Raw genomic sequence first — 55,424 nt, 5'->3', positions numbered from 1 at the left:
AATGGTGCATTTCCACCGCTGCTAAGGCTGGTACAGCGGTTCTGGCTCGGGCACGGGAGGTCTGCGGATCCGCTGCAGCCTTCCTTGGCGCGCCGGGTGCCCGCGGCATCCCTTCCGCAGCTCTGCCCCGAGGGACGCGCCGGGAGCGGCTGTGCGGGGCCGGCGGTGCGGCACCGCACCGTCCTCCGGCACCTTCCGCCGGCCGGCCTGGCTGCTGCTGGCTCACCCCAGAGGAAGTTCCACGCTGACCACATTTAGGAAGCAGGCTTTTGGGTTTTCACAGAATCCGGTCCAGTGGTGGGGCTGAGCCGCCAGTCTGTCTGTGCAGGGAGCGCTGGGCTCAGGCCGCTGGCCTCCTGCGTGATATTGGTTCAAACACTTCGTTTTGCTATGATGCTTTTCCAATTTCTTCTTGACATGAAAATATTGGTACTTCCCGGCACAATAGTATGTTGCCAGCCTGTTCGTGTTGCTGTAATGAAACTAATTATAAACATCTCATGGTTCGGTTCCCACTTTGACGTCTCTGCTTCCACAAAGATACCATCAGCATTCACAAAACTTAATTATTATAAAATAATGATTTGTGTTTTGCAACTGCAGGTGCTTAAGGAGTAGTCATAATGATATATTTGGGCTAACTGAAGCCTGCCTATAATGGAAGCTTGATGAGTGTAGGATTTTCCTTGGCTGGTTTCCAGGATTTCCCAGTGGTTGCCAGTCCTTGAAACCAGCATTGTCCTCTGAAAAAGGTGATAGCTGTGAATGAACTGGATCAGCACAATTGTCACAGAAAGTAAGGCTGGGGGGAACTCCAGAGGAGAAAGATCAATTCTGCCTCCATCACTCTTGACAGATGATTTTACAAGCTCTTTTTAAAAGCCCATGACTTCCCTAGCTGATCCATTCCAGCTCTTCTCTGGTAATGTCTTGAAATGATTTTTTCTGTATCTGAGAAGAATCCCTCTCATTGCAGGCGATATCCACTCTCGGATGCAAGAACTGGTCCCTTTCCTCTCTGCAGCTAGTTTTTATACACTTGTGTAGTGTTATTGATTCCCTTATGCTTTCACCAGACTTATGTTTTCAGATTTTCCCACCCAGGTGCTAGTTTCTACATATCTGAGCATTCTTAAAGCTTTCCTCTGGCTTTTCTCCAGTGAGTCCACATCTTTCTTGAGGTACCCAAATGGGACATACTACTGCTAGGAGGCCTGACCAGTGCAACTGGGTGGGCAGGAAGGATTAATTTGTGTCTGACAAATTATGTTATTATATTACTATATAATAGTGTCTTTTTTTTTTTTGCCACTAGCCTGATCCTGTGACTTAACACTGTGGCTTTGCAGACATGATGCTTTCCAAATGTAGATTACTGCTTCTGGTGATTTGTACTTTTATTACCAACAATAACATTGATTATAAACTTTTTATTCTTCTAAGGCTGATTCTTCTAAGCTATAGCACCATTTGAAAGGCTTAACATCACAAGTACCATAATATAAGCACAGTGCAAAAAAAAACCTTTAATGTTCAGAAGACGTGAGAAAGCGCTATCGTATTTAATTCTTTGGCTAAATTAGGGTCAGTATCTCTTTTGAATAATTCCTTTTTGTCTATGAATTTGTGGTAAATTGAATCTTGATCGATTGGACTACTAACATAAAACACCACCAGGCTTTTGCAAAGCTGATATCTGGAATCTTTCACCAAAAGGTTTATATGGTGCTAAAGATGGACATCAAGGGAATAAGTAGCATTAGTTTGCTACTCATTATTTTTCTTGGTTGAAACTACAGCTTTAGTTCTGCAGGTCACTAGGACAGCATATGTTTTTCCTGAGAAGTTTACCCTATACCTTGATTCTTCCTGGAACTGCAGAAAAGTGGCTCTGGAGAAGGTGTGCCTTCTGTATACAATCCAAATGAATCATATTAGTGATACATGAAAACCCAGTACCCATTTCCCTAGTGTAAGACAGGAATTTTTCTCTCTCATAAACAGACACAGCTTTTTTTTTAAAAGTGTATGCAGCTTTATAGTGTTTTATATAAATTGTAGATATACAATCTAAAATGGACTAAGATATCTGCCTTATTGTAGCTGCCTTTGGGACAGTTTACTCTCTTCCTCATTTTTGTAAAAATATACTCTATCTTATCTCTTTATTATAAAGTGTGTGGTAGGCAATAGCATATACTACAGAATATGAAATATTTGCAAACATTTTTTTTAACACTTCTCTCAGTAATTCCTAATCTGAACCAGAAGCTAAAAGGAGGTTCCCTTTTTAACATTTGTCTGTTTAATTCTTTTGATCAGGGATGTTGTTTTGCCTTTATAAAAACATGTGTACAAAGACATTTTTGATACAGAAATTGAAACCTTGCTCATGCTTGACCTGCTCCCTGCTGTTGTCTGACAAAAATCTGCCATCTCCTGGCCCGGCTGTGTAACACTGCTGCACACAGCAGTTGGGGAGCATCTGTTCACTGCTTGTAGGAAAAACATCTCCTCTCAAGGTCTAGCTAAAAAACTTCTTCATGCAAAGTGCCATTCTGATTTTCTGGTTTCTTTCAGTGGCACTAAATGTGAACTATTCTGAGAAATATGTATGAGGACAGCAGTAGACTGCCATGTGCGTGTGTTCTCTATTCAACAATTTCTTGCTTTCTTGCTTTTTTCCTTGTTTTTAGCTTTCTGTCTTGCTTTCTGGCTTTCTTTCTCTCGTGCTTTCTTTCTTGCTTTCTTGCTTGCTGTCCAGGCCATGGTCCCCCAGTGCTGGTTGAGTTTGTGCCCCCCTCCTGGAAGAACGCCTGCTAACGCCTTCTATGTGCCCAGCTGGGCCCAGCTGACAGCATGTTCTGCAGCAATCAGGGCAGCCAAAAAGTGTGACACAAGTCACATGCAGTTTGTCTTTCTCCACCTGGGACAGTCTTCCAATGTTGTCCTGCTAAGCTGGGTATACTCAAAATTTTATGTCCTGCCTGTGCACCATGCTGTCTCATGACACCTAAATGGCACTGTGGCAGGCTGGATAACACAGGGTGTGTAAATCCTTAGGGCTCTGTCAATCAATTTCAGTCTCCTGGGAATCCAGCTCTGCATGTCCCTCAGTAGAATTTACTGGTTTAGTGAGACTTCAAGCCAGGAAAGCAGTTCTGGACTGTTCATTTCACAGTGCTCAGGTACCTGCTGGTACTGGATGAGGTGCTGACTTGCATGCAGGCACCCATCCAAGCAGACACACATGGGGGCATGCATGTATACACAAACCCAGACATACCTTTTATTTTCTTCTAAGTCAGGTGCTGAGATAGATGTGTATTGGAGTTTTCATTTAATGTTAAATAGAATTGAAACACCCCTTAAGCTAATCTTTCTCTTGGGTATTCCTAGATGTTTTCTCTTATAGACATTTGTTTCTCTGCCTATGTCCCTTCTTCCCTAAATGTTAGACTTTCTGTGTTTATGTTATATTCATTATATTGATATACATAAGGTTCACAGTGTTTGCTTGGTAAGTTTTCAAATGCTTTGTTCAATTTGAGGGTTTTTCCTAGCTGTTTTTGTCACAGGGAGGTTGCTGTCCCCAGCATGTTATCCATGCCAGCCCATAAGTGCAGGTAAATAAGTCCTAGTGTGCTGCACCAAAGAGGAAAACTTCATGCTGAAAGTTCCCTGGAGCTTCTGCTGAATTCCCTTCTCTTTGCAATGCTTAATGGACATAAGGCAAATAAATCAGAGCAAGAATCTAATCTCTTCCTTCAGCATGTCATACCTGATAATGACCTCTGCAAAGGGAGACATTTCAGTAGATGCTCAGCTTGTGTGGTGTTAGTCTCAGTGCAGTAGGTAGGACTTGGCTGGCTTTTTGGTCCTAGACAGGCAGAGAGATTGCTGAGCCAGCTCTGATCACAATTTAGGAAAAAACAGCATTGACTCTTGCTGATGCTGAGTGAAAATAGAGGTGGTATTATCTCAGGGAGTCCCTTGAGTATGTACCCTTGGAGATTTGTCCTTCCTCACCTGAGCTGTCTGCAGAACTTGACAACTTGACAAGAATTTCTCTTCTGTTCCTCTGGGTAAGGAAAGTTCTCAACTGATGATGGGGCATCTCCAACTCCCAGTGCTCTCAAACTGGCACCTTCCCTGATTATTGAATTCACCTGAAAACAAAAGGAAAAAAGTAGATTTACAAGAAAAAGAGAGACTCCAGTGATTTGTATAAGAATGAGATATAAAATTACCAGTTGGAGTTTTTTTCCTTTGAACTGAACCCAGGAGCCTCAGTAAAGTTTACTCTATTTAAAGCATTAATTAGGGAGCTGACTGTACATAAAGATAAAACAGAACTCCTAAAAAAGTCTCCAGGGACTCCAAAAAACCCAGGTTTGTCTACATGAGGCAAAAGAATTTTAATTAGCAGCAACTGAATTGAAGTGAACTGATATGAGCAACAAAAAGAGAATTAATCCCACAATGCATTCAGAGAACATAATTGAATGTTCATTAGCTAAGAGTTATATACTGACTGTTAATGAGCAGAAATGAATATGTATTATCTCTTATTAAGCTGAAAATGTATGGAACTAATTGCATTTAAATATAGTAGCTATAAAGCTGTTTATTAGCAGTCACTACTAAGAAGAGGAGAGACACAGGTGAATTTATATTCTTTACTGCAGTATCGTTTTAAATATTTATTATGCTAAGTGGTATTAATACATAGTTTTTCAGGGAAATAGTTATTATGTTGTGCTAGTAGGGCTCGGTGATGCCTTCATTTGGATAGGATTTATGCTTTATTTATTTTAAATTAGGGAAGGCAGCACAAACAAACAGAGAAGCTCTCAGATTCCTCTAAGGCAGAGTTGTTATTACTTCTCAGGATGAGGGTCCTCTGTTAATCGTGATCAAATGACACTTGGCTTCTTGATATCATACAGGAGAGAGTTTTGGTAAGGTTTCTTTGTTGCAGGTGTACAGGAGAGAGCTATCTTGTTGTTAGGTGTGGTGACAGAAGACCAGAAGGAATTTGTATTAACACACAGGGTGTGCTGTGCACGCACCCAGGAAGGGCCCATGGCTGCCCAGGAAAGCCTGTGGTGACATCCTAGGCTGAGCCTGAGAGGAAACTGCTAGGGCATGGTGGGCACCCTGTCTGGTGAGGGACACAGGGAAGTGTGTGGCAGCAGGCTTGTTTAGGTTGGAAGGGTTCCCTTTGGAGCATTTAGTCAGTGAGGGGTGCATGAAGAAGGGAAGGGATGATGTAGCTGCTCATCCTTAGCGCAAGGTGTGAGATGGAAACCCTGGTGTCCAACAGCTCCTTGGCCTTGGGGTTTTGTCACATGAGGGGTGGTGACTTTAGCTGAACATTTTGATTTCATTGGTCTCTTGATAAAGGAGAGGGACAGTAGACAGAGATGGAGAAGGAAAGGAGCAGTGACACCCTGAGCGGGTGAAGAGCAGCAGGGAAAAAGGAGTACCACAAAGAGGAAGCTCTGTAAAAATAACTCACTAGAAGTGTGATAGCTTCCCAATCTTGAGCTAGCTTGTTTTTCTGGAGCTGCTGTGGAGAGCTGGACCATGACACACTTGCTCCTGTCTGCAAACTTCACTGGCATCCAAACAAATTTGGATTTACACCCACAATTATTCTTTGTGGTTAAAAGACTGCATCTTCTGCATGGCAAAAGTAGGTGTTTTCATCCTCCTGCTCTGTTTGAAATTGAAGGATGTTTTGGGGCTGCAATCAGGGATTAACACACCTTTGAGCTAGTCTGTGCATTTGACATCAGTGCTTAGGCAGAGATTTTGTGAAATTTAGATTACTGTCTTCCTGCTTACATAGAAAAATACCTTGCTTGTTCTGATTTGAATTAGAATTATTTTAATTTTGAAATTTATCCTTTTCTGAAAAAAATAATTATAGATTATTAAAGTAACCAGCAGACCTGCCTTTTTAGTAATCTGAATTTCTTTTTATTAATTGTACAGATGTGTTTTTACTACAGGATTCTTTAGCAGTAGCAACAACTGCACGTTCACTTTCAGGAAAATTGTAACTTTTCCCCTATTCACAAGAGGGCGATAAATCCCCAGTCATCTTTATGCAGCCTCTGGTATGTGTTCAGTACCTCACTTCAAAACGTCATAAAGATCAGCTGTCAGAAAACTGATATATATGTATATGATCTGTATGAAATATTGTGATATCTTTTGTTTTGGTTTATGCAGGGTTTAAGCTTTGCTCTGTTTATTTCATCCCACTGCCGATCCTACTATGAGTAGAAACTAGATGTGGAAAAGTTATTTATAATACCCATCCACCATACACTGCAAATATTTTCTTCATGGTACACATACAGGTATTAAATTCTGACAAATGTCAAGCACGTAATAAAAAAGTGGTTTTGAGCCAGCATTCAGGAGAATTTCCCGTAACCTAAACATTTTTGTGTATGTTTATTTCTTCCTCATATTGAAACTTCCTTTGGTAATCAGAACCTTCTGTTTCTTAATGTTAATATTTTCCTTTAATTAAAGTATATTTTGTTTTGAACCTTCCCTTTAAAGATAATTTTATTTCATCTAAAAGCAAGCCTTTTGTGGTGATAGTATCAGTATGGACAGCTGTCATAAGAACTACAATTTCTCTATTTATGTTGACAATTCTGTAATTTATTAACATGCCAATATTTATATTTATCCACATTCACTATCTCTTTTTAATAGTTTCTGTTTCACATTGTGTAATAAGAATAATTTCAGGAGTCTTACATGGATGGAATAAGGAAAAGAAAAAAGAACAACTCGTTCCGTGTACTAAATTTTATGTCTCTGTTGATGTTATCCAAGTTCTTTCCAGCTCCTGTGTTTGAAGGAGCTGGATTTCTTCCAGCTCTAAAGCTCCATGACCCAACCCATGCCGTTTTTAAGCTGTCAGTATTAGAACAAATTCTTAATAATTTACAGTTAGTATGGCCTCTGAAGAATGTTTTCACTTTGTATCTTAATATGAAAAATAAATAAATGCTGAAAGTCTCTAGCAATGCACCAAGGTATTTGCTCAGTGTGTTAGTACAGCATCCAACTGAGTTTAAGGGCCTCAGCTGATGTGACTTCCTTAAATAATATGACAAGTCCATGACTCTTGAGAGTCCTTCTGCAGTCTCAGCGGAGTGCTGGGGCTGTCTCAGATAGCTGAGACAAAACCACCTTTATATTGTCTTTCAACAGCTTCAGCTATGTTTGGTTGCAGAGACTTGGTCTTGCCTGGCCCCTTGCCCAGCTGTTGATTACCTCAGGCCTACAGTACAAAGGAGCTGTTAGAAACCAGGGCTACCAATAGCTTATTTATTTTGATATTATCTTGCCTGTAACCTTCGCAATTCACCTCCAGCCCTCCCGCAGTGGTGTCTGCAGGGCTGCACCAGTGCCAGGGCAGAATCCTCGAGTGCAGTGCTGGGTGTGTGCTCTGGCAGCTGGGATGCCAACAGGAGCAGAACTGGGCACAGCTGGGGAGAGGTGCAGATTGCTGCTCTGGGCAGAAAAATGTACCCTGTTTAAGGGAAATTAGAGTCTGCCCCGTGCCTTCCCGAATCACCAGATGAGGTCTATGGTCTCTTCACTGTTTTTTGTCAACTTTAAAACTGGAGTGTCTTACAGTCAGGAGTTCCCAGGTTGGGAGTGCCACTGGAAACACAAACTTTCACAGAGATTATCTCACTGCAGCCAGGCATTTTGGCTATTTTAGTAAAGACCAAAATTATATAACAAACCCATGTGACTGTGTCTGTTGGTTTACTATCAGCTTTCCTCTGGACAGCAGCAGAATTCTGTGTGCTTCATCAGTGTCTCCTGACTGCCTTGGCAGATGCAGCCCCAGCTCTGCTGTGTGTCCAGGGGTATGAAAATCTCAATAGGCACGTTCAATTGTAAATATGATCTGCCTCACTGTCATGTATAACTCATGTGTTTCCAGCTAAGGAAAACAAACTTTTCTTACCACAAAAATGCACCCTCCAGGACTCCATCTATATGTCAAGAGGATACTTAAATAATATTTTTGTCATATTATTTGGAGTTTTAAGTATACCACAATAGTAGGAGAGTAAGTATGCAGATGGACCAATTATTTTAATACCATTTCAAGCAATAAAGAGGAGTTGAGAGTGAACAAGCAAGAGTAAATGAGGCATTTCCAATCAACCCACTAAGTGTGACTCAGCTGAGGTATCTAATGAGAGTGAGAACTTGGTAGCTAGAATTAAGTGGGGAGTGGAAAGCATGCAATAATTCTTTTTTATTTAGCAACTGGAGGAAGTTTTCTTCTACCTATTCATTCTGTAGTGTTAACAGCTATCTGCTTTGCTCAAACCAGTTTCTGCTTTTTAAAGTGCTATCACTGAAGCCATTCCAATGCTATTAATATGACAGGTGACGCTGCAAGATTGTAAGAACAATAGCAAAATTCAGGTGTGTGAGCTCAGTTAATGCTAATATAATCTTCCCTGAAGCACACTGCATTTTCAAATACTGAAGGTGAGGATATTGGGTAATTTAAAGCAAGACCAAGTATTCCTACAGTTTAGCAGTTGGGACCCTTGACAGCAGTGTCTCTTCTGCACAGGTACTCATAGATAGATAAGGTTGATCTGACATAGGGGCTATCCTAGACAGTTGCAGTGAAGTCCAAAGCTTTGGAATACAGGTTAAAAATATATATTTTTCTAGAGGAAAAGGGCAGGAAGGGTGGAAACAATGCATCTTGCAAAAAAAGGAGTGAATGCTAGGAAACAGGCTTGCTATAACGTGGCAGTTTTCAGAGATGTGCTGCTATTTGTGCCTGAAGAATAAACATTCTGCTTTTCTGCTGACTGCAGCCAAAGTTTGTGGCCAGCAAAAAGGAAGGGGAAGCTCTGAGGAAGTGTATGCGTGTAACAGGGACATTTCAGATGCTGATTACAGGTGCTTTGCCCAAGCTTTTCATTCTTTATTTCAAAGAAGGTTTGAGTCTGGAAATGTGCTGTGGGATTAGAAACACTGCCTAAGCTCTACCCAGCTGGCTTGGAGAAGCTTTTGGACACTGATATGTGAGGCAGGTTCAAAAAACTGAGATTGGGCCTTGAACAGTAAAATAACCTGTTTTTTTTTCCTGTGGAATCAGATCACAGATGTGGATGTTAACAAAGGATTATGAAGCTGTAGCTCAGTTCTCATAAAGAGAAATGGTAATTAGTTACAGAGGCTTGTGAGCTTCCTTCCAGCAGCAGAGGGGCATGGACCCAAAGGGGCTGGGTGTTGGAATTTCACCCGTGCTTCACTGAGCAAATGACAGTAACTCTGCGCTGGTTTTCCAGTCTGTAGTATGAAGTGGTTATCTTACTGGAGGGATTGAAAAGCATAATCAGTTGTAAAATGTATTGAAACAGAAAGTGCTATCTCAGTGCAAAGTGGTTTTATCTACTGCTGCACACCCAAAGGATTTACTTTTGAGGTGGAGACACATTTCTTAATGCCTGTGATGTGTACCGAGACAATTGGAAATAATAAAGCCTTGGGGTAGTGGTGTTGGAACCTTGTTCTTATTGAGGTCACTGGCAATTCCTTCACTGATTTCAGCAGGAAGAGGATCAGGCTGTTTTATCAAGAGGCCTTAGGTAAACACAAGACTTTCCAAGACTAAGGATCTGGGTTTTTTGGAAGGCTAAATTGTGCAGTGCCAGTCCTTGCCTTGGTAGTCCAATGGCATAGTGTAGACACTTTACGTCAACTAATTACTCAGGGATTTATTAACTTGAAATTTTAAGGAAACTGCTAGCTTCATTGCTGTCCACAAAAAAATATGCAGAGTGAAGAAGGTTCACATACCCTAGGCATTTTGGTGGAAAGTGAATATCAAATGTGTTAATTGAACAGAGGACAGTAATTCAAAAGGATGTATGCCATTAAAATGGATCATACGATCCATGAAAGAACCTAGAAACAAACACAGTGTTTCCACCACTGTTGTGGAAACTGAAAAGTGACAGTAGATGGAGAGACGACAGCAGAAAAAGAAACAGAAAAATATCCACAAATACAAAATAAAAAAGGCCTTGTGGAAATTTACCCCAATGTAAATCAAGCTGAAAATGTATTGATATTTTGGAGATGCCTCTGACAGTTATGAACTTAAACAAGAAGGATGGATATTTCTCTGAAGAATTTCAGAGTGTATAGATCTGCAAACAATTTATATATCAAAGCAGTCACCAAATGGGCTGGAGAGGCAGAGCAACAAATAATTTCCAGAAACTGCCATTATCAGAATTTATGAGTAGTGGTAATCTCAGTGTTGTTACAAAAGTGAATATTAATGTCTGTATTTTAAATAAAATCTGATTTTGATTTTTTTATGGGGCCTTAGAAGTCCTTGGAAATGGTCTTGGAAAATTGTGCTGTAGCCATGTCAGCTGGAGTCTTTTGACATATAAATGACAGAAATCTGGAAAGTATTCTAAACTACCTGTACTGTCTTGTTAAATCACAGTGCAGTGTTTCATCTGACCATTGAAGATGTGTATAGTAAGCAGAGTTAACAGACAGATGCACAGGTGACTTTCTTATAAAAAACAGGCTATCCTTTATTTATTTCTAATGTTTTTCTAAAGAATTTGTGCTCCCAGATGATTTTATGCTTTTGCATTCATTTCTTGTTTTGTGAAGGAAGATCTTTTAATAATGTTTAGCATCAACCTCTCCCACCTGTGCAATTTGCTGCTCTAGTAAAAGCGTTGTTCCCCTGCAAAAGCTTATAACATGTTATATGAAATGTCAGAAATGATAAAGCAAATGCAAGAGCCTCTGAAAGAAAATGTACTGCCATGAATATCTGAAATTTACTGAACCACTGCTTTTATTATACTTAAATTTCAATAAAAACTTTTCTTAAGAGCTTGTGCTTCAGTAGGCATAGAGATGTGTTTTCTATGTAAATAGCAGTGTTTACCTTTTTTTCTTTAAACTATATTCCACTGCAGTAGTAAATCCTACAAGCAAACTAAAACACAGTTTAGGCCATGAGATATGGAATAAAATATCTGAAACCTCTCTCTGTGCTTGTTGGGTTACCAGTTGTGGCCATAGGGCAAGAATACCTTAGAGAACTGATTTTCTCAATGTTTTCATGTATATTCAAGTTTTGAAAATAAGAGCAAAGTGAGAAAGCAAAAACCCATGATAGTTTTGCCTCTTTGGTGTTTTATGCCTTTCCCCAGATTCTATAGCTTTGCTCTCAAACAAGATGGTATGGCACAGGATTTATTTCTGAGCGCTTATCATTTCTCAGTAGAAAGCATTTACATTTTCCATAAGATTGCTTTCTATTCATAACTTCCTTTATAGCATTTTTATCCACTTACTTCACCCTGAGGTATCACTTAGAACGCTACTCAGAGGTTGGCAGGGTTATTGTAACCATTAATGCATTAAAGTTGGCTGCTGGAGGTGTTAATGCTTTGCTGGCAGTTGTGTTTCAGAGCTGCTGTCCCTCCTGTCAAAGGACTTCCTTTCCTAAATGCCAGGCCAGCACTTCCTTCTATTTGAAGTCTTCCTCAGTAACTCTACCAACTCTCCCAGTTACCACTTTTAGTTTCCCAAGATACCAGGCTTAAAGTCTTGCAAGTTTGAAGATGTATTTGTAACTGTTTTTACAAGTGTCTGCAAATATAACTGATTTTCCTGAGTAGTCCTTTCAAGAAGTCTCCTTTGCATCTCTTCAGGGCCAAGTAGACCAGTCTGTGACCCCATCCTATGCAGAAATATCACTTGAATATTCTCAGATTGAAAGGCAGTCTCTGCAGTTTTTTATTCTGCTTGTGCTTTTTACTGCTCTTTTCTACATATCACTGGAGAACTTTTGTCTAGTTTGTTCAGGTGAGACAACCATTACCTGTCATGCAGAGCTTTCTCTTTCTCTCCTCTTTTATTCCAAAGAAGATCAGTGTAAGGGACTTGTACAATAACAGTAATGCTACCTGTATTACAGTAAAGGATGTGGTGGTTGTTTAGCTTTGCATGGACAAGCAGAAGGCTGGAGTTGCAGCATTCTAAAATCTCTTAATGGTTTATTTGGTGAGGCTGGGTTGGTTCTCGAGCTGGTTTAGATCTTTTTCTCCGTAGCTAAAACTGGCAATTACAATGCTTATCCATGAAAGCAAAGTTGCTTGCTTTAACACAGACCTAGGGCACATCTCCCATAGAGATAATGTCATGGAAGAAAGTAGTTTAATGATGGAAGAATGGAAACATTGGAGAGTTCTTTGTTTTTTTTTTTTTGGTTTTTTTTTTTTGAGATTTCTTCTTCCTGTTCTCTGTCCCAAAGTAAATGTTCTGTCTTTGTCTGAGTAAGCTGAATTGGATGTTAAAACTTCTGAATATCCTTGGATAACTTAAAACAAACAGGCTGTCATAACATGGTTGAGCACAAAGTTTGTGGCTGAGTTTAAAAGCACCTGAGGGGAGAATAAACGTGTTTAAGGAACTTTGATAGAAAAGGCCAGGGGCTTTAGCATGCACAGTTGAGCATGGAGCTTGTTCTGCTTCATTAAAGCAATGTAAAGGATGCCCTGTGACGTGGTGGTTTAATCCAATGACACTGGGCAGAGATTTGGTACAGCAACTGCTGAAGTGTTACTGGAATAAAGAAAAAGCTAATTGCTACTTTGGGCTGCACAGTTGCACGCTGGGCTGATTGACTTATCCTTTTGGAGATGTCTTGTGTGGTAGGGTAGAACACACTGCTGCAGGTGCACAAGTTCCTGTTGTGTTTTCTGGACACAAGTCAAATAAATAATTGTGCAATTTCTATCAATAAGGCTGTATGGTGAATACTCTAGGCTTGTCTTTCTGAAAGGGAGGCTGTGTTCTGTTCTTCTTACACCTCTCCAAAGGCAGTCAAGATCCCAGTAAGACCCTGGTGCTGCTGGCTTTTGGGATGCACTAAGAGTGAACTACTACCAGCCCATAATTACACCAAAATTAGGAAGCTCCATAATTATGAGTACAGCCTGCCCTGCCTGTTATTGGCCCTACAAATCTTGCAAGGGGGGGATTAGCAGATGCCTGTGGTTGCTCTGCAGCTCTTCAGAAAAGGTGACATTCTGGACCTGGTGCCTCTTCCTGTGCCACCTCTGACCCCCCAGCTCCACAGCAAACTCCTCAGCTTACAGCAGTGTCCCATGGGTTCATTACTTCAGGTTTATAATGCATCTTGATGTAGAAAGTGTTGATATTATTACTTAATACTCTTGAACATCCTCTTGGTAAAGAGATAGAAGATTTTAGTTACAAAAATTGTGTATCCTGAGAATAACAAACCCATTGTCTGAATTCCAGTGACTTTTTCTTCATGGCTTGCTATTAGCACTCAGTTGACTTTTAAGAACATATAATTTTTAAACAGTTTTTTTTAAATTTAGAACGGAAGTTGCCTGACATTAAAATATTTAGATTTATTCTGATTTTATTTTTAATTGCACACAGTGCTGCTTTGATTGAAAATATTTAGACCAAGAAGGCCCATGCCAATATGCTGTATTTGTATTTTTCCTCAGCTCTTCAGGAAATTCCTTGTCTGTCTCTGTTGCTTGGCTATAATGCACTTAAAGAAAACAGTTTTTGTTGTGTTTTAGAGTAAATGTGGTATAAAAACTTTGGAAAGAAAATACTGCCTTCACAAATAAATCTAAGAAAAAGGAAGTATAAATGAACTTGTATGTATTATTTCTCATTCATTGTGTTGTTTTCTGTCAGAAGCCTTGGACTGGTTAGATGCAGATTTTGCTGTGGGCAAATGATGTAACTGGTGAAATGAACATGTGTTATCATGGAATAATTGATAGTCTGTCTGTTTTAAAGTTCTGCATTCCACTATCTGTTGATCACATGTAACACTACAAGTTGACGAAAGCAAGAGCTTTTTCCTTCTTCCTCTAATGAGGAATCATTTCATTGGCTCTGAGTCTTACTGGAACTAAACAAGTCCAGACCATATACATGTCCTGAAAAGATGAACACAGTAGTATCATGGAAACACTTAAAAAAATAGTTGTGTTATTTAATTTATTCTAATTTAACTTCTGAAAATGTAAATTTAACCTTCTTAAATAATTTGTTTCTAGGAAGACCAAGTAGTTCTAGCTTCTACTGAGAGCATCAGGGCTAGTTTGAGTTAGTGAATATGATAAAACAAAGTTTCCATCAATGAACTAACCTGAAGCATGTTTTCAAAAACACATCTGCAGTCAATAATTTTGAAGAGTAAGAAGTGTTATGGACTAATTTGTTGAAAGCATATTCTACACTGGATATGAAATTCTTATGCACATGGATAAACAGCACAATTCCTGGGCTCTGGAGGTCTGATACAGGGCTTTGGAGAGACACTCAGCTAGCAGAGTTTGTATGTTTGCACATAGTTTGTAAACAGCAGGATTTGGAACCCAGTCATGTCCTGTGGTTTCCTCATATTCTTCATGTTGGATGAAAAATAAGCTGTCATTCATGGCATTGTGGAGATTGAACTACTTAAGAAGACAGTCATTGAATGTGGTAAATTGTTTGTTGTTTATAGCTCTTAAATCAAGGGTAAAAGTGACTGATCAATGTAGTAATCAGTGGCTGAATTTGAGGGGACATTTAAGGAGATCAGGTTAAATTATCACAATGCTTCTTCAAATGTAAAAGCTACAAAAGCACTACTGAACATGTGCACATCAGAATTTTATGTACCACATTTATGTTGAAATGAGTATCTACTATTCTAAAGTGCTCTGAGGGGGGAGGAGGGGCCTTCACTTTAACCCTCCCCTCCCCAAACTCAGCATGAATGCTGAACTGTTTTAAAGTGCCTTGCAAATAGGAAGAAAAGAACATTCCTCTTTTATCCACATTGCAGTGCTGTTGTGCTTAACTCCAGGTCAATGTATTTTTTGTTGTTGTTTGGGGTTTTTTTTTTGTTGTTTGTTTGTTTGTTTTAAATAATGGTAATAATATCATTATCTTGCATTTAGTGTTTTTATGAATAACCACCAGTAATAAAACCTGTTCATGTTAATGGTACATACTCATCCCATCAGGGAAATGGAGGGTCTTGCCAACATAGATTAGATTGTGATGGATATTAGACAGTAAGTGAGAATAGATTATTCTATATAAATGTGAAGTATTTAGTAGTATTCTTGAGCTCCAGATAATGAAATGCCATCGAGGCACACTTAAATTTGTATTTATTGACAGACATCTGCTGCAGTAAAGAGCTTGCCAGGAGCATGGTCTATGTTTTGAATTGATTTTATATCCTGGTAACTCTCCATAGTTGTGTGAAACATGCCCAGGTGCTGGAATGGAATTCAGTAGTTCTGTTTCTAGTAATAATTTATCTGTTATCTTGCTTATGATTAGTCCTCTTCTGGTGATCCCTCCCCATCCCCCCTGTAAATAATAGCAAAAGGAAGACCTCTAATGACAGGTTAGTTAATCTCAGAGTTTTGAGCTGCTTACATATTTATTTTGTTCTGTCAATACTTTGTTAATATTTCCATGATGCCTGAAGTTTTGGTATCAGCTTAAGACCAGTAGCAGCTGTAACAGCTGTCTGGTCAAGAAGAATAATTTTTGGATTCAAAGTGTAACTTTGTGTTGCTGCCCCTCCAACAGTGAGTGCTGAGTGATGTTCAGGTGGGATGGCAAAGGGGAGGTGAGGCCAATGCTGGCTTACCAAGGGTGAAACAGAGAAATTATTTCTGTGAAGATGAGCCATGTGGCTACTTAGCTACTCATTTGCTATTTCCCTTGCTCTTTCTCTGTGGGTATTCTCACATTTTGGGTTATCCTGTGGAGTTACTGGCTGGTAGTTCTGTATTTGCACTGTTAATGTGAGACTGGGTGGCACTGCCCATCCTCCTTGGTTTCTCTCCCAAAGTTATGTGTTTAGGGGTGTGAGGGTGCAGCAGTCATCCCTCATAATTAGCAAGGTTTCCCACTCGAACTCCAAGCACACCAAGATATTTCAGGCTATATTTTCACTGTGATGCCACAGTTGTGCCATACCTTTAATCCATAGAGGAAAGGTCTGCATAATTTCCCATTCTCTGAGAGGGGAATTTAGTCCCATGCCCAGATCTAAAAAGAATTGCTTTTTAGAGAAAATTTTAGTGTTAAATAAAGAGATTCAGGTGTTGAATTATACCAGAGAATTTCACCAAAGTGCCCTGTTAAAATTGCATTCAGGTGGTATCAGTTTAAAGAACAAAGACTTTAACAAATCTGGAAAAAATATAGATAATAGGCTGGAATACCCATAGTGTGTGGTGGAGATAGTGTTGAGACGTGGCCAGAGGTCTACTGGGAGCACACTGTGCGGCTATAAAAACAATATTTGCTCTTCAGACTGGCAGCAGTTGCTGTGGGGACTTACCTCCTAGAGCGAGGAAATTCCTTGAACCTGGCTCAGTCATTTCCCAGCCTGTCCTGGCTGAAGCCTGTGTGGCTTTGGATGACTTTCCTCATTTGGCTTGAAGGGATGGGGCTAAAATGAAGTGCCTGAGGGACATGAGGAAGGAGAGACAAACTCAGGGAAAAAGCTTCCCCTAAATGCCTATGGAGTGTACATATGGCAGAGGGTATATGGGAGATGTGCAACGTGATTCAACAGCTCTCCCTCTCTTTACAGAATTGATTATGTAAAAGAATTTTTACACTTATTCCCAACAAAATGTGCTTTCCCTTTGATGTTTAAATACTCTTTATCTTTTTAAATAGCTTGGTACTACCCTAAAATAACTGGCCCAAAGAGAGCAAAATCCTTCAAGCCTCCTGCTTGGCAGTGTCTTACAGCGCAGCCAGGACTCCGAGAGATGCAGCTTTTTGTGAGCTGCCTTTGGTGCAGGGGGCTGGCAAGGGCCGTGCTGGAGCCGGAGCGGGTGTTTGTGCTCGGGGAGCCTTGTCCCGGAGCTGTGCTGGAGGAAAAGCGGGTGTTTGTGCTCGGGGAGCCTTGTCCCGGAGCTGTGCTGGAGGAAAAGCGGGTGTTTGTGCTCGGGGAGCCTTGTCCCGGAGCTGTGCTGGAGGAAAAGCGGGTGTTTGTGCTCGGGAAGCCTTGTCCCGGTGCTGGGCTGGAGGAAAAGCGGGTGTTTGTGCTCGGGAAGCCTTGTCCCGGTGCTGGGCTGGAGGAAAAGCGGGTGTTTGTGCTCGGGGAGCCTTGTCCCGGTGCTGTGCTGGAGCCGGAGCGGGTGTTTGTGCTCGGGGAGCCTTGTCCCGGTGCTGTGCTGGAGGAAAAGCGGGTGTTTGTGCTCGGGGAGCCCTGTCCCGGTGCTGTGCTGGAGGAAAAGCGGGTGTTTGTGCTCGGGGAGCCCTGTCCCGGTGCTGTGCTGGAGGAAAAGCGGGTGTTTGTGCTCGGGGAGCCTTGTCCCGGTGCTGTGCTGGAGGAAAAGCGGGTGTTTTGGCGTTCCGGGGAGCCCTGTCCCGGTGCCGTGCTGGAGGAAAAGCGGGTGTTTGTGCTCGGGGAGCCCTGTGCTGTGCCGTGCTGGAGGAAAAGCGTGTTTTGGCGTTCCGGGGAGCCCTGTCCCGGAGCTGTGCTGGAGGAAAAGCGTGTTTTGGCGTTCCGGGGAGCCCTGTCCCGGTGCTGTGCTGGAGGAAAAGCGTGTTTTGGCGTTCCGGGGAGCCCTGTCCCGGTGCTGTGCTGGAGGAAAAGCGGGTGTTTTGGCGTTCCGGGGAGCCCTGTCCCGGTGCCCGTGCTCCGCGGGCCGCTGCGGTGCCGCCGCGCTCCCGCAGGGGCCGCTCCGAGCCCGGGAGCGCGGAGCGCGCCCGCAGCGAGAACCTCAACAGAACTCCCCAAGTGTTTGTCTGGGACAGCCCCTCTGCTGACTCTACAAGGAAAACCAAACTGGAAGCAATGCTGTTCAACTGCAATAAGTCTCCCTCGGTTTGCTTTAAAGCTGTCAATTATTGTAAAGCCACTTCTTTGCTCTGCAGAGGCTTTCATTCCCTGGAACTCCACGAATGGTTCTAGTTCATATCCATATTTGAACTAGATGTGGATGCTCACATCCACATTTATGAAAAAAATGTCCTTCTGAATTAGCCTACTTTGGGAATGTGTGTAGGGCTAGTGAGGATGCAGCTTATTCCAAACTAATGAGAAAGTAGGGCTCATGTACTTTGGTTGTATTTTTTCCACCATAATTTTTGCAGAGCCTCCTTTTGCCTTTTCACAGTGTGCCATGTGATGTCCACAGCAGCCTAGCTCATGTCACAGTTATTCGGATCATACTCCATTACTTAAATTCCTAAGAATTTTAGCATTGGCAAACAATCTTATATGGGAATACAGTGCTGCATAGAACGGCATCTAAATGGATGAAAGTCCAACAAATGGGGGCTTTGGAAGCCCCTTTGACAAGATTAGAAACAACAGAAAGGATTTTCAGGGTAGGCCCTCCTATTTAATTCTTTTGGGCTGTTGATGAATAGACTTGTGAGTGGCCTTGAAAAGTACATTTTCTTAATGGAAAAGCATGAAAATGGTAGAATTTAATGAGCCTTGCCATGTCTTCAGCTTGTGACTCTCTCTTTTGTGCCTGGGTTCAACAGTCAATAGATTGACCACAGAGTAGAAGCAGAGCCCTTGTCTTCCTTCTGCATGCAGGACTTCCCCCTCTGGTAAAGTCCTGTGGTTTGGTTTGCCTTATTCACCCCCATGCTGCTGTCCTGAGGCAGTGAACTCTGCTGAGGGGCTCCACTGAGTCATGTTCAGGGAGCTGGGAAGGAGAGCATGGAGAGTGGCGTGGCCAGAATTGTTGAGGTGCAGCCCCAGGAGAAATAATGTCTGCATGGCTGAAGTAACTGTATGTGACACTGGGTGGGAGACCTGGGGTTGAATTTCCCAATTCCTTGGCTAGTGGTGATTAGGAACTTTATGAGTGGAGGTGCTGGGTCTGCATCATTGCCTGGCACCAAACTGCAGAGTGTGAAGCTGCTTTCAAGCTTCAGTCCTTTTGGCAGCAGTATTGTGCTGTAAGAGGCATAGGCAAGGCAGAATATAGCTATAGAGCAGTCCAAGGTTGAAGCAGTTGTAAGAGACATGGAAAATAAGCCCTCTTGGATAGCTTAATATTGTGAATTCCTGTATTTTAGAAAGTGGAGACCACCTCCACCTAATTCCAGAGACAGACTGCCAAACTCCAGGCTAATCTAAATTAAAACAATTATCCTCTTACAATTTTAGTTTATTTTGGCAATGGTAACAAATTTTTAACAGTAAAGCAAGTCAGTCATTTGTGAGTAATTCTGAGAAGTCCCAGAGGAAAGGATTGGGCAGTAATATAGAGCTGAAAGTTCAACAGATTCTGTTTTTCACCCTCTGGCTCATTGTGCAGAGCACCTGTGGCAGGGTTTGCAAGGCAAATGCAGACCTGTAGTGTCATTAGGCCTTTTATTCTTGTATCCCTCTTCCAGGCAGGCTTGTTGGTTGTCTGAAAGATTCTGAGCATGAGTATGGTGAATCTGGATGAAGCTGAACTTTAGAAGCCTCCTGGGAGTTTGGGGATTTGCAAAATGGGGTGAAAGAATGATCCAGTGATGACATAAGCAGGCAGTGTGGATACAGACTTCCCAGTGCTGCTTAGACTGACCAACCTGCAAGTGCTGGTGTGACCTCTCATGCAGCTATTGCAGCTATGGAGAAAGTGTTTGAGCAATAAAACAAATGAACTACAGATTATCTTGGATTTCTTGGCTGTTATCTCAGTAGTGCTACCAGGGAAGATCACCTGTGCAGGCTGAACACTTTTGCTTTATCTCACTGGGTTGTTCTTTGCTCAGACTGTGATATATTTTCTGGAGAAGGGAAAAGCTGGTGTTATGTACTGAGCAGATTTAGGTCAATTAGCCTTCAGACAGTAGGACTAGGTGATTGTCATAGGTCTCTTCAAACCAAATATTTTATTCTGACATCTATACTAAATAAAACATTCTAATATAGCCATGAGCTATTTTTTTGTGTGTGCATATGTATGTACGCATGCAGGCATATATTTAATATGTAATTTAGAAAATTCTATTATATATAATTCTTAAATTATAGAATTTAATTTCATGGCCTAAGGCAGTTCAAGACTAGAAGAGACTATTGGTTCACTTCATCCATTTCCATCTTGGTCCAGGAATTTGTTTTCCCAAAAACCACAAGAAATATTATGTCTGATGAAGAATATTCTCTGAAAAGGCAAGGAGTCTTGATCTGAAAACATAGTTGTTGGCTTGGTTGTTTGTTTTGAGGTTTTCTTCCTGATTTTTTTTTTTGTTCTTACTACAATTTCCTACCTGGAAACACCTAAAACTTCTGATTGCTTTACATAACCAGTCTCCACAAGTGCAGGGACCAATCTCTGTATTTCCTCAGAGCTAAATGCCTGTTTGCTGATTTCAGCTCTCCAAAAAGCAGAAGTATGTTCATTCACTTAGTCTTTGCTGCTAAAAATATACATGTCTGAGTTTGTGCATAGAAATAATTTGTCCAAAATGGACCCAAAGGGCCTACTTCCTCCTGATTTTAAGAACAGCACAGTTACAGTAAATTCCTAAAATTCATGGGTAACTGCTGCTTTTTAAAATCAAGACAGAGTAGCAGGAAGAAAATGTATTTTTAGCAAATACAAAGTGTTAGTGAGACACTAACTGTTAAGCATGATTCACAGTTCAGGCTGCTCTGTCTGTTCAGTGTTTAAGCTGTGGCATTTCATTATAGCCTTGGCTGCTTTTTATGTATTGTGATGGAGCAGTTGCTAAACCACTGCCCTTTGCCCTGCTGGACTGGAGCTGCCCTGCTGGGGGCCTGCAGCCCATCCTGCTCAGAACTGGGAGATTTCCTTCAGCTCAAGGAGCAAGAGTGTCTGAACTCTCCCCGTGTTGCAACAAGCTTTGGTGCAACACATGTGCAACTCTACCCTGACACCAAAAAGTCCTAAGTGAACCCAACTTCAATTTAATAAAACTCTAGAAGTAGAACAAGTTTGATAAATGTTTGTGCTGGATTTTGTATGGCTTTGAGGTAAACACTTATGCTTTTTCTTTGTTTCTTCCTCTCTGAAGAAGGTAGGTTAAAAACTTTTGGAGAACTTTTGTTCTGAAAATGTCTTGGCAGAAATATGTTTGGGGCAGGAGAGTCAAGGGCAGGGTCATCCTTGACAATGGCACAGTCTCTAAGTGCACAAGAGAGGTGAAAAAGAGACTTGGGAAGGGTAATCTGGTTCAACCAAGGGTCTAGGGATCATCAAAAAGTCCATAGTGTTGGGACAGACCTGGAGTTAAACAAAGAAGCAAATGAATGGGATGGATTTGCATGGGACATGGATACAGGCTGAGCTGCAGTGCTGCTCAGGTAAGGACTTTCCATCTCATGGTTAACTCATTACAAAGGAAAGGAATGGGAGGTTTTAGAAGTGGCTCTCAATAAGTAGAATTAGACCCAAAGACTTTTTCAGGACACATTTTGTGACTTAGTGTTTCCCAGGTCAGATGTGAAAGGCTAATGAGAAGGTCAGTATACTCCCCCAGCTTGTCTGACATAATAAGTGATAACCTGGCAAATGTTACAGCTGATGAACAGAAACAGATGTGTTTATAAATGTCCTGTGTTAATCTTAAAGTCGCCAGTCTGAAACTGAGCCCAAAGAAGTGTGCATTGGGTTAAGGATAGAAAATTTATTTCTGATTTTCTGCCAGTGACTTAGTCATGGGAGAATGGGTTTACATGGGCAGGACCAAAAGGAGACGCTGAACAGAACACCTTACACCCACCAGATGTGCAGAGTTTTGTAGGATTATGGTGTTATTACTACAGAACATAAGATGGTAGATTTGCCAATATTGGAAAACATGCCTAAGTTGTAGATGAAAAGGAAACTATTTCAGTAATCAGTAGAAATGTGATTTAGCAAGTTCAGAGCTGGAAGGCCCATTGCAAATGTTCTACTATAGCTATGTTTGAAACCCTTCCATATTAAATACAGATGCTAGAGTAGGCATGCTGGGGCTGTATTGACATAAGAACTAAAAATCTTCAGGGGATGGTTATTGAGGATTCTTAAAACAGAACTTAAATTATTGCAGTGCTCAAAAGAAATGCCTGGCAGTCATTAAAGCTAGAGAATACCTTCAGCACTAGTGCAGGAAGATGTTTATGATCAGGACAGATCATACATCCCTGAAATAGATCCTGCTATTGTGAGAGGGTTGCCAGGTGTTTGTAAAAACTGAAACACTAACATTTTGCAATTAGACCTACTTTGTTTTGTGTTTTATTTTGTTGGCTCTGGTGCAAGACTAATTGTGAAGGTGATTAATGATTTCTAATGAGAATGAGTATTCTCATTAAGGCATCTTTCCTTTTGGCATAAGTAAAAATGCTGGCTTATCCAGGTGAGGATTGTCTATAGTAATTGACAGCTTCTTGAAGTGGAGTTATATCTGGATGAGTGCAATTAAAAGATGATTTAGCAAATGCAGCCATTTTAGAAAAAAGTATCTTTTCCGAATATCATAATAAAAAACTCTGCTTAGAACAGGAAAACACTGAGTGTAAACAAACATGAAGTGGTAGAGGATATGAGAAAAAAAAAGATCATGGGCTCAGGTATTAGTTACTGGTCAGTTCTGTGAATCAGAGACTTAAAGATGTTTTTAGAAGGACCTAGGTTGACCCCTTGCCTGATCCATAGAGGATTTTGAAGTGTTTCATGTGCATGGAGCTGCATATGCTCATTGGCCAGATGGTGTCTGATCTCGTGGGCAGGCTAAGGGTTTACATCCCTGTTACTCAAGCGTGCATCCCTATAGGATACATACACCCACTCTTCCTGCCTGGGCTGTGGAGAGATAGCCTGTCCAGAGGGTGGATGACAGACAGGGGTGGAAACTGTTCAGGGAGGGCAGAGGGCTTTGCACAGACATGGGGCCATATAATCTCTTTAATTGAATTGCTACAGTTGCACCTTGGAACCAACAGAGAAAACAACCTAGGTTTCTAAATAAACCTCGTATGTGCTTATATACTGGGGTAATACTTTTGCCTTTGACAGGTAATGCACTGAAACATGCTACTGGATTTATAATTTCAAGTGATACAAGGAAACCTGGCCATGAGTAGTGTTGACAGTGTAATTTGATTTTATTAGTAATGTTGGCACTTGATGTGTGGGACATTCTTTTCTGGTTTATTTTTTAATGAGAAACATTCTATCAGATTGTGAAAAGAACAAAGCCTAATTGAACAATCCCCCCAATATTATAAAGAACAGAAAAATAAAACACGTTAAACAATACTTGACTTTTATGTATAGCGCATTGTCTTCAAAAATCTGAGTCGTTTCCATCCATATAAACAAGTTATATAGTAGTAACAAAGTGCATGAAGCAAATTGCTAAATTTAACTAAGGTATTAAAATAAAAAGTACTTTAAAACAATACTTTAACACAGTTTTTTGCCATGATTCTATCATGCATCAACTCAAAGCAGATCCTGAGGCAACCTGTGCCTTTGACAGTCTTTCTGTATTATTATGTAAATAAATGGAAGTAATGATCAAACTCGTAAGAGGGTGAAAAACATCAAGACAAACCATCCATTTATAACAGAGTTGTATTTAAAAAAAATAAAAATCAAAGTGCACTGCTGGTACATCTCATTTGAGCCTATCTGGTATGTGAGTAACAGAGAGGCATGATCCAGTCTCCAAAGTTCCAAGGCTTTGTTTAAGCACCAAGGCAATAAAGAATGATGGCTGTTCTGTTCATAGCACTACTAGCATGACAACGGAAAAATTGTACCAGAATACATACGTAAACATCTTTTGTATACTGAGGAGGCAAACACTTTTAAATTATCTGATGTGTACAGTACTGGTACTTAGTGTTTTGGTGCCAGTACCAGACTGGTCCAGTAATTAGCATTCAGATCTATTTCTAATTACAGATAAGGCATATAACAAAAAAGTAAATATTTGGTTATTGATATCTCATATGGTTCAGCAACCCAACCAGTCAGAGCTTATCTTGCCAATTTTAACAATCTTCAAACTCTTGTCTTCCATTTGTAGATAGTACTGATCTTTGAAAAAGTAGGTATATCCTGTTAAAACAAATAAACATGCTCAGGTTATGGAGCACACAATTCTTCATAAAAGATATTCTTGTCTTTGTGATTTCATGAAGCTTAATGAACTGAATTACTTATTTCCCAAAATATTCATATGTATTTGTATTATTAAAAAGATATACTTTAAAACTACATTAAAATTCCCATCCTGTAGAAGAGAGCTGTTGTTAAATGGAGCTTAAATAAGGTCACTACTTTGTGAGCCAGAATTTTCTGGGATGAAATGTTTACTGGCAAAATGTGACTGAGTCAAGACTCATGTGACACCAGTGTTGCTCTCAGACTTTAGTGCATATCTATGCAAAATTTAAGGCCCCTTAAAACCACAGGCCAGGATCTCAGCTGGAGTGCATAGGAAATTAAAAAAAATTGCAGCATGAGACCCATTCATGCCTGTGATCAGGGAGATTACCATACTTGAGTTCTGGTTGTGCTAGGGCAGGATGGTGCTAAAATGGTGCTGGGATTGTGTGCTGGTGTGGAGGAACCCGGGGAGTGCAAGGAGCTGGGAAATGTCCAAGCCACAAGGACTGGCTCGGTCATGCACCCTGGTGTCAGGACATCCTGTGCATCAGGCATTGGGTGGCTCCATTTGGCTCCTGCTCATGGGCCACGAGAAATTAAAGTCTCCAATAAGTTTTGCAGCAAAGAAATAAGAGAGATTGTTAGTGACTTAAATCAGAATTACAGCTTACCACTGTCCCCAAGGCCCAGGACAGCATCGAGGTTATCTGGAACACCATTCCAAGAGTCAGCAATGAATTTCGGGGATGCAAGCTCCATTTTCTTCTTTTCTTCATTGTACCTGAAGGAAATTATATCTTTACATTACAAATCTGCACTTAATGTTAAATTGTAATATAATTTTTCAGGGTGTCCTCAGCAAATGTGACTATATAAAACAAATAGAAATATAATAACTGAGATTGACATGGTTTCTATTTCATGATAATTAATGCTGATTCCTTTAAAACCCTGTGAAATTTTACATCTTTCCTTCAAAAATGCAACACTGAATTGAGCATACACTTTCTAAGGAAAGTTCTTTCCAGAACTGTAATTTGGATGGGAATCAGCGCTGAGCAGGAGGCGTGGAGGTGTCTTGAGCACAGTGATGTGCAATACTTTAACCAGGCTTCAAGTACAGCATGTGAGGCCTCAATGACCATTCAGGTGCTCAAGCACCTCTTCAGGAGCAGAAGACTTCAGAGAGGCCATCCTTGACAGTACTGAAGGGAGAAAACCATTTATGTTCCTAATTTCTATTTATCCATGTCCTTAGGTATCTCAGGTTAGTTTTCCCTCATTGCTCTATGGAACTACTTGGAATATACCCAAAGCTCCACCAGTACTAATGAGCAGTAGCTTGGTCAAAATCAATTTAAATTATTCACTTAAATTCCTTACTTTTTTTTTTTTTTTCTGGGCTATTTAAAGGAAATCTAATTCCTTGCTGGGTAGCTTTAAAACTTCAGCTGTGGAATCTGAGCCAGCTCCATTTCCCCTCCCTCACAAAACTTTGCTATGCTCAACAGTCTTGTTATAATAACACAAAAATAGCTTGTGGCTGGAATGAAGGAGAGAGAAGGCTTCCAAAAAATCCATTTAAAGTAAGTGTGATAATGACACAGGAAGGACTATGGTATGTAACTATTTTGATTCCATTGACAGAGTCCTTGTATAAAATGTAACAGCCACATACTTAAGGGTTATAGCGTCTGTTCAGCAGAGATGCATTTCTTTCTGAAATAGTTTTCAACTGCTTGCTTTCTTCTTCACACAGATAGAAATCACTTAATCCTATTTTGTTTCCCTAACAATAAATTATGCATTCTGCAGTGACTGCACTTGATAAGGTACTTCGATAGTAATACTTTCTGTGATTGGAGTGATGAATTACTTGGAGGCCCTGCAGTACAGTTAATCCAAACAATAGTTGGTACAGAGGAAACCAGCAGCTTTTTAACTCATAGGCTGTAGGTTTTAGTAGAAGTCTGAAGAGTTGCAAATAGCTGTATTAGAACTATTTATAAGTGTTTAAATGGTCTCTACAATATAACATTAAAGAATGTTATAAACACTCTTTAAGTATTTAGTTCTTCTTTTTTTTCTTTAGATAATGGAGATTACTGCCCTTAAAGTAATTGAAAATTATGATCAAGTGGCAAGTGTATGGAAAGATATTTTATTTACTTACAGGAATCCACAGCCATTAGGATAAAATAAAATCATTCAGTTTAATCATAACATGAAATTATTGTTCACATAAAATGGACTCAATTATACTGAGACCTCCTTTGATATCTTATATAGAACATTCTCAGAATGAACCCTTAAAGGTTGGAGCATCTTTTAGATTTCTGGTGGTTATTTCTGATGTTTAACTTTCCTTTAAATTGTCAGCGAGTGAATGGATCCACTTTCAGCCTGTTGTGTAAAGTCTGCATTCCTGAAGTGAAGTCCTGCTCCTGGAATAGGCCTCTGACAGTGACTGCAGGAGTCAGGGCCTCTCTTTTGTTCTGATGCCATTTTGATAGCACAGAGGTAATTTACAAAGATCCTCCTCTGCTTTTTAATATGGTATTTTGTGCCATATCTTCCTGGAAATTATGGTAATGAAATTCTATTAAATACAATTGTACAATTAGTAGACTCTTCAGGTGTAGGATATTTATTTCTACCACAGTAATATCCATGAGATTTTTGAGGACATTCTTTCTTAATCTAAGACAATAAGAGTATGGTAACAAGTCACCTGAGTTTCACTGGAAACATGAAAAGGATTGAGAGACTGTCAAAATGAATTGAAGCTAAGATTTTTCTCCAAGTACTTACAGATACACCTGTGGTTTGTTCAGATTTTCTCAGTGCCAGCTATATTAGTAAAGCAAAGGCGTAAGTGATGGTAGATCAGCTGCTGAAAGGATTTACAGTCATCCCCAGCATGTTTTGGTAGTCACACTGCTGTTTCCTTTAAATCCTGTGCCTCTAAACCTGATGGCTTAGTGAAAGAATTCCTTAGGCAACCCGGTCAGCCTTTGGATTCAAGTGATTGGAGCTCAGTGTATTTTTAAGGAATTCCTTGTAGAATTTTCTCCCAGCATTTGTGAGGTGACAGGAAGGACAACTTGCCCCTCTTAAGAGGCAGGGACTGATGTGGGGCAGTTGCTGGTACATGGGGAGCACAGGGATGAGTTGTTGGTGGTGAGCATCCTAACAGCCTATCCCAGCTACCCTCTTCCACTGCTGTTTTTGAGGATGGTTTTTTCTCAGATTCGTTCCAGTTTCCTGTTGCTGTACCCAAGCACTTTCCTGCTGTCAGCACTGTCCTGGCAGCCCTTGTTTTGCATTCCCAGGGGCTGTGCTCTGTGTTTGGTCCCTGCCCCCCGAAGCTCAGGGTGCATTCAGCCCTAGACACAGCTCGGCTAGCAGCATCCCACCACCACTCAATGCATCTTACTTCCAGTATCTGTCTCCAGCAAAAATGTATGTCCTCTTGTTCCTGCCCCAGTTGAAAGCTGCATCGACACGCTGCACATCAGGGGGCAGTCCCAGGCTGCTGAGTTTCTTTGGATAGCCCCTGTCCAAGTTGCTGGCTGAATAAACCCAGTACTCATTTCCTAAGAAGGCGAGGGAAAAAAGCAAACAAAAACTGTTTATTAATCAGTAACAAAAGGGTATTTCTTCTATTTTGCTTTGCCACGTGACTTTTTATTGCGCTAGCTGTACCACGTCTTTCCAGTATTTTTCCATCTGTGATTACATTCCAAATGGACTGTGATTCCCACTGCTTTTGCTACTGAAGTGCTCCTTGCCTCAGGAAAAGACATCCCCTCGTTTCTCTTGCTTCCTCATTTCTTAGCTGATGCACCTTTGAGACAGACACTGCCTTGGCACATTGGAGTTATATGCTAAAACAAGTAGTTTATATAGGAAATTTTTTGCATTATGAAAATTGTTTGAAACCAGGCAGGGGCACCTGATGTTCAAATTATAGCAGCTCATTTTCACCCTTTATTTGTTTTGTTGACCAGTTTTATTGACTGATTAATAGGAAGGTTTTGCTCAGAATTCCTGTTGTCCTCTGTCGCACAACATTATCTAATGTCTCTCCAGATGTGTACTATTGGACTATGGTGTAGTGTTCCATGTTCTTTACATGGAATTATAATTTGCTTAGTAAATAGCCTCACTGGACTCTCTGAAAGCAATGGAAAAATTTATTCATGAAAGGACAGTTCTTTGATTCTGTGCTAGTGGGAAAGTAAGTAAGTAAAGTATTAATGTGAGAAAAATATAAAGTGTAGAATTTGAAATTCTTGGAAGTTATTGATTTACTATTACAGAGCAAGGGGCAGGACTAACTAGTAAGTATTTTAAGACAGTTGTGTTATTTTCAAACCAATCTTTGTTTTCTGATAGTTCTTATTTATTTTTTTTAAAAAGCAGATTAGTTACATTTTCCTGGAATTTATAAAGAAAAGGAGAGCTATAGATGTGATAGGATTGTATATAATATATGCAATATTTGAAGTGTTTTGGTTTGCCTGACTTATTTTAGGGATTTTTCCACCCATCTATGTAAACTAAAGCAAATGGCCTCTGAGCCATGTGAAATAGATTATCATTACTTTTTTTCTCTCCTGTACAGAAAACCTACAGCAGCTTTTGCCATATGGTTTTTACATGACTGGAGATGTTTAGTCATGTTTTTAGTAGATACTTGGGCCTAGGTTTTGCTGGCTCAGTTCTTCATGTTGAAAACAGTCTCACAGCTCTGCTCATTTGGCCACTACAGCTGAACCATATGTGACAGACAGAGCAGAGCTTCCTTCCTCCTCCCCTCCCATGGAGGCAGCTCACACGGCCACCTGTGTCCTCTGCCTGATCAGCCACCAAGGAAGATGCTTGGAAGCCAAAGTGGAAGTCAGTCTTTGGCAAAAAACAAGGAGACAGGGAGAGGCATGAGGGGAAAAAAGAAAATGTAATCTTCTCAAGCAACACGTGCTGAGATAATAGCTTAAAATGGAAGGAAACGAGAAAAACAGAACAGGGACTGAGGAAAGAGAGCTCCCACTGTTGTTGTTACTTTGCATTTTAAATAATTATTCTTGTTTGGTTTTGCTTATTGTTGAATGTCTCTTTTTAGGTTCTTATAGTTCTCATTTTGTTGTACTGGAGGCTGAATGTTGTTTTGAGTCTTTCAGACCCAGCTTTTGTCCTAAAATCCTCAGCTTGTGAATAGGAAGATCCGTCACCCTCCCTGTCATCTCTGCTGGCTCTTAGACAGGCTGTTACCTGTCCCAGGTACATTATGCAAATGGCTACTTACATTTCGAAGCTTAAAACCTATACCTGTAAAAAAATATAGCCTTTAGAACCTTTAAATACCTGAGAAAAACACAGCCTTCTCGTCCTGAGGGGCCTCATAGACAGCATCAATTTTCTCTGGCAGATCAGGCCAGAATGTAGCAACAAGAAGAGGACCTGTGGGTTTTCCTCGGGGGTTTATAGTCCTCCACATGAATCTGAGCAGAACAGAAAATTGTACAAGGTTTACAATGAACTAATTCAGCAGCACATCTGTTTCTCATCACTCCTGGCACAGCCACGTGAGCACACACACACACACACACATGCGCACACCCACCTTCGCAGCACGCACTTGTAACTCTTCTCTCCGCTGACTGAAAAGCAAACTCATTTATTTGGAGTTTATGCTGCTAGAGGAACTGCACCAAAAGCTGCGTGCTGGACTGCAGGTGAAATTGCTGTGCTGATTGCTCCTGTTGCTTTTTTTGCATCAGGGCAAAATTTATGCTTTGTGTGCACAAATAAAGTGCTTTGAGCATAAAAATAAACTCATTTACACAGTATTTAAACTGTTAAGAGCCTTCCTTGTGCTGTGTATGGAGCAGATGGATGAGCTTTTAACAAAAGCAAAGTTTTGTATTCCATGAACTGCTTTTGCAATTACTAGTGTAGTGACTAAAGGTTCAAATTTAATAGCAGTATATCATAGTGCTTGGAAGTGAGTTTGGCTGTAAAAGAAACTGCTAGCACTAAAAATGTTCATTAGAGAAATGCAAAGGGTAATTTATTGGTTATTTAATGTATAAGTAGGATGATAATTTGATTTAAGCTTTAAAAAGCTCTAATTATCTTTAAATGGCAAAGCTTTGTGCTGAGGCTTTTGGTATTTAAGATGGCACTGCTATTTCATCCTCCACAGAAAGGAGAACTTTTTTCCCCAACAGAACAAAAGTTTTGACTTGGTCATAAAATGAAAAATCAGCAGGCTGGTGGAATTGCTCTTGCACCAAGCTGTAGTCATTAAATTTTGAGGTCAAACTGCTTTTACCATTAATATGTTTCTGATGCTCAAGGTGCTGCTGGCATTTTAATTTTTTGCAGGGTATAAATTGTTATTACCCATTCCTGCCTAGAATAATTATACCTTTGAGAAGCCCAGGATATTAAACTGCTTTTTTTGTCTAAAATTTGGAGGAGCAGTCCTAAATTAACAAATTGCTGTATTTTTATCAATAATGAAGATAGTAATATGCTATCCTATGCATGTTTTGCATACATAGATGCATTTTTAACATATACAAAAAGATCTCTGAGCATGACTCACAATTTTCATTTACAAAAAAGAGGCAAAAAATAAGCCATCTAGATAATTATTTTTCTTGAAAGTGTTAAAACACATGTGACACGCTGTAATAGGTAATACTGTTCATTTCATGCATGTCTTTTTAGACAGAAAAGAAGATCCAATATGATACGGAACAGAAAATAATATAGAAAATATTTATAACACAGTATTCATAAAAGTAGTTCCTTTAAAAGTCCAAGTTACAGGATTCTCAGTCAAGTTTGGACCTGATTTATGGCTGAATCAGCTCCAGTAATTGCTATCTGCATGAATTTCAAACTTTCCAGGGCCAACGGAGACTTAACACCAGGTTTTTAATAAACCACACATTTCAAGGGACTTGTTAAATTGGTGAGGTTTTCTTTTGGAAAGGGAAACTTTGTCAAAGATGAATTTTATTTTGTTTTTGAATTGGGTAGAAGGTATTTCTATTTCTATACATCTTACTGAAGAAATGGTGAAATTATTTATTTGGCTTTCTCATTTCAGTTTGAACACAATAAAATGTTTTAACTCACCCATATTAAATCTTAGTATTTCATTTATAGACAGATTTAATAATTTACTTACAGTAGGTATTTTGCATCATATTCTAACAATCTATATTTGCAATGATGCTGCTGATGATTTTTATATGCAGTTATTGAAAGTGTGTCTTTTTTAGTGTCCTGATAAATTTCAAAATGTGAACTTCTGTTCACTCTCAGAATAAAACCATCTGTGGAAATGCTGTTCTTGGGCATTCTGTGCCCAGTAGAAAAGCTGAACTGTTCTCTATGGCTAGCAGCCATAATTCCTGTTATTCCCATTTCCTGCTAATTTCCTTTCCTTGATTTGAGGTGGGGAGGGAAAATAATTATTTTTTGGAAGGAGTTAATCTTATCTGTCCTCCTTTTTGCTATTTACTCTCTTTGCCATGTGACAGTTGGATTCTATGGTAATTTTAATGAATCATAAAAGTCACACAGCACATGATAGACAGTTGTTTCTTGAATTCCAAAAGTGAGTCACAATGCTGTTTGCCTGATACTTGGAAAGCTGCAACACTGACAGGCAAAACCATTCCAGAGCAAAACAATTCAACAGTTGTCTGCTTTTGCTGCATGCTGGATAAAGGCTGAGCCAGTCTGAACAGATTGTTTTGGTATTTGCATAGTTCTTAGACCAACTGTATCTAAATGCAAAATATTTCTATTTTGTTGGGATTATACAGAATACTGGATCACTCTGCTGGTTTGGGAGTAGATTTTGCATTGTTCCTGTGCCTGACTGTGGATTTGCAAGGCGGAGGTCTGGCTGAAAACCCAGGGCACGAGTGAGCAGAAGAGGAGCAGGAGCTGGGAATGGCGTGGAACCTGGGAGGGGTTTTACTGCTGTGAGAATGGTCTTCCTTTGAAGGTGCTGAGCTCAAGTGAATACTTCAGCACTCTGATGACTAAATTAGCAAAAGTGGGCACTGTTTTTGGCAAACTTGGTATGGGTTCATGGGGCCAGCCCTGTGAGGCTTGGTGTGAGGCTGATCTGTTGCTATTATGGGGCCATTTGGTGGCCAAGGAAGGAATATTCCTTGCCAGTAGGGATCACTGGAGTCTTAGCCTGCTGCTGACAGGGCCAAGAATACAAAAGGTGTGGTCCCCACAGACCACATCAAAGCTTCTTACAAGCAGAAGGTTTAAATTCCTTTTCTGCAATGCTAAAACACAAAGCCTGTGATAAAGTCCAACTTCAAACCTAAAGCACCATTATGCTGGGTGTCATATAGATTTGATCTAAAAGGAAATACATGGAATCATGGTGTTTACCCTTAAAAATCTACTAGATTTTCCATTAAAAATCAACTAACTAGAGTAGTTGATTTACTAGAGTAGAGTAGCTGGTGATTAGAGTTAAAACATGCAGCATAGTAATAAATGCTTCATGTATCTAGCTGAAAATTTGAATCTGGAATAGATGGCTGGACTCGGGTGTATCACCAGGAGATACAAATAGTTTTTCAATTGCTATTTTGTGAGGGGAGCTTGTTTGTTAGTTCCTGTTTCCTTTTACATTTCAACTGACAGCTGGCAAGGAGCAGTGAACAGGTGAGTTGCAACACTTCCCTTAGCTTGAGATGCTTGTATATGTTTTTATATGTTAGGAGACAGTGTTTGATTTTGGCATACATTAAATGTGTGTGGAGTCAGATCTTCAGTGGTGTTGGGAGAATGTTCAGGGTAGCTGATGATAAATGGTTCCAAATTTGACATTGGTTTATGACAGGGAAGAAAGGAGCTTTAGTGTTTCTTACAATGGTGCTGCCAAGTCCCATACTCCTTAGGAGATGCTCTTCATTGCTGAGCAGTTGGGTAATACAGGCCCTGGCAGCTGCAGCCGGGCTGCCACCTCATTTTATGAGGACTGTCTCTGCTTTTGCATCCAAAATGCCTTTGGAACCTGCTATCTTGGAGGCTTTGCACACACATAGCCTATCCTAATCACCAGTATCCTTGATGTGTTGTTACAGCAGCCATGAGTCACATAATGCTAGTATTTAATTACTTTAGACTCAGCCTGAATTAAACCATTTCCATTTCCCTTAGGAGTTGATTAGAACACTTTCCCATCTCAGAACACACAAAACAAAGGGTGGATGTCATGCCTGATAATAAATTTCTAGATTTTGGTGACTAGGTCTCACAGATTCCTTCACTTGAGGTTCTCTTGGTAAGCAATTTCTCTCACCTATCTTTGAAGAAAAAGATTTCTCCTCTAATTTGTGCGACTCCATCAAACACGATTTCATGCTTGCAGAGCTCTGGAGTGACAGGTCCAAGGGTTGGCTGTGGGCCTGGTCCTGGTCCTGGTCCTGGCCCCACATCAGGTGACACCTCTGTGATGGTGAACAGAGACATTTGGTTACCCTGAGATGAAGGGCTGCATGGGTTACATGGAGAGCAGGAGCTGCCATGGCTTCTAAAAAGGAGATCATTTGGAGAGTTCTTGGAGGAAAAACTGATCATAAAACCTCTTCAGAAGAAGGGTGGTTGAGCAGAGCTGAGGAAGTCTTGACTTCCACTCCTGCTTTAATCCTCTGCGTGGCCTCATTTGAGACATGGTGCCTGTGTGTGTCTGTCTGGGCTGAGCTGCCTGTTTCACCTGAGAGATAATTAGAAGTGGCTATGCTGGGTTCAGAAGTGAACATTACAATTTTTATTTTGCTGGCTTCTAAAAAGAGGATAAAGATTTCAAAGTCCTTGTACTCAGAATTATGTGCAGCTCTGCTGAGAATGACATCAAAAGTGGATTTCTCTTTTTTTAAGAACTGCCAATATTTGGCAAGTTAAAGAAACTGCATTTTGAGCCATTTGTATGATCTTTCTGCCCTCACCAAGAATCAAAATGTGCTTTTCAGAACATGCATTTTGCCAGCTGTTTTATTTCATTTGGTATTATTATTTGGCTTGAGTCATTTGCCTCTCTTTCTCAGACATTGGGTTAATCTACTGTATGAGAAAAAAATGGAGTGTAGCTGATTTATGATAATAACAAAGCAAGAAGAGAAGGTTTTTTTGAATACTTGTTTTACATAGAAAGCAGTTTGTAAAGGGTTATATGAGTTAAAAAGACAAAGAAAAATAGTTTCATCGTGGATCTTGAAGCATGCTTTAAGACACCTGGGTTAAGTTCTGAACTCTTATCAAAGATACACAGTATGGGCTCAGAATACTCAATCTTGACCATGTCTCAATTCCCATTCTTAATTAAAGCAACTAAGAACAAGGAATAATGAAGATTCAAATCAGATTTTTGTCTCATGTGATAATATTTTTGGCATATTCTTATTAAAATTTGTGAGGTGGGGAATACTGTAGAATATAGTCACAGTTAAAAAGACCTCTCAGTAGAAAAGTGAAAAGCACAAAAAGAGAAATGGAATATGGGAATGACTGCTTAATTGACTGTAGCATACTGGTGCCTCTGCAAGGCAGAAGATGTATACATGGAAGGAATTGTAATCATGATACTACTTGTGCATTTTACTATCTGTGGAGAAAACAACAAATGTTGTTAAATTCACTTTTTCTTTAGGAGACTGCCTAATACATTTGCACTGAAGTTTCAGCTCCCACACACTTTCTGCAAATGTTATTGTGATGGTACAGCTTGAATTGTGGGAAGGCAATGTGAACTGTTTCCAAGCTGGGACACAGGAAACAATGTCCTTCCCCTCTTGCAGAGGGTCACAGTCTGGGAAGCTCAGAGTGCTGCAGAAAGTGACATCCAAACCCGGCCACATCAGATATTTCCAACTAGAGACAAACATGGCATTTAATTGTCCCAGTAAAGGCACTAGAAATTTTCATCTAAAATTTTGTTTATGGGGTGTTTTGATGCTCCTTTTCATTCAGTAAATTTAGTGACCCATCATCCTTAAGTTGTGCTATTTGATTGAGGTAGGTGGCCTGGAAATATGAAGAAAACAGGGGGAAAGGAGCAGAAGATGTTTCTGGCATTGGTGGGATTGTACAGTTTGTAATTTACTGCAAGTTCTGAGTCCCAGATTTCAGCCTGTGCTGCCTGATTTTCTGATGAGTTCTGAAATGGGGGAGGACTTTACCATATAGCTCCTGGATCCCTTTGATGTCATCCTGAGAAAGTCGGAAGTTCTTGGTGTAGGTGTAGATAGGGGCCATGAGAGCTCCCGGGTCCTCAGAGTGCTCCAATCCCATAGCATGGCCAAATTCATGGGCAGCAACCAAGAAGAGACTGTACCCTGAATAACACAGTGAGACAGTGTTAGCTGCTTGCATTTGAACAGAATGGTACCACACAGGTTATTCACAATAAATAATAATGATTAAGATTTACAGCCTCCCATGGTGAACATCACACCCATTGCCAATAATGCCATTGCACTAGAGGTTCTAAAACTTTACTTTGTGGGTGATCTTTGCTGCTGTCTCCCATGCAAGTGACTCTGAGCACAGCCTTATACTTGTGTGAGAAAAGGAAGTGCAGCAAATAACATTGGACATTCCTTTTAGGTACAGAAGAATTGTACTTGCAATCTAGATATAAAATCTTCCTTTTCACCATGAAATGGCTTGTAAGTGATAAACAGGTCTGTAAATATGTGTCTCTGAGAAGACTCTGAATCAGAACTGGTGTATTGTTAGGTTAGCAATAACCTTTTATCATAGGATGACATTTTATCAGTTATGCCCAGTCTCTGAAATCTGGCAGGTTTCTTCCTAGAATATTCCCCCAAATTTAGGTTTTTTCTAATATGTAAATTTTGTTTTTTGTAAATATGTAAAAAGCCTTTTGCCTTTGTTAAATTATGGCAAATATTAACCAAAGTTATTTTAAATAGTGACATTCACCACATGAACTTTATACTGTCTCACTTTTTAAACATGTTTTTCATCCTTCCCAATATCAGTCACGAATGAATTAATCTTTTACACTTAGTGTTTGTTCCTAAGTTGCATCAGTGTATAATTTATTGCATGCAAGTGAAATACTATCGTACTTGTGGCTTTTAGCCTTGGAAGGAAAAACTGGTGGGGAGAAAAACCCATCTATTTATTCATTAATTTATTCCATGGTTTTGTATTTTGGAAGGACCCTGCATCACTACGGCTTCAGAAAATCTGAATATTTCAGAGCAGCTCTGGGTGCGGCTCCCTAGATGTAGTCTTTACGGTTCAGCAGAGGGATTTTGCTGAGATTTCGGGCTGGGGAGGAGTGATGAGTGGGACATCATTGCAGTGGCTGTGGGCACTGCTCGGTCACCCCTGTGCTGCCCTGGCGAGAGGCGTCACCTTGGTCTGGACAGAAGCCCCACTTGCGGTCGTCGTCGTAGCTGCTGGTGGAGGCGCACCAGAGTTTGCCGTCGCTGCGCCCCGCGCTCGTGCACGACTCGTATTTGTTCCCCAGGAAGATGAAGGGGAACACGCAGGGAGCTCCCTCGGAATTCCCACCAACTGTTGACATGGCTGTGCAAAATGACAGGGAAACAACACAGTGAGAATGGGGTTCCTTTTGCATCTTCTTAACTACACTAAAAGCAGGAAGGAAGGAAGCAGAAGTGCTGCAATCCTTCTAGGAATGTGAAGAGTAAGATTAAAAGTAATTGAAAGTTGTCGGAGAGAATGAAAAAGGAAAAAGTCTACACATTGCCAATTGCAATGGACTTGTCAATAGTTTTGGTGGGGGTGAGAAGGAGCTCTGGACTCATGTTCACAGCTCTGAGAAAGTGTTTTGGAAGGTGATTACCCAGTGAGTATATTTTAATGCTTATTCCTGGTGTTATTTTAAAGTGTTTTGAAATGTTTAGGTGCAAGGTACGGTGTTGCCGTGACAAACCCCACAGTAGGGTTAGTATCAGAAAGGTTAAAGAACTGTTGAATATCCACCTGGTGGGTGTCCCACTGAAGAATAAGCTTTATATATCCTAATAAATATAATATTTTATTATATTATAATATATATTTTTATAATTCATAATATAAATATAATATTTAATATAATATAATAAGCAGCAGTATACCATGGAAAATCATGTGATTTTAAACATTTTCTAAAGAAAAGGATGTATTAAGTGGAGATAACTTTTTTTTAGCCATTATATTTGCAAAAACTTGAAAATTTTTCCTGTTTTCTCATCTGTGTAGTATATAGCAGTAATTTATAAGAAATAATACTTGTATGTGCAGGTACAAGTATTTCTAGAGGGAAGAGGATGTAACTGCATTTAAAATAACAGTTTAAAGTGGTATCATGAACAGAATATGAAAAGAATATAAAACTCATTTAAATTCATTTACACAGCTATCTGGAAATTACAGTTCCTTTCCAGTTGTGATCTGTATTCTGGGAAGATACATGACAGCAATACAGAGGCAAAGCTGGTTGTATCCCTAATTATTTATTAGTATTTATTTCTTTCTCCTTCATTATTATTTATTAATAGACTTTTATACTGAAATGAAAAAGCTTAAACTAAGTGTATTTCTTACTTCTAGTGATAGCGTCTGTGTTACCCAGGACTTTGAATACATTGATTCTAGATAGACTGGTTCTTTTTTCTGTTGAATGATCCTTTAGAATTTTCTCTTCCTAACCTTGTAACAAGTTATAATGAATTTGATCCTTTCTTTTATTTTTTTTTTTTAACATCTGTAAAGTAAAATGGAAGGGTTACACCTGATTATCAAAAGTAACAGAAAGCCGAATACCAATAAGGTCATTTTCAAGAGACCCAAAAAAAATCAAAAAGCGGGATGCATGTAGGTTTGATTGTAGCTTCCCATTGGCTCTGTTAAAAGCCAGAGATTTTAGAACTGCCATGGTTCACTTAATTTCTATGCTTATGGCTCTAGTGTCACAAAATGAACACCTGCCAATCTATTCAACACTATAAATTAATTTTTGTTCCTTTATGTAGTAAAACTCACGTTAGAAAGTATAAAAAAAGTATGAAGAAAGCTGAAATTTCTTTTCATGGCTAAACCATTTAACTTAGCTTTTTGAATTGCTGAAAAGATCTATTAACACAAGCTTAATGTACTAAACAGGATTCCTTTTTACAAGTGTACATGGTAAGTATAAAGTTAAAATATCATTCATACTTTCTTCTGTCTCATGAGACTTCCCTTCCAGGACCATTGACAACTTGTGATTTGCTTGTAATTATCCCACAGTGGTAGCCATGCATTTGTAGGTTCACTGCCATTTGTATTCCTGACAAACCTGTGCTGTGACACACCAACAGAGTGCTCCTGTTCCAGTAACATCCTTGGCCACCTCTGTTGAAATTGTGTTTAACTCATCAACTTTTGTGTGCTCTGGTGAAAGTGTGCCAAAGGAGACTTGTTAAAACAATGACCAATTAGACTGTGTTATGCAAGCAGCATTCCTCGTACCAGTCTCTGGACAGAATCCGTATTTCTTGTCTCTGTCGTAGTCTTCAGTGGTGCCACACCATCGATATCCATCTGTCCTGCCTTCTGTTGTGCACTGGTCATAGGACTGGCCTTGGAATTTGAAGGGAAATTTGCATGGCTGCCCATCACCATTGCCACCCATTGTAAAAAGTGCTGTAGGGAGAACGAGAGAGGAAAATGTCAATCCACAGAGCTCAGTACCAGCAAGGAATCCCAGTGTGCCTGTGGGAATGTGCCCAGGTCTGGACAGACAAGGGGCACCCATCAGGTGTGATGCACCTCACGCTCAGAACCTCTGCTTCACACCAGCATTGAAATGCCTTGGCAAGAGAGACCAGGGCTGTTACAGTCTCACAAGTGCATAGAAGGGAATGGCTGATTGATCTCAGCACAAACTCATCACACGAACTTGATATTCCTTCTTAAAACAGCATTTAGAAAGAGGGTTCTGAGCAAGTCACTCACGTTCCTTAGCTCTGTGCTGATTCATTTACCTTCTGTCAGAGATGTTAGCTAGAATGGCAGACTTTGGGCAGAGTTTCTCTAAAATGCTAGTGTACAGTAAATTTTAATAATCACCTAGGTGGTTCTATGTTTGCTTCCCATTTCTGAGAATCTCTGCTCAGCCTCTCCATAGAGAAGCAGGAGAGGACAAATATGATTGGTCCAAGAAAGCTGAACACTGGACGCTTCTCCTGTCCTTTGCTTCCTGAAGGTTTTGTATTGGTCTTCTGGGGCAGGGGAGGGGATGAAGAGTGTTTATTGTCAGTCTATATGCACAAACAAGGCCCCATGGCTCAACCCTGAGAACCAGAAATCTTTCTCATAAATGAGAGATTAAAATTACTTGAGTTCTGGGATTGGTTTTAGGATTTTACTAAACTTTCTGGAATATCTAAAGGAAGACAAATACAATCTCACATGCTGATATTTAAAAAATGTGAGTTCAAGTTGAATTCTCTGAAAATGCAGGTGGCTTGGAGTATCAGACATCTTGTGAATCAGAAGACTGTGTCTTCTCCTGGCTGCTCTACCAGTGAGAATCCCCTGTGGTAGAACAATGTGCTGTGCCATGTCCTGGTGAGAGGAGACTGTGAAGGCAACAAACTGCTCTAGGCCTTGCCCTGAACAGAGATAAAAAATCCTTCATGCATTCATATGCTAATTCCCCATGAATTTTAAGAACAGCACTGCAGAATGACTTATATGTTTGAATTCCCAGTGTAAAGCATGCATGATTTGGCCTTTTTAAGGTGTCCAAGGGTACCTTTCTTCCCCCACCATCCAGTTTAAAGCTGCAGCTAAAACCCAAATGTGCATGTGGGAAGCTTGGCAGGTTACTTCTAACTTTGCTGTTTTTACAGCCTCAGTGTTTGTGTAGGGTCTGAGGGGGTTTGCCTTTGCTTAGCTGGATGAATCAGTGGGAAGAGGCATTGTTTGTGTGTGTGCTTCTTTAGAGTGGCACTAAATAAACCCCCCAGACCTCTTCTGGCTTAAGGGTGATTGGGAAAGGGTTCTGACAATGGGGTATTGTGACACAGATGGTCCATTTTGCCTTTTGCACTTAAACCAGTAATTGGCCACAGCATCAGGGATGTGAACCAGTAAGTTATAGAAGTTCCAGTGCCACTAATGAGAGGACTTGGAGCTTTGCAAGCCTGGCTCACACACACACATTTACTGAACTTCTGCTCTGCCTACAACAGTGATTCTACACTGCTTCATGCTGGGCATGGATGGGGTCCTGTCTGCCTCCCCAAAAGAGCAAGCTGCAAATGTTGGGTTTTGCCTCAGATGCTGTACTAAGATAGGAAAGGTTCATTAGCTGGGACTGTGGCTATTGTGACTGGAGAAGGACTTTAATTTTTTTAAAATAAGGATAGAATTGTAGAGCAAACTGAATTGTTTAGATGACTCACTTACCATGAACTGCTTCCAGCTCTAGGTCTGGCAAACTCTGCATTTTAATAGCCTTTTTTATATTGGTTTACATGTGGCTAAGTTGCAAAAGCCATATGGAAAGCCAGTCTCTTAGTCTGCATGCAGCCTTTCTGAGTCACAGTCAGAATGCAGTTTTTAATTTTGCTTGAGGCTACATCATGTGATGGTAGCAACAATGGTTTATTAAGTTTTAAATCCACCCCCCACCTTACTATAAAATTGCTTTAATGTAAATGAAAGTTGGAGACTAGGGCAGTTTCCCCAAAACAAAGGGACAATTTACTTGTAAGGGGATTTTAAAGGGCCTTGTTCTGCATCATGGTAAGCTCAGCAATTTAAAAACTGGTGAAGATAGACTGAAGTGAGAGCAGATTTAGACTGCATATTAGTAATATGTGAACTTCACTTTTAGCTCTTCCTAGAAATATCAGCCAGTTGTGATGTCAGGAGACCTCAGGCTGGGAGGCTGCTGAAACCCCTGTGGCACAGATCCAGGGTGGAGGTGGCTGCAGCTTCAGGAGAGGTCAGGCAGCAGCCTGCAGGAACTGTGGTGAGTGTGGGGGAGGAACAGGCAGAGAGCACATTGTTAGGTCTTGGAGGACCAAAGTTAGGAGCCTAACCTGCCTCTTGTGTCAGTGGAGTTTGGAAACAAGAGATAATCAAGATCCCTTGATCCCCTATGGCAAAGGAGAAGTTTGGCACATCTGTGTAAGGTTTGTGTAGTAGGTAGATAACTTTCTACTTTACCTTTTGCTTTGAAAAACTATAATTCAATTGGTTTACAAACTTGAGGTACAGATCTGGGATTAACTTTAGAAAAGCCTGGTGCAGCACCATAGCAGTAAAGACATTTCCATATATGCACTGTAGCTCTATAATGAGAATGGAAACTAACTTCAGTGAGAAACAAAGGCCAACAAGAAGGAATGTTGCCCCCAGCACAGAGTCTCTGATGTAAATCCTCCCCTATCTGAATGTATTAGCTGGGGTTTAGCAAATGGTGCCTTGGAATAATGAGTGAACAATGCCACTCTGCATTTAATTAGAAACATCTGTGCATAACTGTTCATGGATCTTGCAAAACAATTACATCAGAAACAAAAGGCTGAAACCCTTCTGTTCCATTTCAGAAACCTTGACACTGGCATTTCCAGGAACTTCACTTTCAGAACCAGCTCTCCCTGAAAGTGCTTCACTGCTTACATTTCCAGCCTTGCGTGACGTTAGGATGTTACAGAAGTGTATCAGTCAGGGTATGTGGATCTCCATTTCTCCAGCTGCCTATAATCTGGGTTTCCTTCTGACTGTATCTGAGTACTTGCAGTATTTTAAAGAAATGAGCCAAATTTTTATCTTTTCTGGCTGAAAGAATTAACCCAAGGAAGAGGAGATTTGGGGAAAGATGGGAAATAAAGGAGATGGTAAAGTTTCACAACAACAACAAAAAAAGATTGTGCAGTTATGTGCATGTGCACACTTATAGCATGCTGAAGTCAATATTCTGAAAGCCATACCACTAACAATAACTTTAAAAAAAAATAATTTTAGTCTGTGTAAAGTTCATATTCCTGCTTGTCCATCCTCTATAGCTGTATAAATAGCTGTCACTTAGCTCTAAATGTGATCTTTAACAGGTGATTAGGGATTTGGAAATTAAAGAATAACTTCTTACCACATTAGAGCTAGAAGACTGATATGTTCTACAAGAGATTGTCTTTGGAAAACATCACCATCCTGATGCAGAAAATATGTAACCTTGTATTTGAAACTGTATGGTCATGCTTGAAAAAGCCCAACAATTTGTTAAGCAGGAATCCATTTAGTGTTTGGCTACAACAGGATTTCAGAGAATCCTGTTTTGAACATTTTCTATGTACACATATCTGAAAACTTTTGAAAAATACCTTTCTTTTCAGACATGTACATATTAATACCTGTATATGTGTGACAGTACCTGTGTGCTGGGACATGCTGGGCTCTACTTGTGCACTCTTGGGCTGGCAAACCCCTGAACATGTGTTGTTAGCTTAAGGCATCACTAATTTTCTTCCAACAATCTGCGTTCTCTTTCCTGGTACTGACTGCATAATAGCCATAATATTGTAAGTAAGTTTAATACAATTGTTTCGAGCAGGATTAGCATGAATCTGAAAAAAAACACCATTGCTTTCTGGTTTGTTCTCTTTAAAACTCTCTTCTTATTTGCTGTGACCCAGGAGTGATAGGCAGGAGTTTTAGTGACCTAGGGCTTGATATGAAAAGTAAAGAGTGATGAAAGGTTCCCCAAAGCTAATAGCTGGTTATGTACAAAGGGAATAAAGCAATGTGGGAAACTGCAGTACTGGGAATGGCTGTTAATATATGTGCCAGGAACTAGCAAACAGGAGGTGGAACGAGTGGCTGAAAGCACCTTACCTTTTCTACTCTTCTCATTGCTGATAAATTATCTCAGCAGGCTAAAACCAATTATATTTAATTGCTTCTCTAAAGGTTTCCTGCTGTGTGATGTACAGGAGATGAAATTAACACTCATACCAATAAATTGTCTGAAATGTTATATCTTCAAGCTGTAAAGGCTCATTAAGATTTTCAAGCACAGAAATATGTGTTTCTGTTGTTTTAACAGGAAACTTATTGCCATAAATACATTTGAAAGATAATAATGACAATCTTATGTTTAATTTTAAAAAGTTATGACTACATGAAGACATTATACACTTTCTCTAATCTGCAAATTAATGTTTCCAGATATGAAATAAAATTCTTGTGAAAGAGAGTTCTGTTCATATTACAAGCAGGCAGAAACGAAGTACAGTCTTAGTTTTCATGGATTTCTAATAATTTTGTACAGGTACTGGTAAGTTATGATTTCTGAAAGACATTCATTCCTTTGTCTGAGAGGGAAGGAAGTGGGAAAAGCACAAGAAGAAGTGGATGAGCAAAGAAGAAGGGAACAGTCTGCCAGAAAAAAAACAGTAGAAACATTGGTGTACTCACACTCATGGGGACAAAAACCATATTTCCCATCTGCATCGAAGTCTTTGGTTGTGGAACACCAGAGGAATCCATCGCTGCGTCCTGCATCTGTGCAGCTGTTGTATTCCTTGCCATTGAACCAGAAAGGAAATTTGCAATATTCACCATCTGCATTTCCATACTTCACTCTGACCACTATAAGGAGAACAAATGCAGTGGTGAAATTAGCCACTCATTGATACAAAAAATAGAGTTTCTGGACATCTTTTCCTGGAAGATACTGATATAGAAATGCAGTCTGAATTTCCACTTTGAAATTCAATATGCTGCTGGTCTCTCTATTGGAAAGATGATCATAGCTGAAATATAAACTGGTAATTTAAAAGTAATTACATGGATATTACTCATGGTAGAGTGTTAGAATCAGCCCAGAAAAATATATATATTGTTACTATGGCAAGGCAAAGTTAAAAAACGTGCTGTTAATACATTTAGTAATTTAGTTTCTTAAGGAATATGGTCTAAAATGTTCAGTATATTTTCAAAGGTTCCAGGCAGCAGCTGAACATGAGCTGAACATGCCTTGTGCCTCATAAACCACTTTGGTATTTCCAATGCGCCTTGCATGACATTTGCTGTAGCAGGGGGGACAGGGTGGAAACACAGACACACCCAGATCTTGGGGTTTATTTCAGTTTGTCACATGGAGTCTTATGAATACAGACTGGTGTACTGGTGCTGGAATATATGCTAATGCATAGATAAGTCACTTATGCATAGCATTTTTTTAATGGGAGAGATTTAAAATTGTATAAATGAATTTTCAACTCCTAATATTTACTGACAGTCAATGAAAGCATTTAATGTAGCATTAAAATAGAGCAGCCAGCAGGCCATATTTTCTGAAACATGAAAAAGTCTGGTACCTTGTCCCTCCCCAAGAGTCCACAGTTCATCATCATCAAAATGGGAGTCTCCTCCAATTCCTGGTCCTGGTGCAAAGGCATGGGCCAGGAGACCATCTTTGCCATCAAAGGGGTAGCCATCACCATGTTCTGCAGGGGAGAGCAGACAAAAATTAGCAGTTTCTAATGACCTCAGGCACAGTCTACACATAAATTATGATTAACATGTGTACTTTCCCATCCAAGACAGCAGCAGAATACTTCAGTGAGGGAATTTACTGGTTTGGGTTGCACTAGCAAGACTGATCCAGAAGAGAAGCAGCCAGTTCTTAAAAAGAGCATGAAGTGTCAGTACTGCAATTGTCACAACATGATATTTTATATCTCCTAAGTGTGGTGGAAAGAAATAAAAAAATTGTGAAGAAAAGTGAAGTATTGCACCTGAGATTTATGACTGAATACACAGTGCTGTTTCTTGATGGAGGCTGATAGGGAGCTGAAACTTAAATATTGTAGATGAGGGATATTTTCAGGTAGCTCCTACCACTCTCCAACACAGATTGGAAAGTAAAAGCTGATTTCACTTTGCAGGCTGCTCTTTTCTGCTGTACCTGAGACTGCTGTGCTCTTTCCTTTGTGCAGGATACTCCCTACCCCAGCAGGAAGACTGGCTCAGCAGTGAGCTCTGCAAAGGCAGCTTGCTCTTGCTGCTCTGAGCCCTGAAGGAGCCTATTCCTCCTTCACTTCAAGCACTCAGGCAGCTCACAGGGCAGCAGCAGGTTAAGCAGCTCTGCTGTTATTCCACTGTAGGCTTTTCTTGGAAGTACACCACTTGTGGGTAAGGCAGGCTGGCACGGGCATAGCCCTGGTATTCATAGCTCTCCCACCACACTGACCTGTGCATCAAAGCTGGCTGCCAGCATCTCCAGTTGCATCATTCCTGGTCTTTTGGTCTGATGTCCTGGCATTTAACAGAAGCCCTAAATACACAGGCCTGATTCTCTCCTCTGTTACACTGACTTCAGGCTGGTGTCACTCCTAATACTGGTTCAGTTAATTCCCTTCAGGAGACTAGTGTGTCAGTTTTGAAAGACTAGATTTTGGCCTATGTTAGGTGCTGCAATCCCATTTATTTCAAAGTAGACCCTTAAGAGAAAGATTAAAAATGAAGAAACCTTGTGGATGTGTCAGCCCCTGTGAATCTGACCTGCAGTAAAGTGATAGCAATGACTGAATATGGAAGGAGAAGCTCTTTGCCCACAGTTTTTTAGCTGGCTATAGCCAAGTACTAAAACCAGCAGAAACACTTCTGCTTTTGTAGACTTTTTTTTTTTTTTTTTTTTTTTTTTTGCAAACCAAGCCAGTCTGGATGAGGATCTGAAGTCCTGAGTGTACAGAATCTCTGCAGCTTTTGAGGTCAACTCATCAGTAGTTAAAGCAAAGAAAACCAGCTTGAAATGAAAGTTTTTACAAAGAGCTCAGTTATTCTTTGAAATGTTCACAACTTCCAAAGTCAACCTCCCAAGTAATTGGCTGCACAAGTATCTTCATTAGTATTAAAAATTCTATGACTATCCAGAAGCAGTTAAATACTCCATATTTACACTGAAAAGCCGTAAACATTCTTTCAGGGGAAACCAAAATCAATTGAGAAGACATGCAAAATGAAAATGAATCAAGTCACTCATTATAAGCTGTACTCAACCCATAGTTCAGCTTATGATCCATATTTTTAAATTCTCCAAGATCAAAGAATGCATTGAAAGCTTGCCTTCTGCCATGCTAAAAGAACAGAAACCAGCTATGGAGTCAAAATTGGAAGTCACAAATCCATTTTTAAGCTCTAATATGTTAGAACTCTCACCACTGTCACTGGAAGACTGCATAAAGAGCTATAAATAAATGGTATGATGGCATTCCATTCTCTCCTGTGGCAGGAAGCCAGCTCACACCATCTGAAGATCTGTACCAATATGTCTGAGTCCTATTTCTGATTTGTAAATTTAAAAATAAAATGTTGCCCCTAGCAATTCTCTTTTGGAAAGATAAATATAGAGTAAGGATATTGCATAAATACTTCTCTCTCTCTCTCATATATGAGAAAATGTCTTAGTGAAATTAAATCTTAGCTTGTATGAGCCAAGTGTGAGCTAGGACAAGGTTTGCCAGAAAGGCTCATGGGTTCTACTTATTGAGGGTGGATCATTCTAAATTGAAGAGTAATGACAGGAACAAAACCAAAAGCTTAAGTAAAAATAGAAAAATATACCCCATCGACCAAAATTAATCATAATGTCTGCTTCTCCGTCATTAATTCGGTTAAATCTCAGTGGTGTGACATCACTCCAGACTTGAAAGGCTCGAGCAAAGGCATCATCTACTGTCTCAGGATCCAAATCCGGGGTATAGCCTATAATCCTTAGAGGTAAAAGCAACAGGTAAGTCACACACAAACACCCTCCCTGTATTAAATGTGTACTGCTCAACACACTGAGTAGGCTCAGCAGCGAAACCAGCTAAGAGGTAACACTGCTGCCCATGAGACCCAAACACCTCCCTTTGGATCAGAGATGAGTTTACATGTGGCACTTACTGTTTATTTTCTTTTGGAATTGACTCAGCAGCAAGAAGAAAATGATAAATCCAGAGGCTGCAAAGCCTGGATGGCAGTGGGCCTTGCACAAAACATTCTGGGTTTTGCATCAGCACTGAGACCAGAAAAGGAGCTCAGTAACATTCTGAAAGATTCAAGTGTGCATTGTTTTGCTCTTTAATAAGAAAGAAAAGCAGCCTTGCTCCCTCACCTGTGTTGCTATCCATATATTGTTTAACCCCTGTGGAATGCTAATCCTTTAACTGTGTGTGGGATACATTAGAAATAAGATACATGGGGAAATAGGATGAAAAAGCATGTAAGATAAAGCTGTAGGCCTGACCTGAGAAAGGGACAAACTGAAAAAAAAGTGCTGTTTTCTTCTTCAAATGCTTTAATCAGACTTCTTAGTATAACCTGCTATGTTCCATGTAAAGACAAGTATCCAATTCTTTGCAGCCAGGGCTGTGCATAGTGAGATAAACTACTTTTTACCCAAGGAGGATGAGGAAGATTCAGAGAAGACACATCAGCAAGTAGGGGCTGTGAGCTGCCACAGCTTTTTCAGCTGCTATTAGGTTAGTTGCAGCCCAAGAGATGCTTTGAGTCCAAATTTTTGAGGGAACAGATTATGTCAAGCAGCTACAACAGATCTGCTGTTTTTTCTCATTGGTGGTAAATGTTTGTTCATGGACCACCTAAGGCAATGAGTTTTTTACCTCAATGAGAGCTGTATTGGTGCCTAACTCTTCAGAAGAAGATGAAATTAGGGCATGCCAAACTTATTGCAATAGGTTTGTTGTAACTCATGTTTGTATGTATCTAAAATACAATTGTTTGATTTAAAAATGTGTTTAATCATCTCCTTTTCAGGACTACAAAATGAAGAGGAGTTTGGCTGCTGCAATCAATAAGTACTTTGGTCCTCCTGGAGCAGATGGGCAGGTGAGGTACTCCTGCTCCAGCTCCCTTGGGATGCTTGCTGCAGAGCAAAGAGTAAACCCAAAATCTCTTCAGTTTCAAGCAGGATCAGAAAGCTGATGTTGATATGATTCCTCCTGATATATTACAATTTGAAATGACAGAGGTATTTGTTAGAGCATTTGGTAGTTATCCAAACACCAGGGGGTTCTAATTCAAGGGATCTTGTCTACTCCTGTAAACACCTGCTGCATTTCTAAGTGCCTTCTTTAGTTCTTGGAAGAACTATGGGTATATGTGAACAGAACCTGCCATTACCAGTCTGTACCTGTATGTTATATGATTCTTTTCCCATTTTGGTTTTCTTGCAAAGAAGTTGTAATTGGCTACGTCAGGGTTACCACAGCGGGGTTTCTTCATTGTCTCAATAGTATTTTGGTCCAGATCTCCTGTTTCAGGCAGCCCAAAAAATTTCTGCATTTTCTTCAGAGTATCTTTCAGGACAAATAAATTGCAATTGTCTTTTGGGCAGCCATAGTATTTATTCAGGTATTGCTTGGGAAAAAAAAAAGCACATAAAAAAGACTTTAAAATTCATAAAATAAATAGTTAATCATTATAAATAAATAAATACTATAATTCCATGTTAGCTTTCCTCTGTAATTTGCAAGTTTTCTTTTAAAAATTACAATTACAGCAGAATCTTCTTAATTGACACAAAGCATCCTTGATCACACAATGTTGCTAATTAAATAATCATTCCATTATTAGCGATCACCTTTACTTAATAAATCACTTTCAGTTATCAGAGCATAGAGCTTTAATGTAGAACTACAAAGTAAAAATGGGTTTACCTTTTTTTTTCTTTCTTTATTATGTATAAATCTGCTTACAGTTTTAGATTTTGTGCAATGTTTTGTTGGAAGGATCTGCATTATTGAGAAATCAAAGCAGCCCCACAAATGAGACCACATTGATTGCAAAGAAAAACCCCATTCTTTACTCAAACCGACAGAGTTGTTTGAATGTTGGATGTGTTTGCTTTTGAGTCAAACATTGCAAAGACATGAGGAAGAAAGTATTTGGTAACATCTCAGTTGCTTGGACACTGCAGCCAATCCATATTTGCATACTTATAACTCCACTGAATGCTCCAGCACATTATGGCCAGACTGATGCTTCTGATACAGCTGTGGTGGCAGTTCACAGAGTTCTTTCTCATTAAAAAAGAGTGGTCATAAGGGACCCAAGAGATGGTACAAATCCCATTGTTTTAATCTCAAATAATACCCACTAAAGTCTCCTCCCCTTCTCTTAAGGATGGGTTTACGCTGTTTTATGCCCTTCTGTGATAGAGAAGCCATGTGAAATAGCAGGTATTCCCAAACTGCACCCAAAGGGGCCCTTGGCACTGCACAGAGCTGAGAGGTGCCCTTGCCAATGGTGCTGTGAGACAGGATGGCTGCAAGGTACTGATCTTTCCAGTAAAAACAGTCTGCAGCTGAGGAAGAAACATCCTTCAGGCATGGTATCCCAGATATTAACTACAAGTCCAAGGGAGGAAAACAGCTGAATAAGGTAAGGTATATTTGCCAAAAATAGACGATGAATATCAGGGAGAACTATTTCAAATTGAGGATTACAAGAAGCCTGACAAAATGACCGCACATTTAAGTTCTTGCGCCACCAAGTATTCCCAAGAGAAACCTTTTTTCATGTGTATAATTAATTGCTTAAGTTTACCCAGGAGACTGGGGATAAAACCACAACACCAGCAAAATAACGCAGAGGATATTTGATAACTGCAATTGGTCAAGCCTAGCTTTCACCACCTTCCTCACAAAGTCCAGGCTAACCTCATCTGCCCAGTATAGGAAATGGTTCAGGGATTACTCAGAAAAGGATTTCATCAAGATGTTACACCATTTCCTTCAGAAGGTCCTCCATCCATCATGATTGAGCACAGACTATGGCTACTTTTTGTGATTTTTGTAATCTCTGATGTGGTATTTCTCCAGTGGGGACTGTGGCACTGGCAAATGAAGGACACACAGTGGCTTCATCTTTGCTTCCACTGAGCTGCTCTCCACACATAGTTAATGGGGCCTGGTGGAAATTATGTGAAATGCATTGAGAACATAATCAAAAAAAGCCAGTTTGGTTCTTAGTTTTCATTTCATGTAATTTGATGGGTTTTCTTACACCTTTGCTTGCATCCCCCAGTGACATACCATGGTGTAATACAGACTGCACGTAAGAACTGACATTTACTGAAGAACCAGGCTGCTGCTCTTGCCATTTTAGGTTTGGGAGCAAGCTATACAATCGAAACTATAAACTGAGGCATGATGAAGAATTTTACTTGCTAGGGTTCTAAATAAAAAGCTAACCCCTTTCAGTTTTTTTCCTAAAATGGAGATTTTACTGAAGATGAGAAATGACCATGATCAGCTGTTCTATGAGAGAATCTTGAAGAAAATGTAATGTCTATGAAAACCACATCTTGGCCTAGGCAGTTTCCCCAGAGTCAGCAGGGAGTTGTGGTGATTTGGAATTTTGATCCAGCCCATTAATGAAACAGGGTCCAGCTGCAACACAGCAATTTGTGTTCTGATGCTGAGTGTTGGGGCTGCTCTGATGGAGGGCGTGAGGAAAGGCAGCCAGTTAGCATTGCCCAAGAATACCCCAAGAAAGACAAAGAAGGACTGCAGTGTTAAACCAGCTTGCAATTTTCCTCTGAGTACACATAATAAATAGGTTGTTTGAAAGAAATAGAGTTGAGGGGAGATATAGATTGCAGTTATTGAATAAAAGCCTGGCTGTGTCTAAGAAAATAGATTCTCTTAGAGTGGATAAATTGCTGTTAGACACGTGGGACCCCACTCTCCTCTCCCAAATGCACTGCCCCTGCCCCCAGCTCTTGGCTACTGTGCTGCTAAGGCCAAACCTTGGGTGAATTTGTTTTGTTAACGGCTGAGGAATGCCCTATTTGGGTCAGTTTGTCTGTTTTTCCTAAACTTTCCGACACAGCTCCCAACTGGAAATTCTCTCTGTACTCTTCCCCCACACCTCCTTTAACCTGGCAAACTTTCCCAAGATGCACACAAACTCCTAAAGAAAAGTGACCAACTTTCAAGTCTCTATGTCCTAAAATAAGAATAATTTATCTCAATCCTCCTTAAAATGGATTTGCTGCTGAAGAAGAGAAATAATTAGTCTATAATTTGCATGCTAAAATAAGGACAATCCATCTCAATCTCCCTAGAAATGGACTTCCCCATAATGTCACTTTTATGAATGTCCACAGGGTTAAAAAAAAGTTAGAATAAAATGCTGTAGAGTTAGAGCTATAATTTGCTAATATACAGAAACACAAACTCCTTTTTTTTTTTTTTGTTCCAGATCAGATTTGGGAAAAAATTCTTTAAACCTCGGTGAGATTGTTTTCCAAAGTCAAAACTAGTCACAATGGCATCTGAAATTTGAGCCAGCTTTCAGTTGTAGTGTCCCTTAAAGTACTGTTTATGCAATGCACAGTAAACAATCTGGAAAACACACTCTTGAAAGCTATGATACATACATTGAGGGAGTCTCAACTGCCCTCACTTCTACTGGATTTAAGTAAAAAAATTAGATGTCTCTTATTTGCCCTTCTCCCCTCTTACCATTGCAATTTTTTATTATAGTCATGATGATTTCATGAGGATATTTTGTATCTTGAGACTTAAGGGAAAAAAAGAAAAACAACAAAAAACCGACTTTCTTTGCTGGCTTTAAAAATTTTAAGAGAGGAAACATTACTTGGCTCGTTTTAACTTTTGAAAGCTGATACGTTTGCTAGCTAGCTAGCACTTCCAGAGACTCCAGGGAAAGAATGCTACAGTCATTCCTTAGCCTCAGCTGAATCAAGAAAGAAACATCTGCTTATGAAACAACAATATAGATCCAAAGCAAAGATGAAACCAACACTTACCACTGCTAGCTCTTTGTCTGTTTTGGGAGTGCTGTCTCCAGGAAACTTTATGATTGGTGATGGTGCGGCTAAAGTTTTGTTAAAAAGATAAACTTGGATGAATAGTACTTTAAAAACGAAGCCATGGCCAATGTGAGTCTTCATTCTGCCTAAACTTGTGCTCTCCTCTTTGCAAAAAGCTTTTCCCCGCTGCCTCTCCGTTACTTTAGCTGCAAAGTGCACCAGTTGCTTATCTGCACATCTTTACTCCCAGCACCGCTTTCCCTTTTGCTTGCTCCAGCAGTTCCTTTGTATGTTTAAAACATCCAGATGCGCAGTCTCAAGCTACCACAAGAGGAAGTCTGAAAACTAGTGGAAACATGAGAAAAGGGCAGTTACCAGATGTGATTGCTGTGATTTTAAGGTAGCAACAGGCAGATAGTTACTATTGCTGAAAGAGGCCACATTTTCTACTCATTTGCATTTACAAAAGCGTTTATTTATGCCGCAGAAGAGGAAAAAACAAAACCTGACAATCTTGAAGACAAGGTATCTCACTTTGGTATATATTTAAAATATAAATTTAAAATTTATATTTTAAATTAAAAAAAAAGAAAAAGAGAAAGAAATTACTAAACATTATTTTCCTGTCTAAGCATTTTTTTCTATTTTTTAGCCTATTTTTATGGCACAGATATAATGATATCCTTAAGTCATATGTGAATATGCTCCCACACAGTGCCTTGCAGCAAATATTTTGATTATGGATTTTGAGGCAGACCCTGCACAGGGCAGTGCAGCTGAGCACTTTGTCCCCCTCCTGCTGAGGCTACGCAGAGTGTGGGTCTGTACTCGGGGCTCCCTCCCTGCTCTCTGCACAATGTGCAGAGCTCTCAGTAACATCATTGTGCCTTGCTGGGCTCAGAACCAGCTTTGGGCTTTGCCACCAGCAGATATCACCTTACCCCCACAGGATAAAAGATAAATTAGGCAGATTCAGCAAGAGATATGAACTTCAATAAAGGATGTCAGGGAAATTGTACAAAATTCAGTGTTTGCTTGTAATGGGGGTTTGAGCACCTGGCACAACTGCCTTAATCTGAAATTTTGGTGTAAATATGGCCATTGTCATGGACAGTTGTTTATTGTGTCATTTAGAATATTGCTGGCTTTGAGGTGCTGTTACTAGTGGAATATTATTTTAGCTGAATTTCCCTAATCTAGGGATTTGACTCATGATTTTTCAAGATGGGAGGCTGGCAATTCTGCATGATTGCAAACTGTGTTCTGGCCAGCCAAGGGTCTACTGTTTCTACTGAACACAAGTCCAGCTATGAACGTTCCTCTGACCTGTATGTCATCATAAAGATTTCCAGGGCATCCCAATCAGTGCTGAATGAATATTTTCCAGGTATGACCTGTTAACAAATAGGGCTGCTAGCATGCAGGTGTTTGGTGTTCACTATTTGATAATTGGTTGTAAATAGTTAATATTGGCAGTTAGATTTATGCTAATATCAAACTATTTTGCTAACTGCACCCCATCATCCATGATGTGAATAGTCTTTCATAAAGGCAGGGATTTCAAGGAGAGGGCTGAGGGGCTCAGGGAGAAAGCATTTGCAGGGGATTTTGCTGCCCATGTCCTTCCACTGGGAGCCCAACACAGCAGCGGTGTGATGGGTTAGAAGGGCTGGGTGAATCAGCCATGGGAAAGAACACTTGAGGCTCAGGAGAGAATGAGGATTACGGGAACTTGTGTGTGACTGGAGCTGTCTTTGTCAGCAAGTGGCTTTGTACTTATCCCCACTCATCCTCTCAGGAACGAATCCAACCTGACTTGAGTTACAGTGAACAACTTTCCCCTAATGGTTCAGCTTTGAAATGACACATGGTTCTTTTAGCTTTTCCCCATCAGCAAAAATCCATGGTCATTTAAAGTGTTGCCTTAATAAACAGCAGTTCTGAAAATATGATCCAGTTTTTCCAGAGCCTGGTACTTGGTTGTGGGGAATGACTCTTCTGCTTTGTTTGTGATGACAGTTTATAATTGCATCTGGCCTTGTGACACTGTAAGAGAACAAAGGCCAAGGAAGCCTTCACTACATGTGCCAAGTTACTCTTAGGTCTCCTTAATTAAGCAAGTACAAATATTATGGATCGTGTTGCAAATTCTGCAGTTATCTCTGTGTTCCATGTTAGGTCAAAGACTGATGTAAATCTTAAGGCATGAGAACCACATCATTTTCATAAGAATTTTAATGTAATTTATGACAGCTTAGCAGCTTTCATTTAGAAGGGTGCTGTGGTGAAGCAGTTTAAAGCCAAATGTGTCCTGGAACATTCCAGTTGCACTCATAAGCCTCATTGAAAACTAATGAATGCTCTGTTCTCTGTCTGTCCTAATGAATATCAGATCAGAAATGGATGAGGAATCTTTGAATAGACTGTGAGGTCTGTGAAGTTTGAAAATCTCACTGTATTTTGTTTCTTATCCTTGCTGGCAGGGAGCGTAGGTTGAGGTCATCTTTTAAAACATTTCGGAAAAGAAATTGGCAAAGCAACAGAAACCATGCAGACCTGCAGTGAAGCATTGTTTCTCACCTTTGTTTGCATTTTTGCTGGTAAATTGCTTTGCTGGTACTACTTCAGTGTGTGAGCAGTTAAGCAAGTTATGTTCAATTAGGAAACATAATACATAATAGAATATTTTATTTATGGGTATTGGGTGAACCAACAGATTGGGTTTCTGAGCAGTCAGTGAAAACATTCCCTTTCATTAGCACATGACATCAGAGATACTGTCTGAGCTGCCCTCTTTCAGATTGGCAAGGCAAAATAAATTCTGGTCACACTTTGTTAGAGTAGAAGCCTTATTGTATTGAGACTATATTTGGGGCAAAATTCTTCTTATCTCTTTGTATTTGTCTTTAAGCTCTTTGCCATCATCCTGTTCTTAGTGTGCTAGAGAGGTGCTGCTTTTACAGGCTGGGAGTGCAGTGGTGCTCAGTACTTGCAGTGGGGACGTTCTGCTGCTGGCCTCTGCTTTGAGTTGAGATTTGAGGCTGGGCTAAATGACTCCTGAGCTCTGGTACAGCCCAAATTACCCCATCACCCCACCACTCTTGCTGAATTTGAAGACATGGCATGATGTGTTTTCTTATCTCAGACTAGATAAGCCCAAAATCAGGGAGACAGGCTCTGAAGGATCTGGAGGGATGTGTTCTGACATTGACAGATTGACAGGATAACTGCTGTTAGTGTTTGCTGCATAGACATTCCTCAGCCCTCCACACTCTGAAGAGATTACCTCTGACAGTAATTAGTGACTTCTGGGTAGACTTCCTAGA

The 55,424-nt window shown here is 40.1% G+C and overlaps 1 protein-coding gene across 1 annotated transcript; it reads right to left on the bottom strand.

The window, feature by feature from the left end:
- Window positions 1-23,188: 23,188 nt before the first annotated feature.
- On the bottom strand, window positions 23,189-52,389 carry MMP2 (matrix metallopeptidase 2). The gene is made up of 13 exons (XM_021555021.3): window positions 52,096-52,389; window positions 48,451-48,677; window positions 46,878-47,026; window positions 44,630-44,758; window positions 43,725-43,898; window positions 38,766-38,939; window positions 36,663-36,836; window positions 35,456-35,611; window positions 33,580-33,727; window positions 29,592-29,728; window positions 27,661-27,820; window positions 24,896-25,005; window positions 23,189-24,173 (listed from the first exon to the last, which is right to left on the bottom strand). Exons 1-13 carry the CDS (start codon window positions 52,237-52,239, stop codon window positions 24,070-24,072), a joined length of 1,986 nt encoding a protein of 661 aa, XP_021410696.1. The 5' UTR covers window positions 52,240-52,389; the 3' UTR covers window positions 23,189-24,069.
- Window positions 52,390-55,424: the final 3,035 nt, after the last annotated feature.

The sequence above is a fragment of the Lonchura striata genome, chromosome 11 (assembly GCF_050655825.1).
Source record: "Lonchura striata isolate lonStrDom1 chromosome 11, ASM5065582v1, whole genome shotgun sequence".
Taxonomy (NCBI): Eukaryota; Metazoa; Chordata; class Aves; order Passeriformes; family Estrildidae; genus Lonchura; species Lonchura striata.
Note: the sequence above shows the minus strand (reverse complement) of the source record. Positions and strands in the feature narration are given on the sequence as shown.

What these genes read in the sequence shown, in the direction of transcription:
- MMP2 (XM_021555021.3), bottom strand. Translation starts at nt 52,239, where the DNA reads ATGAAGACTCACATTGGCCATGGCTTCGTTTTTAAAGTACTATTCATC. An exon ending in GACTCTTGGGGAGGGACAAG is followed by an intron (nt 43,899 to 44,629) that starts GTACCAGACTTT and finishes TTCTCCTTATAG; the next exon opens with TGGTCAGAGTGAAGTATGGA. An exon ending in CCTGGGCCTTGGGGACAGTG is followed by an intron (nt 24,174 to 24,895) that starts GTAAGCTGTAAT and finishes TTGTTTTAACAG; the next exon opens with GATATACCTACTTTTTCAAA.